At 46.3% G+C, this 72,089-nt stretch overlaps 1 protein-coding gene across 8 annotated transcripts; it reads left to right on the top strand.

Annotated features, from left to right (window-relative positions):
• Positions 1-15,517: 15,517 nt before the first annotated feature.
• On the top strand, positions 15,518-58,030 carry LOC123069919 (protein FAM91A1). Of its 8 annotated transcripts, XM_044492896.1 has the most exons (12): positions 30,596-32,526; positions 32,608-33,112; positions 33,199-33,972; positions 35,034-35,151; positions 37,180-37,276; positions 44,361-44,467; positions 50,789-50,911; positions 51,034-51,187; positions 54,960-55,020; positions 55,136-55,500; positions 55,764-57,303; positions 57,541-58,030. In XM_044492896.1, the coding sequence occupies exons 3-12, from the start codon at positions 33,959-33,961 to the stop codon at positions 57,785-57,787; spliced, it is 2,826 nt and encodes a 941-aa protein (XP_044348831.1). In that variant the 5' UTR covers positions 30,596-32,526; positions 32,608-33,112; positions 33,199-33,958; the 3' UTR covers positions 57,788-58,030. The 8 variants fall into 8 exon arrangements, with proteins under 8 accessions (XP_044348835.1, XP_044348830.1, XP_044348829.1 ...); XM_044492895.1 differs by lacking the exons at positions 30,596-32,526; positions 32,608-33,112 and adding an exon at positions 15,597-15,998; XM_044492900.1 differs by lacking the exons at positions 30,596-32,526; positions 32,608-33,112; positions 33,199-33,972 and adding an exon at positions 15,518-15,671.
• The last annotated feature ends 14,059 nt before the right edge of the window (positions 58,031-72,089 follow it).

Raw genomic sequence — 72,089 nt, 5'->3', positions numbered from 1 at the left:
GCACGTTTTCTGGGTGGATTAAATAGAGAGATTCAGACCATTCTAGACTATAAGGAGTATACTAACATCACTCGTTTATTCCATCTTGCTTGTAAAGCTGAACGTGAACTGCAGGATCGACAAGCATTGGGGCGAACTAACTTTTCTGCAGGACGACCTTCATCATGGACACCACGTGCATCTTCTACTTCAACTGCACCAGCACCTCCATCCGGTGCCACCTCCAGCCGTGATATAAGAAAACAGGCACAACCACCATTATCTGCCAAGAGCGCACCTGTGGGGCCTGCACAGTGTTCTTCTTCTTCCATGGCATCAACAGGGCACACAAGTGATATTATTTGTCGTCGTTGTAAGGGAGGAGGTCATTATGCGAGAGAATGCAAATCTCCGCGTGTGATGATTGCTACCGCGGATGGTGGATATGAGTCCGCTAGTGACTATGATGAGGAGACTTTGGCTCTTATTACATGTGAAGAACATGGTGGAGATGATTCTGATCATGAGACGCAATACATGGCTCCTGAAGACGCTGACAGGTATGAATGTTTAGTTACTCAACGTGTTCTGAGTGTGCAGATCACACAAGCTGAGCAAAATCAGAGGCACAATTTGTTCCATACCAAGGGAGTTGTGAAGGAACGTTCTGTGCGCGTCATCATAGACGGAGGGAGCTGCAACAACTTGGCTAGCATGGAGATGGTGGAGAAGCTTTCTCTCACCACAAGACCACATCCACATCCTTACTACATCCAATGGTTCAACAACAGCGGCAAGGTTAAGGTAACACGTACTGTTAGTGTGCATTTTAGTATCTCTACATATGCTGATTATGTTGATTGTGATGTGGTACCTATGCAAGCATGTTCCTTATTACTTGGTAGACCATGGCAATTTGATAAAAATTCTGTACACCATGGTAGAAACAATCACTATACTCTTGTTCATAAGGATAAAAATATTACTTTGCTTCCTATGACTCCTGATTTCATTTTGAAAGATGATATTAATAGAGCTAATAAAGCAAAACAGGAGACGAATAAGAGTGAAAATCAGATTGTGGCAAAAGAATTTGAGCAACAAATGAAGCCTAATAATAAACCATCTAGTGTTGCTTCTGAAATTAAATTGAAAAGTGCATGTTTATTTGCCACCAAATCTGATATTGATGAGCTAGATTTCAGCAAATCAGTTTGCTATGCTTTTGTGTGCAAAGAGGCATTATTTTCATTCGAGGACGTGCCTTCCTCTTTGCCTCCTGCTGTCACTAACATTTTGCAGGAGTTCGCTGACGTCTTTCCACAAGACGTGCCACCGGGATTACCGCCTATTCGAGGGATTGAGCATCAGATTGACTTAATTCCCGGTGCTTCACTGCCAAACCGTGCACCATACCGTACCAATCCAGAGGAGACGAAGGAGATTATGCGTCAAGTACAAGAGCTTCTCGACAAAGGTTATATACGCGAATCCCTTAGTCCTTGTGCTGTTCCTATTATTCTAGTGCCGAAAAAGGATGGTACATCACGTATGCGTGTTGATTGTAGAGGCATTAATAATATTACTATTCGTTATCGTCATCCTATTCCTAGGCTATATGATATGCTTGATGAATTGAGTGGCTCTACAATATTCTCCAAAGTTGATTTGCGTAGTGGATACCATCAAATTCGTATGAAATTGGGAGATGAATGGAAAACAACATTCAAAACTAAGTTTGGATTATATGAGTGGTTAGTCATGCCTTTTGGGTTAACTAATGCACCTAGTACTTTCATGAGATTAATGAACGAAGTTTTACGTGCTTTCATTGGACGATTTGTGGTAGTTTACTTTGATGACATATTGATTTATAGCAGATCTTTGGAAGAACATTTGGAACATTTACGTGCTGTTTTTATTGCTCTTCATGATGCACGTTTGTTTGGTAACCTTGGGAAGTGCACCTTTTGCACCGACCGAGTATCTTTTCTTGGCTATGTTGTTACTCCACAGGGAATTGAAGTTGATAAAGCCAAGATTGAAGCTATTGAGAGTTGGCCGCAACCCAAAACGGTCACACAAGTGAGGAGTTTTCTTGGCCTCGCTGGATTCTATAGGCGTTTTGTGAGAGATTTCAGCACCATTGCTGCACCTCTCAATGAGCTTACAAAGAAAGATGTGCCTTTTCTTTGGGGTACCGCACAGGAAGAAGCCTTCTCGGTATTGAAAGATAAGTTGACACATGCTCCTTTACTCCAACTTCCTGATTTTAATAAGACTTTTGAGCTTGAATGTGATGCTAGTGGAATTGGATTAGGCGGTGTGTTATTACAAGATGGCAAACCTGTTGCATACTTTTCTGAAAAATTGAGTGGGCCTAGTCTGAATTATTCTACTTATGATAAAGAATTATATGCTCTTGTTCGGACTTTAGAAACATGGCAACATTATTTATGGCCGAAAGAATTTTTTATACATTCTGATCATGAATCTTTGAAACATATTAAAAGTCAAGCTAAACTGAATCGTAGACATGCTAAATGGGTTGAATTCATTGAGACTTTTCCTTATGTCATTAAACACAAGAAGGGAAAAGAAAATGTTATTGCTGATGCATTGTCTCGCCGCTATACTATGCTTTCACAACTTGACTTCAAAATATTTGGTTTGGAGACCATCAAAGATCAATATGTGCATGATGCTGATTTTAAAGATGTAATGCAGAATTGTAAAGAAGGAAGAATGTGGAACAAGTTCGTCGTTAACGATGGATTTGTGTTTCGTGCTAACAAGCTATGCATTCCAGCTAGCTCCGTTCGTCTTTTGTTGTTGCAGGAGGCGCATGGAGGAGGATTAATGGGACACTTTGGCGTGAAGAAGACTGAGGACGTACTTGCTACACATTTCTTTTGGCCAAAGATGAGACGGGATGTTGAGCGTTTTATTGCTCGATGCACTACATGTCAAAAAGCTAAGTCACGACTCAATCCTCATGGTTTATATATGCCTTTGCCTGTACCTAGTGTTCCTTGGGAGGATATATCTATGGACTTTGTTTTAGGTTTACCTCGAACAAAGAAGGGGAGGGATAGCATATTTGTTGTCGTGGATAGATTCTCGAAAATGGCACACTTTATACCATGTCATAAAAGCGATGATGTTGTTAATGTTACTGATTTGTTCTTTCGTGAAATTATTCGCTTGCATGGTGTGCCAAATACTATTGTTTCAGATCGTGATACTAAATTTCTTAGCCACTTTTGGAGATGTTTATGGGCTAAGTTGGGGACTAAACTGCTTTTTAGTACTACTTGTCACCCCCAAACTGATCGACAAACTGAAGTAGTCAATAGAACATTGTCTACTATGCTTAGGGCTGTTTTGAAGAATAATAAGAAAATGTGGGAGGAATGCTTGCCTCATATTGAATTTTCTTATAATCGTTCATTGCATTCTACTACTAAGATGTGCCCTTTTAAAGTTGTGTATGGTTTCCTACCTCGTGCACCTATTGATTTGTTGCCTCTTCCATCTTCGGAGAAGGTTAATTTTGATGCTAAACAACGTGTTGAATTGATTTTAAAAATGCATGAGTTAACTAAGGAAAACATTGAGCGTATGAATGCTAAATATAAACTTGCTGGAGATAAGGGTAGAAAACATGTTGTGTTTGCACCTGGATATCTTGTTTGGTTACATTTGCGTAAGGATAGATTTCCTGATTTGTGCAAATCAAAGCTAATGCCACGTGCTGATGGTCCCTTTAAGGTGTTAGAGAAAATAAATGATAATGCATATAAACTTGAGCTGCCTGCAGATTTTGGGGTTAGTCCCACTTTTAACATTGCAGATTTGAAGCCTTATTTGGGTGAGGAAGATGAGTTTCCGTCGAGGACGACTTCATTTCTAGAAGGGGAGGATGATGAGGACATCAATACCATTGTTACACCCACAGCCCCTACTGCTACATATACGGGACCAATTACTAGAGCTCGCGCACGCCAATTAAATTATCAGGTACTTTCGTTTCTTGGTAATGATTCTAATGTTCATGAGAATATGATGCTGCCTAAATTGGATACATTTGTTTTGCTTACAAATGAAGGGCCTAGCTTGGAGAAGGATGAACATTGGAGCAAGAACAAGCATGGAGATGATGCCATGCGCAAGGGGAACAAGAATGGAGTTACAAGTGATGATTTCAGGACTTTGAAGCCACCATAATGGGTGCATGAAGCCTTGGACGAAATATACAAGATGCCACTTCATAAATTTCATCCCGAGGCTATTATAGGTGCTGCGTCACCTTTTTATTGGGCCAGGCCCATGTAATTTCGAAATACATAAGTATAGGCTATTTTTAGAGTCCGTATGTGTGGGGAAACAAGAGATAGGGTTGATTTCGGACCCCTCCACCAAGGGCCACGAAATTCCCCCTCTCTTCCTCCATATATACAGCCCTTAGGGCACCGTTTAGACTTTGGGTTTTGTTTAGATTAAAAGTTCGCCATAGCTGCAACTTCGCGTACTTCGTTTGTGTTCAACGACCAGACAAAGGCGTCACAGAACCCCACCTTGATCAATAAAGCTTTCATCTTATATTCGCAATATCCAGATTGCAATCTTAGTTTCTTGCTTGTTCTTCGTTTGCTCGCAGGAAACAGACCCTCGTGGTCAGGTTGATCATGCTCCAGCGTGGTCAATAACCTCTCAGAGTTGGTTTAGCGATTGCTAAGGCGCGACGTCCTCACACGTTCGTAGTCGGATCGTCAAAGTCGACTTCCACCAAAGCGATATCCATCATCTCATCGAAAGACGGACACCTTTGCCTATATCAGAATGTCTTCACGATCCAACCGATCCAAGCACCGAACGTACGACACCTCCGCGTTCAGCACACGTTCAGCTTGGGGACGTCCCTCGTACTCTTGATCCAGTTGAGGCCGAGGGAGAGTTTCATCAGCACGACGGCGTGGTGACGGTGATGATGAAGTTACCGGCACAGGGCTTGGCCTAAGCACTACGACAATATGACCGAGGTGTGTAACTGTGGAGGGGGCACCGCACAAGGCTAAACAATGTCAACTTGTGTGTCTATGGGGTGCCCCCCTCCCCCGTATATAAAGGAGGGAGGGGGAGGCCGGCCGGCCTCTCTAGGCGCGCCAAGGGGGAAGGAGTCCTCCTCCTAGTAGGAGTAGGACTCCCCTTTTCCTAGTCCCACTGGGAATAGAAGGAAGAGGGGGAAGGAGAAAGGAGAGGGGGTCGGCCCCCTCACCCAATTCGGATTGGGATTGGGGGGGGCTCCTAGGCTGCCTTCTTTCCTCTCCCACTAAGGCCTATTAAGGCCCATATGCTCCCCGGGAGGGTTCCGGTAACCCCCGGTACTCCGGTAAATGCCCGAACTTATCCGGAACCATTCCGATGTCCAAACATGGTCGTCCAATATATCAATCTTCATGTCTCGACCATTTCGAGACTCCTCGTCATGTCCGTGATCACATCTGGAACTCCGAACTACCTTCGGTACATCAAAACACATAAACTCATAATACCAATCATCATCGAACATTAAGCGTGTGAACCCTACGGGTTCGAGAACTATGTAGACATGACCGAGACATGTATCCGGTCAATAACCAATAGCAGAACCTGGATGCTCATATTGGTTCCTACATATTCTATGAAGATATTTATCGGTCAAACCGCATAACAACATACGTTGTTCCCTTTGTCATCGGTATGTTACTTGCCTGAGATTCGATCATCGGTATCTCAATACCTAGTTCAATCTCATTACCGGCAAGTCTCTTTACTCGTTACGTAATAGTTCATCCCACAACTAACTCATTAGTCACAATGCTTGCAAGGCTTATAGTGATGAGTATCACCGAGAGGGCCCAGAGATACCTCTCCGAAACTCGAAGTGACAAATCCTAATCTCGGTCTATGCCAACCCAACAAACACCTTCGGAGACACCTGTAGAGTACCTTTATAATCACCCTTTTACGTTGTGACGTTTTGTAGCACACAAAATGTTCCTCGGTATTCAGGAGTTGCATAATCTCCTAGTCTGAGGAACTTGTATAAGTCATGAAGAAAGCAGTAGCAATGAAACTAACACGATCATAATGCTAAGCTAACAGATGGGTCATGTCCATCACATCATTCTCCTAATGATGTGATCCCGTTTATCAAATGACAACACATGTCTATGGTTAGGAAACTTAACCATCTTTGATAAACGAGCTAGCCAAGCAGAGGCATACTAGGGACTATATATTTTGTCTATGTATTCACACATCTACTAAGTTTCCGATTAGTACAATTATAGCATGAATAATAAACATTTATCATGAATTAAGGAAATAAATAATAACTTTATTATTGCCTCTAGGGCATATTTGCTTCAGGCTCTCCCTCTCCCTCCCAACATACCCATGAAGGAGCAAGGCAGAGGAGAAGAATAATGTGGTTGAATGCCTCCACTCCTCCCCCGCTCTTCCTTTTATAGGCAAGCGGGGGGCTGGGGGCTGGTTCTGCCATGAGTAACCACCGCCTCCTCCACCAATTCAAGGAAGTCCGGCCCTCGCCATTATGCTCTCCCGCACGCCTCTGTTACCTACCCCGCGCGATGCATGCGGCATATGTGGCTAAGGATAAGGGTGTGGTGGGAAGAGTGAATTGGCAGTTTCTACCCCGTGCGTTAAAGTCATTCACGGGCCATTACTGGAGTGACCCCACCACCATTGGCTTTACACGACGCACGGGAAAACCGGAAACTGGCCCGAAATCAAGACTAATGAGGAAGCAAAGAAGATCTCAAGACACCAGCCTCTTCAGCAGCTTTGCATGTGCACTTGTTAGGCCCTACCCTGACGACGCTCAGTAGCGCATTTGGGGCAGGCCCGGGGGCTTCTGTCGGTGCAACAAACCCTGGGCCTATTGCCGTGACTGTGCACAGGCACAAGATCAAGATTGAAGCACCAGTCCAAGACAGAGTACAAGAAACCAAGAGATTCAAAGGACCAACGAGCAGATCAGAGGGACCAAGACCAAGCCAGGGAAGCAAGATATCATCAAGAAAGAGGCCTCCCTTACCAGGCAGGCAAGCCCGTCAAGGGGCGAGGCCACCCCCAGAAGAAGATGACCAAGCGTCCCGGCAGGGCCTGCTGGGACTTACGGAGGCCAGATCACCTCACCGACCACTCCACCACGACTCACGTCGTTGATCAGTGCGGTGTAAAGCCAAAAAGGGATTATATGGCAGCCGTTCACCACATGGCGGCCCCTTTCTACCAAGAAAACCCATAGATGACACCCGTCCTATGACATGTCAGACGAGCAGGCGTGGAGCTGGCAAGATAGCCTGGCAAGCCTTGCAGGTCAACCTACAACATGACGTTAAGCGGTGCATTAATTGTGCCCTGTCAGCCTGCAGAGTTAGGTATGATAGCACTGTTTGCTATCTTATCAGTGTCTAATGACTGATTTGCCACTGTGGTGACCCCTTAACGTATAAAAGGAGGCCCACGGAAACAGTTCGCTGGGTTGGAAAGTTAGCTAACCCGCACCCCCATACGCGCGTAGTCGCTGCCGCCCCGAGGCATCCCTTGCCGGGCAAGTGTACTATGTTCCCCCACCTCATTTCCACCATCAATCCACCAAAGCGGGAGTAGGGTTTTATGCCTCACGGCGGCCCAAACCTGGGTAAAATCGCATGTGTGATCTCTGCCATGCTATCTCACGTTGGTCTGCTCTTTGTGCAATGCGACATCCCCTGCCGAACTAGTAAGGGGCCATCCTGGCCCCATAGGTGGCCATGGTTTCCCGCGACACACACGTAGTAATGTGAAATACGATTAGTTTCTCCTACTATATGACAAACAGTGAGGTACCAGGAAACTTAGCTATCCATGATGGACTCCCTCGAATGCCATCATTATTTATTTCTACGCGTTTGAGCTGTGGATTTGTAGATGGGCCTGGGAATTGAGCTAGTAGGGCAGTGGCCTGGGTCCAAAGTAGTAGAAGCAGCACAAAAACATTTTTGTAGAGTAGGCTTTTCCCTGTTCAAGCCTGCCTACTAGAATCGCCAGTGGTTGAAAGGAAAAGCATAGGAATTGGAAAGTTTCCTATGGTACTACTATTCATGCATTTGGTTCAAAGGAATGGAACAAAGGAAAACCGTAGGATTTGTTCCTTTAGTCTCCTTGAAAGAAAAATCGTAGGAATTTTAATATCCACTTGTCCTCCTTTTCAAAATTCCTATTCATGAAGCACAAGACTAATAGATAGTAGCATATTAGCATTATAATCGTACATTTTCTTGTGGTTTGACTTAATCTCACCATGCTTCTTTGCATTCTTGTGATCTTCCAATTCTTGTGAACCAACACCCAGATTGGCAGAAATCTAGTGTTTTTAAATTCTCTATTTTGCATGTGTGTTCCTATCCTATTCCTGTGTATTTCCTATCCCTGCATTGTTAGAATCCTCAGTTTGTCCCGCTCCTACTGCGCCGTGGTCCACCCCATCTCAATTGTTCCAAGACGAAAGGGGTTCACCACAGCAGGGATCCGCCCTCCAGACTGTCTTTCACCGCCTCAGATCTTCTTCCCCGCCACCGGCAGCCATGATAACTGCATTACCATCATCAACTGAGCAGATGACCTTGAGGACTACACGGGTCCGCAAGAAAGGTCGCACTCTTTCTTGTCTGCTTACATTATGCATCGCTTAATATGATGACATGCTACTTTATCGTCTTGTTCACCAATTTGACTTCGAGTCAGGTCCAAACTAATGCTCAAACTTGAGTTTTTAAATGGTTGTGGGGTACATATTGGGGCAGCAATCAATACTATCTGGTTAATCTTAGGTGTCAACTATGAGTTTCATGTTGGGTGGGAACAAACATTAAAGGAGCCATTATTTGTATTTTTTAACTAAAGCTATTATCTGCCTGCTATCATTGGTTTTGGGTCTATCCATAGTTTGCTACCATCACTCTTTATGCATGCACTCCTTACATAATCTCACTATGTTTTATTCCTATGCATGTCAGTTATTGTACACAATGGTAATGAACATGTAGAGCAAAAGAGACGAGCCTTGCGTGGCAATAAATTTCATGTAGATGTCACTCCATGGTAGGCGCAAAAGCAACCCTCCTCCCCCCATTCCAGATTGTAATCAAGAGGAAGATAACTATTCAGAGAGGGATTCAGAGGGAGCAGACCACTGCTATTTACCCCCTGAGGTCTTTTGCTCTAACTTGGCATGCTTATGTTGGCCATATCATGCATATGGTGCCTTGCATTGCTTACTTTATACATAAAACATGTCATCTGCTTAGTTTAGACATGCATTGTGTGAATGACATCTATTTAGTTTCTATATCATATATGTGAATCATGCAATGCCATCTTGTTTAGCCAGGCATCGTATATGTGAATTTTGCAATGCCATCCTGGTTAGCCAATCATCTTATATGTGAATTATATCATGCCATCCTTTCTTATTACGTATTAAATTTTTCAACAATTTTAGTACATTCAATTACTCTTCATGTGCATCAGCCATTCGACACAGTCATGGAAAAATTGGAGTGAAAACAAGGTCTTCCAGAGCAGACAAGGTTATCTGACGAAGCGTGTGTCTTGCTAGTTATGGATAACTCCTCAAAGGAGGATTCAGAGACAAATGACCAGTCCTATCCCCCCCCCCGAGGCGCATGCTCTAACTTGGCAGGGTTATATTGGTTATATCGTGCATATGGTGTCTTGCATTGGCATGTCATTTGCTTAGTTTAGACATGCTTTGTGTGAGTGCCACCTGTTTAGTGTCTAATTACCATATATGTGAATTTTGCAATGCCATCTTGTTGCAAGACATTATATATGTGAATTATGCAATGCTATCTTATTGCAAGGCATTATGAATGTGAATTATATGTAATGCCATGTTGTTTAGCCAAGTGTCATATATGTGAATTATATCATGCCATCCTTTTTTGTATTACGTATTCCATTTGTCAACAATGTTTGTATATTCGACTGCTCTTCCTGTGCATCAGCCATTTGAATTGGTGATGGAAAAATCTAGAGTGAAAACAAGGTCTTCAAAGCAGACAATGCTACCTTCTGAAGCAGATATCTTGCTGGTTACAGATAGCTCCTCGGAGCAGGATTCAAAGACACATGACCAGTCCTATTTTCCCCCTGAGGAGTATGCTCAAACTTGGCAGGGTTATATTACTCATATCATGCACATGTTGTCTTGCAATGCTTAATTTTTACATCATATACACAACACTGAATGTCGTCTTCTTAGTTGACACATCACATATGCGATTGCCCTCTACTCACTTACTTAGTATATAAATTATATATTTGAACTATATCATGCCATGATGTTTACTTAGACATCATATATCTGAATTATGGCATGCCAACCCATTTTCTAAAGACATAATAAAATTATATCATCTCATCCTGTTTATATAGTCATCATATTTTGAATTATGTCATTCTATCCGTGAATTATATCATGCCATCATGTTTCCATCGACGACATGTTTGTGAATTATGGCATGCCAACCACTTTAATAGAAACATCGTATAGTTATATCATGTTATCCTGTTTACATAGTCGTCATATTTTGAAGTATGTCATTCTATCATGTTTAGTTAGCCATCATATATGTGAAATCGTGTCATGCTATCCTATTTAATTAGCCATCATGTATGTGAAATTATGTCATGCTATCATGTTTGGCTAAACAACATAAATGTGAATTATTTCATGCCCTGTTCCTACTATCCATTACACATGTCTATCATACAATATCGATACGTTCAATTACTTTTCTTGTTTATCAGCCATTTGAATTGGAGGGGGTGATGGCAGTATCTATGGGAGTAAAAACACGATCTTCAGAAAAGTTTGTGCTACCCGTCGATGTAGATAAAACCACGGTCGCTACTTGCCCAAGAACCAGCCCCACCACACATAACCCAGACTCACGCAGATTGTAGCCCTACCTAGTTGGACAAAGAACCAGCTACACCCCTTCTAACCCCAACCCCAGCAGATAGTAACCCAGTTCCAGTTGACACAACACCGTCTCCACCACAGAGCACCCAAACATGAGCAGTTAGTAAGACAACTACAGTGCCCAAAGCACGAGGACCACCATTCTGAACCCCAAGCCAACGCTTAAAGCAGAAGAAGAATTGTTCTTGGGTCAGCTTCCGTAGCTATGGTTCATACTCCTTTGCTCTTGCATCACTGTATTTACTCATGTAACTAATTCCAAATTTGAAGGATACAATTGAAACTCCAATGTCACAACAAGTATGTTTCAAACCTGTTTCTTTAATGTGTTTGTTGTTGTAACTTGCTCTATGTTGATTTCAGTTTCAATTGAATAAACAGTTATGTTCTCACACCATGCACATTACAAGTGTTGTTAGTGTTGTGTAGTTTCCCACGCTTATATTCTATCTATGCTGCTTTGTCTTAAACATATATGATTTGAACTGTCTCTATCTTGATTTGGCAATATAAACTAGAATGATATAGACCATACAGTGACCATACTACATATATATATGTTTGTTTCATGTTGTTATCCTGTCCACCTTACTACTGAACTGGTTTACCAAAATGAGTTTCATATACAACATGGTAAACATGTGATGTGTCTGCTTGTTTCTCTTTTAGAATGCGGACAAAATATTGGATAAGAGTACCCCGTTATGCAATGGTAAATGAAGTAAGGTAGATAAGGTTCAAGATAGTGAGACATACCCGTTGGTCTCCAAGAAAGCTGATAAAAACTATCTTGAAGACAGTGAGACAACCCCAAAGTCTTGCCTTGATGTAGTGTTCGAGTTACTGGCCACTACTGCTGGCACCAGCTCTTCGAACTCGCTGCCTGAATCAATTCGGCTTCTTGAGTCTCAACTTCAAGTTGAAAGACATTGATCAGATGTGCTGCGACAGGAAGCTGAAGGACTAAGGAAGTCCCTGCAAAATTTAGATGCATACTTTCTGGTGCAACAATAAGCGCTGGAGGATTTAAGCGCCAAATAAGAGAAAGCTTATAAGCTTGCTAAGCATCTTGCCAGCATGGTGGATACCCAGGATATTGTTTCTTGAGCTCTTGTGAAGTGGTTTCAGTGCTGGACTTGTTTTGCTGCGGCATTTATTTGCACTGGTCGCCAACTTTGACAACCAGTGTATGTAATATGCTGCTTTGTTCCCCATATTTGCACTGGTGGCAAAAATGCCCAGTGGATGTAATATGTGTAATGGCCATCATAGCCGAGCATAAGTTGCTTGCTTATTTATTTACTTATTGTCTTGTTTATTTGTTTGCTTATAGTCAGTGTAGTTCTTTTTCCGTGGTTTTCTAGTGGCCGCAATAACCTATTTTTTTAAAACTAGGCCACAATAACCATGGGCTACATATCTACTGTACTGACCATGGACCTCCCACGGGCCGTAGAAACAGTGAGCCTTCTATGGGTCGTAGATACAATGGCCTTTTACGGTCCATAGAATCAATGGGCCTTCTACGGGCCGTATGATCAATTGGCCAAACACGGGCCAATAACAGACCGCATTATGGGTCATAAACGGGCTAGAGTGGGAATCATTTGTCCGTGGGACGACCATAACGGGCCGTTAATAGGCCAATGAGTATAACACACTCGTTTCTATCGACAGGCATAACAGGTCGTTAATGGGCCGTATTTGATGACGCTATGAAAAATGCCCAACGGATTAACGGGCCACAAATGGTCCGACTTTAACCACGGGTTGAATCTAGCCAACAACCGGAACAGGCCAGTAACTGATCGTAAGTAATCGAATGCTGCAAATCATCCCAAGAATAAATGGGCCCTGAGAAGGCCAAAAGATAACACGGGCTAGAAACGGCCCAATGGAATAATGGATCGTTAATGGGTATAAAGTGATACACTTTTCATTACAGCCAGTTTTACCACGGGCCGCTAATGGGCCAAGAGTTACAAAGGGCCTCATATGGGATGAAAGACGTCATGGGCCATACATGGGCCGAAAGTTACAATGTGCTGGAATCATATTGGACGGCCCAGATGACGCTACTAGGCCTAATTCAGATAGGCCATAATCGGTCGTTAGTTAGCGGGTTGTAAATGGGCTATATGCGAATAGGCCGCTAATAGGCTTTAAGTGGGTCGGGCGTTACCTTTTGACTAGGTCAAACGGGCCGGCCTTTTGACCTGAATGGGCTGCTGTTGGGACGAGACATGTGTCGACGTATCATATGCGCGTCCCGTCCATTCGCTGGATGACAACTGTCCCAACGCTGAGCTGACACGTGGATCCACTAGCTAATGAGAATTTTACACATGGAAAATCCCCATTGGTCCGGGTTGTTAACGGGTTATCGGATCCAAACCAAAACCCGGTAGCTTAACAGCGACTGTTACGGTGGATGCCACCTGTCGGTTACCCTTGACGAAAGCGCTTCCATGACGCACCATTTATCGTCATGGAAGTGGACACTTCCGTGATGATAATTTTGGTATTGTCATGGAAAACTTCTACGACAGCACATGTATGACTATCTTGATTCTGTCATAAAATGGTCATGGATGTACATGCATGACAGAAAACGTGGCCTACTGTAACAAACATGTATCATCACGGAAGTGGTTTTTTTGTAATGTATGATGTGGCACCTCGTAGCTTGTCTCCATGACCGAAGGGAGTTTCCCATACTCAGACATCTTCCTTGAGGGGCTTCCGAAGATGGAAGTGTCGCCCTCGCTTGTAGGTGTCGCCTTGGACTTGATGATGTCGATGTAGGCGTACTCGTGGGAGGTAGGCGAATATGGCGTATGTCCAAAGGCGAAGATGCCTTGATAACACTTGGTGAAGATGCCGAAGTGATGGTGGTAGCCGTAGCTTCCTCTTGGAGGTGCTTGTATCGTGGCCTTCTCATGTGCTCATGATGGTTGGCCGAAGCTTGATTTAGAGCTTGTTCGGACTTGTAGGTTTGTGTGTGTCGAGCATCTTCATGTTCATGATGCCGTTGTCGTGCTTGAGCTCGTAGTAGATGTTGTTCGTCGTCGGCATGCACATGATGCTTGGAGGTGACTTGCCCTTCATGACGATGTGGATCACGAATATGATGATGGTCGCCGTGGATATGTGGACGTGGAGGAATTGCACTTGCATCGCTTGGCCGCTCTAAAGATGTTTGACTTGAGCGCCGTCGCCTTGAAGTTGACGAAGGGGAAGAAGACTTGTAGTTGGCAACCATGTCTCATACTTGATCCATGTGCTCATCCAACTTGTGTTGATGTAGTCCCTTTTCCTTACTTCGGAGTGACGTATGTCAATGGCGAGTCGCTCAATGACTTGCATTGCTCGTTGTAGTCCGAAGAGTGGAGTTTTGATGAGTAGTTGTTCTCGCCGTCGTTGTCGTCGAAGACCGGAGATGAAATGCTTTGCCTATCCATCACGAGACTCGAGCAAATGTAAGTGAAAGAAAGAAAAGAACTAGACCAACGCACCTCATCCAATGTTGAAGGTGGATCAACTATCACTCAATAATGTATTATGGAAATAACACAATTAGTACCGAATCTTGTCAATTCTCACACATACACAAGTAAAGCTTTTGGTGGAGCTTGGTGAGGATAGTGGCACAAAAATTTGATGCAATTGTTAACAAGAGTCAATAAAGTTGAAAGAGATTCACAAATTCACAAGTGAAACAAGTAGACCAAGAGCAACGAATGGCACACGGAAACACACACACACTGATAGATAAATAGGGTCGTGCAACCAAGGAATGAGCTCAAAATGGGGAATCCACGGAATGCTCTTGTTGCACAACTCTAGAGAGACGCTAGCAAAATGTCTTAATAGGCGGATACGACACTTGTGCACAACCTATAAGAGACAAAAATGCAACGACTTATATCCCAAATATGTTATGTATATATGATTCCCGGTGCTTCGCACACGATGATCCAAGATGATCAATATGGTAGTATGATATGCAATGTGGTGATGCTATGGCTATTGCTTACAAGCTCTTTGTTTTCTCTTTGCTTAAAAGTTTCTTTATATGATCACTTATGCAAAAATTTCGAACCAAGATAACATTTTTGTATATGTAGGAACAACCTTGTGACACAAGAGATGATATGATGATACCAAGATGAGGTATGTATGCAAAGGAATCGATGATCACTAAAGTACACAAGCAACGTTGCCGGCAATACTCAAATGGCTAGTCTCAATAGGCAAGTGACGCAAAATGACTCGGGGGTTAACAATACTATGACAAGAAGAATGTACAATGATGGGATATCACGATACCAAGATTATATAGATGTTACTGTTCTTGCTTACGGTTAGGATGTCAAAATGGTGAAGGTGGCCGATGTTGAATCCCTGTCGAGGTCGAACCGTTTCTAGTTAGCCGAATCAAAAAGTTTAGCACAGCATATACACTTCTTTAAACATACTCTACTATCGTTTTTGCCTTTGGGCCATGAGAAACGTAGTGTATATATCCTCTCCGAGAAAGGCGAAAACTGGACATGACGTGAAGTAGTGAGGAGACCCGTTTGACATGGTAGTCGGCAAGTTTCAAAGCTTCGTCTGCGGTTTAGCTGGACAGGTGAAGTCCTCCCTCTCTCCACGGTCCTCCTACTACTCCCCACCCCCACCACAGCGACGCATCACCGCGGGAAGCACGCACCGGCTTAGGCATCCCAAGCTCCCTAGTCCCCTTCCCACCCCACACGGCGAGATCTTGGTCTGATCTCGCTAGCGCGTGGTCAGATCCACCACACCCGCTCACCAAGCCATCGCGCGGCGGAGACCCGATGTCGGCGGCGGTCGAGGAGCAGATGGTAGTGAAAGCGATCCGGGAGGAGTGCCCGTGGGAGTCCCTCCCCAAGCGTCTCCAGTCCACTCTCCACACCAAGGACGAGTGGCACCGCAGGTATTTAGAGCCTGTTCGTTAGAGCTCCAGATCCTCATTTTACAGCTCCTTGCTCCTGATCCTCCAAGAATCCACTCCCATAAGGATCTGGATCAGCTTTACAAAAGTGTTCGGCTATCAGTTGGCTCCTAAAACACTGATTTGTGGGTTTAGGAATAAATAGACCATACTGCCCTTGATTGTGATACTTTTGTCACCCCTCTGCATATACGTCCGGCATACCATGACATGTTGTGAACATTAACATATTATATAGGAATAGGAATATTGAGCGTTAGTTAACAATTCATTTTGAGTTTTTCTGAAGCATCATCGTACGTTGATTGCAATTATAACCATCACATGTGTGTGCTACAAGTGGTCCCATGATTATCACACAACAACAGAGTGGTGAATGTATATAACAATATATGTTATATGTGTAGCAGCTTTTCCAAGTGTATATAATGAACATGATCAATCTAAATAGATGAAATAAAATGTTCTACCCATAGTTGTCTCGGAACAAAAAATAGTATGACATAGAAAATATTCACAACATCTAGCTTGTAGATTCAGCAATTGCCTTTGCAAGGTCGTCACGGAACTTATCCATTGACCTATCACTCGTGCTTGATTTGATGAGTCTGATGCATCTTGGAAATAATATATTTCCTATACCTCGTCGGTATTGTCGGAACATAGTTAGGACTCCGATCAAATCTATGAAAATGCCTATCAGTCATACCATGCTCCCTTATGAAATTGTGCAAAGCCATGGTTGCTGCAACAATCATCTTTTGCTTGTACAATGGGTAGCTTGGCATGTTGAGAAGAATTCGCCATTTCATCTTCCATACACCAAAAGTTCTCTCAATGACATTCCGAATACTTGAGTGCAGATGGTTACATTTTTCTTTCTCGCCACTAGGAGCAACACCTCTTCGGAAGTCAGGAACGTGATATCTTTGGCCCTTAAATGGTGACAAATAGCCTGGACGATTTGGATAGCCAGCATCAACAAGATAATATTTTCCTAAAATATAGATGTGTAAGTCACAGCAACATGAAATAGATGCAATAATACACAATCTGATATGAACATACGGTAGAAAAATACCTTCTGGAGGATGCAGAAAGATGTCTTTATCTCCGTCTAATGCATGATAAAGCACACTATCATGCATAGCACCTGGCTGGCCAATAGACGCATATGTGAAGCGCATGTCAAAATCACATACAGCCATCACATTTTGAGTTGTACTACCTGATCTGCCAATATATCTAATGACATCCTTAGGCTTAACAGTTGCAAATATGTGGGTTCCATCAATAGCTCCAATGCAGTCTTTGAAATGTGGCCACTTCCTCCTATCATTTCTGATTCTATCATGAACAGTAGAGAAGTTTGGATCTTTTGGTCGCACAAAATCTTTAGACATCTTTACCAAGCTGTGCAGAACAAGATCAAACTTTCTACTGATTGTGTCACCGGAATGCTTAAATCGATTTTGCGCTCCCCGATTTGAGTGACATTCATCACAAATGTGCAAGAAGAGTGCTAGAGCTTCAAATGTACTCATATGCGTAGTTGATTTCAGACCATACGTACTCACCAAAAGATCATGCAGATTGTGAAACATTGTAGAATTCATACAAAACATGCGGTGGCTCTCCCTTGGAGTGCGCAAGGTTTCTTTCACCCAGCCCATTCCACTGAGAATTGAAGTCCTAGGTTCATTCTTATCCAAGTAGGTCATGTGGTACTTTTCAACAACAGTTACAGCAGAAGCAAGATTGCTTATCATCATTTCATGTAGGTGCATCAGCTGTACATCTTCGTCATGCTCTTCATTTGAGTAATTACTCCCTCCACTATCACTTCCGCTTGAGGACATCTATGCACATAACACACATGAGACAATTCACAATGAGAAACGAGTCGATGGCAATAATGACATACATAAATAGGAATAAGATTCAAATGACTGTATTCATATAGATAATTTGTGACAAACCGGACAGGGTCTTACAAGCCAAATAAATTACTAAATGCAACTTGAAAGATAGGAGTGTTGAAGGCATATTACTTATAGGAATGCCTTAACAATTACAACCAAAATATTATAATCTATTTGCCATACTTGGCATTATATTTCCTTTTAAGCCAGTCAAATCGTGCACGAGCATCAGGTATGGTCATAAACATTTCTCTTTGCTCCTTTACGAAAATATCAGAAGCAATGAAGTGCTCATTAGTGCGAATGACACCACCACATTCTGTAACCAGAGTCATGGCATCTTTGATGGTACAAACTGAGGCATCCTCTCTCTTCTGAGCAATGGATTCAATGGCTGCTTGCGAATTCTTGCTCAGCTCAACAATTTCGTTCAAATGGTCTTGCATGATCACAGAACCACTCCTTGACTTTTTTCCTTTTCCGTCTATAGGACCACCTGCTCTTTTTCCTTTACTAGCAAGATGCCCGCGCATTGCACGGAACAGCAAGATGCATTTTTTATAAAACACCTGTTGTGATTGACCCATGCAGGAGTAATCCGATGTGTAAAAACTAATGATATCTCGAGAAAGAGGAGAGATAAGGTGAGGAGGAGTGTGGCGTGGTGGTGATTGGTGGTCGGACTGAGCGGAGGCATGGGGATGGACGACGCCGACAGCGGCCACCATGCCAAATTGTTCCAGAGGCTTCCTTTTTTAATTGCTCAACAATGAGGTTGTGGGAGATAAGGATGAACGAGGGAAGGCCTTATCTGCAAATGTGGAGAGAGGCGCGGGTATCTTTTTGCAAAATTGCCATAGTTTGCTTTCTATCCGTCAGATATAGATCGGACGGTCTATATTGCAAGATGGCAGGCACACCATCATCACCAACTTGTTTTTTATAAGAGTAGAGATTATTAATAATTGGCGACTCCTCTTCGTCCTCACTTTCTTTGTCCTCGTTCTCATCTCTGTGGTCTTCAGCATCAACATTCTGAGGACTTTGAGGCAAGCTACCATTAGCAGGAGACCAATGGTCTTCACCAGTGTTGCGCAAATCTTCAAAGGTCTTGGCCAAAAGGTCCTCATTTTGAAGTCCAGCCTTCTGAAACCTACCACAACCTTGGTATTTCTGTCAACGCCAAGTACTAAACGTTAGACATCCACGGATGGTGAAGCATGTTTTGTATGTGCAGAAAATAAAAAACGACTAGTAGCTCACTTTTTATAGTTTTTTCCAACGCTCGGCAGAAGCTGTAACCGTTTGCTGCACAGAATCCCAGCCCATACCTGCCTCCTTTTTCAAACTCTTCCAAATGTAGTACGCACTTTTTAGTTTATCCCATTTGTTCTTAAACTGTCTTTTGTTGTACTGTATTCCAGTCTTCTGGTAGAATTTATCAATCACTGTCATATACCCAGTATTATTCATATGTGTATTTGGGCGATTTCCAGCCTCAACTTGTTCCTTGAACAACTCACAAACCAAGCGAGTGTGTTCTTCATTCCACTCAGCAGTTGCTTCCATTGCTACTGTGTTCGGCATAAATCCACATAAGCAACGGTACCAGCTGCTAATAAAAATTAAATGAAGTTGGAGATGCACGGAATAAGTCTTCTAGTATTATTACTCATATATATGAAGGCATAAGTACCTCACAATAAATAAATTAGCTAGTACTATTACTAAGAAATCTGATAGTACGTCTAATCTATTATTTAGGGAAGCGACTCATTAGCAGCATATATATAAAAGGAACAGAACACACTCACATTCAGTAATCAGCTAGTGAGAGGCGTACATCTGCACTTCGTACTAGTTATCTACAGCCAATCTGAAATCTATCTTGAATATACATGATTTTCTATGAAACCGAGTTCCTCAATCAATCTTGGCTCATGTCGTGTTGGAATTAGAGAGGGGATGGGAAAATCTTGATACAAGCAATGGGGGCAGGTGAACACGAACCAATCTACAGCCTAGGGTTTGGGGCTGGGAACCATACCTTAACAGGATAAATGGAAGAAGTGAGTCAGCGGTGTAGCAGGTCGCCTTCGTCGGTCTCCGGTGACGGCCGTGGCTGCCGTCGGTCACGGCCTCAGTGTCGGCCGTGGCTGCCGCCGGTCGCCTCTCTTGTTCCTCGTACGAGAGAAAGAGAGGAGATGGAACAGATTAAGCAAAGCGGTATGAGATTTTAGGGGTTAGTAATGGCAATGGTGGGTAATATCTCTTAACTTATCTGTGCCTTTTGGATTCCACAAAAATAGAATCGACCTGTTGGTCGCTCCTCCGCGCTAGTGTATTTTCTGCTCCGCTCCTTGCCGATCCGCGGATCGTATTTTTCGGAGCCCGGGCGTTCGACTCTGCTCCCTCGACCCCGGTACAAATCTGAGAGCAGGAGCCGTACCGAACACAGCTTCCTCTCATAACTCTCCATGGTTTCGCTCTGCTGCAACCTGCAATCCGTGGTGGTTTCTTTTGAGTTCAAAAAGCGACTACAATTAATCAGTAGAGACAATTCGACACAGGTTGAGCTATATACCTGGCACTTCCCTAGCTCTCATCCTTACTAGCTGCATTCAGGTAGGAGGCTTCAGAGTGGCATGTGATGGTCTCAGTTTGGTGTGGAACATTGCAGGGCTTGGGTTTAGAGTACATCATAGGTGAAAGATGGACTCTCTTGTTACCTCTCGTATAAGCTTGTGAAAGCTTTTTTTTTGGTATAGGTAGATTGGGTGAAAGTGAACCAAGCCTGTCAAGTTCCCTCGAAGTCTGTGAAGCACATGATATTCGGTTTCTTTACAGAGCATACAACATGTAACTCTAATATAGTTTCCTGTGATTTGAACCTAGGACCAACCAATTGTTTGTAGAACGAGCTAGCCATGACACCAATGCAACTGTTATGTTCTGTATGTAGAGGTCTGTTGTCGCTCCGTTCCAGAATATAAGCTGTATTGATTTTTGTGCAAGTCAACCATTTCAATGTTTGACCAAGATTATAGAATAAAACAACAATATCTGCAATACCTAATAGATAAAATGTGAAACTACTTTTCATGATGCATCAAATATATAAATTTCATATTGTGGATATTCATATATTATTTCTAAAAACTTAGTCAAACATGCACTCGTTTGACTTTTGAAAAAACAAATACACCTTATAAAGGAAGGGAGAGAGTATATGCAAAAGGAAGTGAAATCCATGTGCTAGATTTGTTTCCAAGTAAGTCTAATAACGTGCGCACGTGCTAGAATAAACGATTACGAGTCGAACGACTAGTCTAGACTAGTCGCTCGACTAGTGTACGAGTCGCAGAGTGGATGTCGACTCATTTTCTCGTGTAGACTACAAATACGAGTCGAGCCGTGGATGGACTAGTCGACGACTAGTCTGGACTAGTCGACATATACGAGTCTAACGACTGAAAAAAAAGAGCTGCCTCATCTGGGACGAGGCGCCACCCGCACCCACTGCCCTGCCACCGCCGCCGCCACCCACCATCGGGACGGCGGATGGCGCAGCCAGGTGTGGCGGCCGGTCGGAGCTCGTGCTCAGGCGACGGCCATGGCCGTGACCCGTAGGGGCGCGCAGCCTTGAGACGAGAGATAAGGAAGAGAGAGAGGAGAGGAAAGGAGGAGGCATGGTGGTGGTCGGCGGGCTCGCCGGCGGCAGCGGCCGGGACGGGCGGAAGGCGGCAAGAGGCGCGGGTCGCGTGCGCGCGTGCTCCCGTGCGTGGTGGCACTGGCGGCGGTGATTGGAGAGGTCGGGAGCTAGGGTTCCAGTGGCCGGGGGCTAAGTAGGCTGGCCATTTGGGCCCAAATGGGCCAGCTGGGGGCTGCTGCGTGGTGCTGGGCTAGTATTTAGACAGTGGCTGGTCCTATTGCATACCCACTTGGGCCCAGAACACTGCATAGCTCAATTATTTAGACAGTGGCTGGTTTTATTGCATACTGTACTGTTAGTATATACTACATACTACCACTAGGTATTAGTAGCCGAGTACTACAGTACCATGTCGACTAGTCTAGCATTAGTCTAGACTAGTCTCGATTAGTCTATGAGTCTCTACCTCGGAACGACTCGTCGACTCGTAAACCTTGGCTAGAATATGTGTATAAGTAGGAAAAATAGAGTTAACTCATTCCCACAAGTATGCAACATGATTAATTTCCTAGATCCACAGCCCGTTGATGTTAGTAGATCTTAATTTTTAAAATGAATCTCAAGGTGACAGAGTGCTCAATACCCAGCAAAAGATGGCTTCGGGCAGATCTCAAGCGGAAATGCTCGGGTCTGGCCTCCTGCAGTGAACCATTGCGTGTCAGAATTCGCGTATCACTTACCTTTCCGAGTGGGATGAGAACACAACGTTCTTTCATGCAAATGCGGCAAAGCGTCAGCGGCGTAACATCAGTTTAAGTTGAGGAAGGGGGCGGTACAATGCATCGATCAAGAGGGCATGGAAAAGCTCGCCTTCAGCCACTTCGTGCAGCTGTTGGGAAGCACGGCCGAGAGGAAGCACACGGTTAACTTGGCGGAGTTGGATCTATCTCATGAGGAGCTTGCGGAGCTTGACGAACCTGTCATGGCGAAGGAGGTTTGGAAGGCCATCAAATCGTTGCCGGCCGACAAGGCCCCTGGGCCAGTTGGGTTTCCGACACAATTTTACCAAGTAATGTGTGATATCATCAAGGCGGAGGTGCTGGCCGCAGTGCAACAGTTCTTTCATGGGGATAACCGCAACTTTGAATTGCTTAACGAAGCCCTAATCATCCTGCTACCAAAGGAGGATGCGGTGGACATTGGCGATTACTGCCCCATAAGCCTTCTTCATAGTTTTGCAAAGATCATCACAAAGATTCTTGCGGGCCTTCTTGCAAAAAAGTTGGGCAGTCTAGTGGGGCGCAATCAGAGTACATTTTACTTCAGGAAGAAGTATTCAGGACAACTTCGCCTTGGTCCACCAGACGGTTAAGGTTTTACACAGGAAGCAGGTGCCGTCGTTGTTTCTCAAACTGGACGTGGCAAAGGCATTCGACTCGCTTGCTTGGCCGTTTCTCCTGGAGGTGCTCGACCACAGCGGTTCTGGTGTGAGGTGGAGATATTGGATCTCTTCGATGTCGGCATCCATGAGGGTGATGCTCAATGGCTTGTGGGGCAATTTACAATTGCCATGATCATTAATTCTGCAGGTCATGGGGTAGCGTGTAGAGGGAGGCCGAACACATGAACGGCGAGCCAGACACATTCAGATGCATTCGGAGGAATTTGGGTGCTACTCGGCAAGGACTGCCTACCGTGCTTTCTTCTTTGGCTTAACTGAGATGCCTGTAGCAAATGAAGTTTGGAACTCTTGGGCGCAGCCACAATTGAAGTTCTTCGCGTGGTTGGTCGTCAAGAATAGGGGCTGGACCTCTGATCGCCTTGCCGCAAGGGGCCTACCACACCAGCCGAGCTGCCCGATGTGTCTCCAAGAGCCTGAAACTCTTGATCATTTGCTTGTGGAATGCTCTTTGGCGCGCACGGTGTGGTTGGAGGTGTTGAGGGTTAAGGGCTGGGAAAGCTTCACCCCATCCCAACAGGGCGTGGTGGTGGACTGGTGGACAACGACTAGTAACACCACCGCGGCGGCAAGGAAGGAGCTGAACTCTTACATCCTCCTAGTGCTAAACTCCATCTGGAAGGAAAGGGGCTGGAGTGTTTTTGACAAAATCTCCTTGACCACTAGTGGATAACAGCTCACATCGCTGATGAGTGGAAAGTGTGGTAGTTTGCGCAGCAGAAGAGGCGGGTAATTCATGGAGTCGTGGGCGACTGAGAGTAGTCTGTCTTAGGTGTGTGTGGTGGATGGTTGACAAGGGTTTCGGCTAGCCTAAGGGCCGGCCTCTTGTAATTCTTAAACTTGCTTTCTCTCTTAATTCATGAACGCGCAATTCTCATGCACGTTCCGAAAAAAACTCATAAGTTCATCAAAAATGTCGAAGAAAGACGAGGTTCTAGCGTACATATTCATTCTTTTAGAAAATGAAAGCTTTATTACCTCACCATCTGCGTTAAAAATCTAGCATACGCGGTACCCACAATATTAAGACAATTGTTTTGTACTACATCGCGACAAAATTTATATGTAATCATAAAAGATCATGTGGACTAGGCAATGAGTAATAGGATGAGACATGCCTTTACTTTTTTCTCTTCCTCCTTTTTTGGCTTGGACTGCCTTGTATTTTTGGCCCATAAGAGTTATGTTGCGCCGGAGAGATAAAGGAAAAAATTATTGTCCGTGTGTTGTAATGGGGCATAAATATGCTATATGCAATCACCATGATTTATTTGTCATTTTATTGTTATAAGATCATGCAAGAATATGTAGAGTGCTATCTTATGTTTCTTTTGTTCCTTGGCACTCCATCTCCCACCTCACCTCCATTGTTTCATGTTTTGATGATTTTTTCTGACCGTTTTTCTTGAAAACTGCTTCTATTGCTCCATGTCTTATTGATGGAAAGGGCTAGGCAATCTACATGTACACTTCAACACCCTCTCTCACGTGTGATGCGCGAAGTCAACACGTGAATTGTTATGAGCGGCATATATTACAGCCCAGGCAGTTAGGGGCCTGGCCAGTTATCTTATCGTGTTAGGGGCTTAGCCCAATTATATCATTAGGAGGATTATATAAACTCACGTAAGAACCTGTTTTGAGAATAAGCAAGAAGCAATCATAATTGCTCGGCTTCCTTAGGGAGCCAGGAGACCTAACCCTAGCCTCCTCCTCCCCTGCGCCATCTCCTTCGTGCCACAGCCGCCGCCGCCTCCACCGCGCAGGGACGGAGCCCAGCCGCCGGCCGCTGCGCCCTCGCCCTTGTCCTCCTCCATCCTTCCCCTACAATCTCCGCCCTAGAACCGGCAGAACCCTAACTCCTAACACCTTGGTATCGGGTAGCTCGGTTTCGACCATGTCTTCACCACCAACCATCCGCCGCTGCCCACCACCACCGCACCGCCGCTGCTCCTCTCCACCGCGCCGCTGGGCTCCAACGCCGGCGCCTCCATCGGCCAGTCGCCGCCCCCCTCCACCGCGGCGCTGGTCTACTCCCCGGCGGAAATCATCGGCGTCCTCAACGATCTCGTCACAGTCGTCCAGGGGATCTGCCTCTCCTTGGCAGGGCCTTACGGGCTGCCGCCAGCCGCGTACCAACCATTGCCACTCGACCGATGCTGTTGCCGTGGCAGCCGCCGCCCCCGGCGGTCTCCGCCGCGCTCGCCGGGCCGCTGTAGCCACAGTTGCAACTACCGCCGCCACCGCCCTGGCAGCCTGGCAGCCGCCGCACCCAGGGGCCACCGCGGCGCTGGTTGGGCCGCTGCAGCCCCCTCCACCGTCCCGCTCTGGCCACAATGGCCGGCTGCGGCCATCGCGGCGCCCGCCGCCTCTGCCGTTTCCATGCAGCAGCAGCTGCCGCGCAGGCCGGGCTGACTACAACCGCGCCGGCGGGCGTGCCGATTCAGCAAGTGCGGTTGCCGCCCTCGCCGTCACAGCTTCCGGCGTGGTTGGCCGGGACGTCACCGCCGCCAGTCTACACCATGGCCGCGGACCAGCCGGCGCCCTCCCTGCTGTACGGCGGGCCCTTCGGCGCCGTGGGTTTCCACGCTGGATTCGATGGGCCACCGCTTCCCAGCAGGCACCTGTGCACACCGGACCGACGCCATTGTGACGCCCCCGATTCAGTCGTACACTAATCATGCACGCAAATGTGTACGATCAAGATCAGGGACTCACGGGAAGATATCACAACACAACTCTAAAACATAAATAAGTCATACAAGCATCATAATACAAGCCAGGGGCCTCGAGGGCTCGAATACAAGTGCTCGATCATAGACGAGTCAGCGGAAGCAACAATATCTGAGTACAGACATAAGTTAAACAAGTTTGCCTTAAGAAGGCTAGCACAAACTGGGATACAGATCGAAAGAGGCGCAGGCCTCCTGCCTGGGATTCTTCAAACTACTCCTGGTCGTCGTCAGCGGGCAGCACGTAGTAGTAGGCACCTCCGGTGTAGTAGGGGTCGCCGTCGACGGTGGCGTCTGACTCCTGGACTCCAGCATCTGGTTGCGTCGACCAGAAAGAAAGGAAAGGGGAAAAAAGGGGGGAGAAAGCAACCGTGAGTACTCATCCAAAGTACTCGCAAGCAAGAAGCTACACTACATATGCATGGGTATATGTGTAAAGGGCCATATCGGTGGACTGAACTGCAGAATGCCAGAATAAAAGGGGGATAGCTAATCCTGTCGAAGACTATGCTTCTGGCAGCCTCCGTCTTGCAGCATGTAGGAGAGAGTAGATTGAAGTCCTCCAAGTAGCATCTTCAAGTAGCATCTCCAAGCAGCATCTCCAAGTAGCATCGCATAGCATAACCCTACCCGGCGATCCTCCTCTCGTCGCCCTGTAGAAAAGCGATCACCGGGTTGTCTGTGGAACTTGGAAGGGTGTGTTCTATTAAGTATCCGGTTCTAGTTGTCATAAGGTCAAGGTACAACTCCAAGTCGTCCTGTTACCGAAGATCACGGCTATTCGAATAGATTAACTTCCCTGCAGGGGTGCACCAACTTACCCAACACGCTCGATCCCATTTGGCCGGACACACTTTCCTGGGTCATGCCCGGCCGCGGAAGATCAACACGTCGCAGCCCCACCTAGGCAAAACAGAGAGGCCAGCACGCCGGTCTAAACCTAAGCGCGCAGGGGTCTGGGCCCATCGCCCTGAGCACACCTGCACGTTGCGTGGGCGGCCGAAAGCAGACCTAGCCTAGTGGCGTTCCAGTCCAATTCGGCGCGCGCCGCTCCGTCGCTGACGTCTGAAGTGCTTCGGCTGATACCACGACGTCGGGATACCCATAACTACTCCCACGTAGATGGTTAGTGCGTATAGGCTCGTAGCCAACTCAGATCAAATACCAAGATCTCGTTAAGCGTGTTAAGTATCCGCGAACGCCGAACAGGGCCAGGCCCACCTCTCTCCTAGGCGGTCCCAACCTGCCCTGTCGCTCCGCCACAAAGATCCACACAGAGGGCCGTCGGGACAAAGGTCCTTGCAGCCCCCAATCTGTGAATCACTCGCGGGTACTCTTCGAGCTGACCCGACTTTAGTCACCATCTGTATAGTATGTATGTATGTATAGTATATACCCGTGATCACCTCCCGAGTGATCACGGCCCAATAGTATAGCAAGGCAGACTGACAAGAATGTAGGGCCAATGATGATAAACTAGCATCCTATACTAAGCATTTAGGATTGCAAGTAAGGTATCAACAGATGTAGCGACAATGTCAGGCTATGCATCAGAATAGGATCAACGGAAAGCAGTAACATGCTACACTACTCTAATGCAAGCAGTATAGAGTAGAATAGGCGATATCTGGTGATCAAGGGGGGGGGGCTTGCCTGGTTGCTCTGGCAAGGAGGGGTCGTCAACTCCGTAGTCGAACTGGGCAGCAGCAGCGTCGGTCTCGTAGTCTACCGGAGATAAGAGGGGGAAGAAACAATGAATACAATGCAAACATAAACATGACGATGCGTGACGCGACAATAAGCGGTGCTAGGTGTGCCCTAACGTGGTATGAGGTGGTACCGGTTAAGGGGGGAAACATCCGGGAAAGTATTCCCCGTGTTTCGCGTTTTCGGGCACAGGAGCCGGAGGGGAAAGTTGCGGGTTCGATAGGTTAGGGGTGTGTGGCGGACGAACGGACTGCGTATCCGGATTCGTCTTGTCGTTCTAAGCAACTTTCATGTTGAAAATATTTTAATCCGAGTTACGGATTAAAAGATATGATTTTCTAAAGATTTTATTAATTTCTGGAATTTAACTAATTAATTAATTAATTCAAAAAAATGGATTTATGACGTCAGCATGATGTCATGCTGACGTCAGCAGTCATCAGGGTTGACTTGGTCAACCTGACATGTGGGTCCCGTTCGTCATACTCTGTTAACTAATTATCTTAGTTATTAAGTTTAATTAACAGTAGTTAATTAGGTTAATTAGTCATTAGGTTTAATTAATCAGGATTAATTAAATTAATTATTTACTTAATTAATTAATTAATTAATTTTATTCATTATTATTTTTATTAATTATATTTATCTAAATTCCTTTTCCCTTTTTTTTTTTTAATAAAACGTTATGGGGGCGGGCCCCTGTGGTCAGTGGCCCATGGGGCCTTGCGGGCGTTGGGTGCAGGGTGCGGTCGCCACCCGCTAACGGGCGAACCCGGGCGGCCGCCGCAGGCGCGCGCGCCAGCACCGGCGAGGCGGGCTGGGCGCCGGCTGCAGGCGAGAGGGGAGGCGGGCCACGGCAGGGCGTGGCCGGCGGGCGCAACAGCGGCCACGGCGCCGGACCGGGAAGGCGCGGGCGAGGCCACGATGAGCGCGGGCCGGGGCGCGACGAGCGCGGCACCGGAGCGAGGCAAGAGGTGTGCGGGAGGGGCGTCCAGGGGCGCGGTCGAGGGGAGCGCGGCGAGCGCGCAACGGGCGGCGCCGGAGCGCGTCGACCGCGGGCGGGGAGGGCGGTGACCGTGGCGGCCTAGGGGAGAGGGGGCGAAGGGGGGTGCTCACGGGGGGATGTAGGGTTCGTGGCAGCGGGGCGTGAGGAGGAGGACGGAGACGGCGCGCGACGGGGAGGCAGTCCGGCGACGAGGTCCGTTGAGGAGGAGGGCGGCGAGGCGGCGTTCCGACCGACGGAATCCGGGGGCGACGGGGTCGGGCCTCTCCCCGATCCAGATGGGACCGAGAGGAGAGTGGGAAAGTGGGGGAAGGGGAGGCGCCCGGCGATGGAGAGGCGGGGCGGGGTCGAGGCGGCACCAGGCGGCGGCGACGGACAAGGGCGAGATGGAGGCGACGGGTGACGGCGTCGGGCGGGGGTCCGTCGAGGAGAAGGCGAGGGGGAGGGTGGCGGTGCTCGGCGCCGCTCGGTGGCGAGGACGAGGCGACAGGGTCCGAGCGCCGTGGGGAGGTTCGTCCCCCCCGATCCCGATCTGGATCGAGGAAGGGAAGAGGGGCGTGCGGTCGTGGGGAGGGGGAGAGAGGAGTGGGACGAGTGGGAGTGGGGGTTAGGGTTTCTAGGGTGTGGGTGGCCTATAGGCCAGGGGGCGGCCGGCTGGGCCGTGGGGCGGGCCAGCCCGTTCGGGAGGCTGAGGCCAGCTGGGCCACTTGGCCCAGCGGGGGGGGGTGTCCTGTTTTCTTTTCCCTTTTTTTTGTTTGCTTGTTTTCTGTTTTCTTTTTTTTTATATATATTTTCTTCTCTCTTTTTAGTTGTAGTTTCTTTTATTTTCAGTTTTATAAAATTACCACTAGTGCCTAATTTGTATTTACCAATAAACTACTACGAGATTAATTCTTAACCCATAATAAAATAGCGTTAGCATTTTATAAATTCAATAGGCATTTGTTTAATTGTTTTCACTATTGTTTTAATTTGTTTTAGGGCCTTTAAACATTTTATCAAAGTTTGGTTTCTCCACCATAATTACCTATGTATTATTTGGTTCACTCCGAACATTTAAATTTTAAATATTTGAAACTTTTTATTGTTTGCTCGATTTTGAATTTGAAATTCGAACTAGGTTCCGAACTAACGCGAGTTTATCCACAGTAACCGAGGTGACGTGGCATCATTAGCGGGGATTACTGTAGATTAATTACCCGGGCGTCACAGCCATCCTCTTCGTTGCCCCGTACCGCCGAGCCGTACGCTCATGGCGCTCATGCTCAAACACCGCCGCGCTTCGCCAAGCTCGACTTCGCCACCTACGATGGCGCCGAGGACCCCCTCAACTGGCTCAACCAGCGTGAGCAATTCTTTCGGGGGCAACGCACGCTCGCGTCAGAACGCACCTGGCTTGCCTCATATCACCTTCGGGGCGTCGCTCAGATGTGGTACTACGCCCTCGAGCAAGACAAGGGCGGCATGCCCCCATGGGAGCGCTTTCGTGAGCTATGCCTCCTTCGCTTCGGGCCGCCGATACGCGGGAGCCGGCTGGCGGAACTCGGCCGCCTCCACTTCACCTCCACGGTGCAGGACTTCGCCGACCGCTTTCAGGCCCTGGCGTGCCACGCGCCCGGCATAACGGCTCGCCAGCGGGCCGAGCTCTTCGTCGGCGGTCTGCCGGATCATATCCGCGTCGACGTGGAGCTACGGGGACCCCAGGACCTCCAGACGGCCATGTACTACGCCCGCGCATTCGAGTGCCGCGCGGTGGCCATCCAGCAGGCATCACCGTCCCGGACCGCTGGGTCGCCACCCGGGCCGGACGTTCCCGCGCAGGGTCGGCCTGCTCAGGTTTCCACGGCACCCCTCGCCGCGACCGCGACGCGCCCGTTCCGCCGGCTCACCTCGGCCGAGCAACTCAAGCGTCGCCGCCAAGGGTTGTGCTTCAACTGCGACGAGCCCTACGTGCCCGGCCACGTCTGCCCGCGACCCTTCTACCTGGAGGCCGCAGACTACATTGAGGCCGCCGCCGCCGGCCTCGGCGACCCGCCCGCCCAAGCTGCCGCGGAGGTGTTAGGCGACGGTTGATCACTCGAGGAGTTCCACAAGCGCTTCCCCGTCTTCCAGCTCGAGGACGAGCTGTTTGTGCAGGCGGGGAGAAATGTTATGAGCGGCATATATTACAGCCCCGGCAGTTAGGGGCCTGGCCTAGTTATCTCATCGTGTTAGAGGCTTAGCCCAATGATTAGGAGGATTATATAAACTCATGTAAGAACCTGTTTTGAGAATAAGCAAGAAGCAATCATAATTGCTCGGCTTCCTTAGGGAGCTGGGAGACCTAACCCTAGCCTCCTCCCCTGCGCCATCTCCTTCCTGCCACAGCTGCCGCCGCCTCCACCGCGCAGGGACGGAGCCCAGCCGCCGGCCGCTGCGCCCTCGCCCTTGTCCTCCTCCATCCTTCCCCTACAATCTCCGCCCTAGAACCGGCAGAACCCTAGCTCCTAACATGAATAGACTCAGAGGTATAGCTCAAGAGGTCTATATGTGATCACAGAGGGAGGCAACAACAGTTTTTGGATAAATTACGGAAGCCAGGACTTGAACTCAAGACCTTAAGCCCTGATACCATGTTAAGCTTCATGCACTAGGGAACTGATGGAAAGGACTAGGCAATCTACATATACACTTCAACATCGCACACCGCCCTTGGGCTGGCTGCCCGCCTCCTCCACACTGCTCTGCTCGCTGGCTTGCGCACTTTGTTGATGGGCCATGTTGGCCCTTTGCGTCGGCCTGTCCGCTAGTGCAGCGACAATAGCAGTTTAGAAAAGCATGGGCCAACCCCTCCATGCTGCGCTGCTTGCGCACTCTGTTAATGGGCCACGTTGGGTCTCTGCGTCAGCTTGCCAGTGTGGCGGCAATCTGGCTTAGAAAAATAAATGCCTGTCTCTAGGATTTGAACCCAGGACGCAACCTCAAGCGGTATGCACAAAACTACTTGTCTCACGTACCTTTGTGTCAAAGAAGGGAACATATTCTTGATATCTGTTTCCTGTTCCAATATTTTCGTCCGTCACGATAAGTACCGGAAAAATTCAAAGATCTGGTTTTCCTTATCAGCCAGTGTCCGATTGTGACTCATGCATGATTGATTTCAATAGCCCAACAATACGTCGTCATGACTTCCGTGCAAAACACAAACACTCACAGCCGCGCCTAACCCTCCTCCTATAAATACAACTGCAGCCGAGCCGCCTCCTTCGCTCCACCGCACTGGAGCTCAACGGCATGTCTAATTTCTTCTTTCAGGTCCAGAATGAAATGAGTGACTAAGAGCAACTCTAGCAGACCCCGCATCCCGCCCCGGCCCGCAAAATAACCGCCAAATTGCGGGTCGGGCCCAGAAAATCCGCACGATCAGACCCCGCATCCCGCCCCGGCCCGCAATTTTTTTTGCGGGGCGCGGCAAATCTTCTCCCCCAACCTCTATCTTCATGGGTTGGGAGGCCGACCCGAGCTGAACCCCTATCCGGCGCGAGATTTGGCGGGAGGGACATTTCCGCGCGCCCTTTCCCGCTCCCCGCACCCTCCGCCACCATTGCCCCCCCCTCCGCAAGCTCCGGTTCCTCCTCCCGGCCGTTCCTCGCCGCCATGGACGACCCCGTGCTGTCCCCGTCACCGTCGAGGTCGCGCATGCTCCTTCCCCTCGGGCGGATCTCGTCGCCGGCCATGTTGCCCCCCCCCCCCCCGCCGTCGCCCAAGCACACGCCGCGCCGGCCCGCAAGCGGCAGGGCAACGTGGTCGTGCAGGGCGGGAATCCGGCTGCCCCTGCCGCGACGGCCCGCGCTCTGGGCGCCAACGCCGCAGTGCGATCCCGGCCGCGGCGGAGAATGCCGGCAAGACCGCGGGCGTAAAGCGGAGGAAGGTTCCGGCTAAAAGGAAGCCACCTTCAACCTCTCACTCCATCCCCCCGCAAGGAGGTGCTCCGGCGATGCCGTTCAACGGTGCCGCTCCCCCCGCGAGCGAGGTGTTCGACGAAATGGCTGCAAGGTATGCCTCTTCGGTCTAGCGATTCCCTTTCATTTTCGCCATTAGTGTCGATAGCTCGTGACTTGTTATCGTTCGCTATAGCGGTGGTTCGAACAATGCAACAACCGAGTTCGTGAACTTGTTGGACACGAACGCGGTTGACATTGATCAAGCCCCTTTCGAACCATTCGACTACAATGAAACGGACGGCGGCGTGGATGATCATGGTTGTGCGGACGAATTGGAGGAGATCGAAGCGGACGCGTTTGAGGAATCGCAATCAAAGAGTGGGAAGAGCCAAAGATCGAAGAACTACACGATCTTGGAAGATCAAGCTTTGATCCTGGAAGATCAAGCTTTGATCCAAGCATGGAGTGCGGTGTCTCTTGATCCATGCACGGGTGTTTCTCAAACCGCCAAGAGATATTGGCAAAGGATCGAAGATCAGTACTTCCGCATTATGAAAAAGTATCCCAATAGGACTCCACGCACATTTCGGTCGCTTCAAGGGCGTTGGGAGAATATCAAGCCTATGTGCAGCCGTTGGGCAGCTTGCTTGGAGCAAGTACGCAATGCACCTCCAAGTGGCACCGTGGAGTCCGATTATGTGAGTTTGTTTTTCCTTTGTTCAAGTTGTGCATCATCATAATATATCATGGGAAATGATTGCATCACTTTGTTCACATTTTGTAGGACAAGATTGCTCAACATAGATACAAGGCCATGGAAGCTTCGGAAGGCAGATTCTTCAAATTAGAGCATTGTTGGGAGTTGCTCCAAAAGTGCGATAAGTGGAAGTTGATCGACAGAGAATCCCCACGAAAGAGAGGCTCACTTGCAAACATGGATGAAGATGAAGATGATGATGGCCCAAGAAATTTGCACAAGCCCGATGGCGACAAGAAGACTAGAGAGAAGATCAAGAGAGAGCAAGAAGCATCGAGCTTGAGGGAGAAGATTGATGCCATGGTGCAATCAAACGAGTTGATGTTGTTGAAGTCGTTGGAGATCTAGAAAGAGTTGGCCAAGAAGAAGGCAAAAGAGAAGCAAGAAAAATGGCAAATGCTCAAGGAAGAGGGGCTCCGCAAAGCTGCCATTGAGGAGAGAAAAGCACACGCCTCTGAAAACAAATCGATGTCATTGTTGCTTGCCGAAGAGAACAAGATCATGTCAATGAACCGCAATGACATGGACGACCTCACCAAAACATGGCATGATATGGCAAGGAGAGAGATCTTGAAGAGGAGAATGGTAGCCTCGGCCGGTCCGTGTTCCAGTTCTGGTGATGTTTTCTCTGCTCCATATGGTGGCAATGTGGATGATTTCGGTGCGGGAGTTGGAACAAGCGACGAAGGTGGATTCGGTGGCGCCGATGAACTTCAATATGGACTCCATGGCGCGGAGTGAAGATCGACCTCCAAGATGATGCCGGACATGGGCGCAAACCTTTTGCATGCCCTCTTTTGCGTAATGAACTTCGCTTTTATTTGCGCGCAAACTGTTTATGTCGTTTGAATTTGAACTTTTTGCCAAACCCTATGTCAAATGCGAGATTTGCAGTTTTTCTGTTTGCGGGTCTTCGTGGTGGTGCCCGAGCAGAACCCGCAGAAGCCGACCCGTAAAAAAGCATATTCCGCGAATATACTTTTTTACGGATCCGTTTGGGGGGTCTGCATCTGTGCCAGCCCGCGCCGGCCCACAAAAGTGGTTTTGCGCGAACTGCAAACGAGTTTTGCGGGCCGGCGGGATGCGGGGTCTGCTAGAGTTGCTCTAACATAGTCTCACTAACTACACCCTCATACAGTCTAACCTGGTACACCAATTGGTTAAACTGACTTCAATACCCCACTGGTCCCTGTTGCTTCAGCACAAGCAAATCTCGCATACAAGTTCTGTGCACATTCATATAAAATTTCTGTAAAATAGCAGCACTGAACTGAGGGGACGCCTGAAACCATTGTGCTGCATTACCATGCAAGTGCAGAGATGCAGACATCAATTTGAGCGCCTCTGGAATTTGGTACAAAAGAAATATGCGTGACCAAATATGAAACCCTTCTTCCTCAAATCTGGGGAACTCCATTTTCGGCATCCAGGGGCGCTTGTGCCTGTTCTTGTCAGGCGGGTGTGACGGGTTCAGAACCTGCGTTACCTCAGGTATACGCTGTTGTGGTGGGGCATCCGAGAGACGACAATCCTGCAACAACAAAGAGAAATCAAACAACTCTTCATGGTCAGCGGAGGTACGCTGGTTTTGGAGGCTGGAGTGCAATCCATTCTTCATGACTTGGCACATAAAAATATTGATGTTTGTGGAGTGGGTGTAAAGGAGGGAGCCTTCTAGTTAAGGGTTGGTGTTCTAATAAGGTACCTTTGTACCAATACTTCGTGTCTTACAAATATCATTGTAGGTTCCTTCATAAGAGGCCTTCCCAAAGAACTCCCTTGTAGTACTTCGTATCTTGATTCCCGTTCTTGATATAGAGTTAAATTTCAGGAGTAATCTTGTGTTGTTAATTTTGTGGCAGGATTGTCGATTATTGCATCCGAAAACGATTACAATGGAATACCTGCTTTGCCCGTCGAGTTTACAGGGAAGGGGAATACTATGAAGAAATGATGCGCTATCTCCGGCGCAATCTTGCAGTACGTTTCTAATACCTCCCATTTTCCTGATAACATTTTAGAATAATTTTTTTGCATAAGGTTGGGCACTTGTTGAGGGAAAATTTCAATCCTCTCTTTATAAACATTCACTAGCGCATTACTATACCCTTTTCTTTAACCTGTTATGAGTAAAATACAGTGCGAATACAACATCTTTTGTGCTGGGTGCAACCAAGTCACAGAACTTCACAAATCTTCATTTCGGTCCCATAAGGGTGCAGTCCTGATCAATTAGGTGCCACCCTGAGTGTCAAGTGCCACGCTCAGGCCTCAGGCCTCCTGACATTTAAAATCACTACCCGCTGGACATGCCACACTATCTTTTTTCCCTACCGCCCCCCTCCTGATCGCTGCACCTTTCCTCTAACTTCTCATCTTCTGCACCGTCAATCTTCCCCGGACGGTTTACCGGTTTAGTACTGATGGTGGTGGACAATCGTCAAAGGTGGCTGCCTTTTTGTTCATCAACTGCGAGACGCATGCATCACCAACTTCATTTGATGCCTTTTCTCACACCAAGTCTAACAGTGTGATGCAAGAGGTTGGAAAAATACACGAGATCATGCCGAACAAGGGCAGCATCTAATCACTTGCATTGCACTGTGTCGTGCGTGCCTATCAACATGTCATGGTGTTGTGTAGCCGAGGCTGCAGATATAGGGCGGCAATGAGTCAGTTTTGCATTGTCCCCATAAATATGTTCTCTTTTTGGGAGAACAAAGCATTCACCTCCATCAGCTGCCGATTCTTGGCCGCCGCAGCAGAATGTTCTCTATCTCTCAGGCCAGCCTGTTTGTCTCCATGTTCACTTTGTCAGAGAAGACAAATCACAAGAATGCAACATAAAGGTGAACAGAGTGGAGGAAGAAAATGCTATGGCTAGGTTCAGTGGGATGTTTTGCAAAATTCCAAGAGACCCACACATAGAATGTGATACATCGGCCCCTGGGCAAGTGAGATTATCCCAGGTGTCACCTTGACCTGTCCTGCGCACACTATTAAGTTTGTGACCAAAATTAGGACAGTAAGGTTTTTTTTGAACTTTTGAGGAATATGACGGTGTTTAACCCATTTGGATTTTGCTGTCACATTTGACCCGTAGCTGTTACGTCGTGTCAAGTTTTTCCAATTTAATGAATTTTCTCTGATTTTGACCAGTTAGGCCCACATCTCTGGATGACATGGCTAGTGAATTGGATCCCAACTCAAAAGCGCAAACCAGCTCGGTGCGTCTTCCCTATCCACACGACCAGACCTGCTTCCTTGCCCACCAGCACAATCCGCAGACCCACCTTAGCCCAGTAGACTGCACCTGTTTGGTGGTATGGTCAAGGCAGATTCACTCTGTGAGACTACATGGTGGGCTAGAGATGAGCAAACAGTGGCAAGTAGGAGCGGCAACACGCGATAAAGCTCGCCGGCAGCACTCGCTGGTTACTCCACATGGGCTGCTGGTAAGGCGGTCAGGTTGTGTGGGTAGGTAGTACACTCCCAACTGGTTTACGCTTCCTAGTTGGAATGCTAGTCACCAGCCATGTCAGCCTGACAAGTGGACCTAGCCGCTCCAAAATGGCGCAAATTATTATACTGGGTTGAACTTGACACAATGTAACAACTTCGGGGTAAAATGTGTCAGAGAACTTTAAATGAGGTAAACATCAAACGGGTAAAATGTGGAATTTACTCTTTGATTTTAGATACCTTGTTTTCATACTATCTTGCCAGTTACAGTTTCTATTATTTTTCTGTAATTGCTTCTGCAAGCTCATGTTGCTCTTTTGTTGATGTGTTCTGATGGTTGTTGGGTATATGGTATGATTCAACATTCTCTTATCTTGAAAAGATGAAACAGCACTTGGAATTACATTTTGCATGGAACTGTCATTTTTGTTTATGTAACAGAAACCAGTCTAACCCAACCCAGCTTGTTACAAAGAATGACTCTCCTATGGTAAATAGTTCACCTGAAAAGCTCAAATATCTCACTTCATACATAATGTTTTGCAGTTATACCCATACCATCTTGCAGACTATATATGCCGAGTATTGAGGATCTCACCATTCAGATATTACTGTGACATCCTGTTCGAAACTATGAAGAACGGTAATCTGTTGTTAACAGCAAGATTCTTTCAAAGAATTCTATCTTGTGCTGCAGTCGTACAGATCAGTTTTAATTATTTTCTGCTGGAAAATTTCCACATTTATAAAGTAATAATGGAGGCATCCTTTGAAATCTGCTGGTATCCCAGGTTGATTCAATTGTTTTTCATCTGTTCAGTTTTGTAGAACAGGGAAATGTAATGATAGGTGTGTGCCAGCCTTCACCCCTCCCCCCCCTCAACCCCCACAATTGTTTTTTGGTTTTCCACCTCTTGCTTTATCATGGGCGTCTCATGCACTTGGAGCATGTCCAGCTATCATCACCCACTAATGATAGTAGAAGAAAATTTTAGTAAATTTCACATACGTCCTAGTGTACAACATGCCGGTTGCCAATGGCTGTTTGTTGAACTCTCCTCCCCTGTCATCCGGTCTTGGGCGCCTCCCTACATGGATCTCGGCTGCGCGCAGGTGCTCACGGTGGTTGCGCTTGGGTGGTGCGTTCGCAACGACTTGGCTTCACTCCATGGACGCGGGTGGTTGCGCTTGGGTGGTAGAAAGCAATAGCTCTCCCCCCTCTTGTTAGCCAACATACCTAACCTAGCACGGCCTGGTGGACGCGGGTGGCTGCAAGATTGTTGCTTGTGGAGCTGTGGTGCTCCTGCTGTTCAGGCTCGCGAGTGGGGCTGTGGACTGTGCTGGGCACTCGGAGCCCCGTCTGATGGTGTCCTGGATTAGGGGGTACTCACAACGTCGGCCTACCATTCATGGGCCAGGCCGAGGCCCACTTTTGGGCTGAGGCTATTACCACTTCCACCTACCTCATCAACATTCAGCCATCTGCTGCTCTGCTGCTCTACAGGGTGGTATTCCTCTCGAGCGTCTTTCTGGTCGTTCTCGTGATTATTCAACGCTCCGTTTGTTTGGTTGCGTTTGCTATGTTTTGCTTGCCCCTCGTGAACGCACCAAACTAACCGCTCAGTCTATTGAGCGTGTCTTTCCTGGATACAGTGATGAGCATAAGGGCTATTGGTGTTGGGATCCTGTCGGTCGCCGGATGCGTATTTCCCGGGATGTGACCTGTGACGAATCTCGTCCCTTCTACCCGCGTCCATCCTCCTCGGCCTTTTCCACGCAGGACATCTCTTTTCTTATGTTTCGAGATACACCTCCCTCTGTGCCTAGTATTCCTACTCCTCATCCCGCTGTTGCGGATCCGACGCTGTCCTCTCCTACGGTTTCTTCTCCTACCTCATCGCATGACTCTCCACCTTCATCACTGATACCTTCCCCTTCTCCACCTTCATCACCGATACATTCCTCGTCTCTATCTCCAGTGATTCCACCTTTTTCGTCCTTTCCTTTCCATTATACCCGTCGTCGACGTGTTATATCTATTGAGGTGCCATCTACTTCTGGTGCGCCGTCTTCCTCATCCCAGCCGACTTATGGTCTTCGAGCTCGGCCTTGCCCTATACTCCTGACCGCTATTCTCCTAGCCATTATGGCCTTTCGGTTGTAAGCCTACCTCTTATCGTGATGCTGTTGTTCATCCTGAATGGCAGTTGGCGATGGCAGAGGAGATTGCCGCACTTGAGCGCAAGGCACATGGGATCTGGTTTCTCTTCCTCCCCGTGTTTGCCCTGTCACTTGTTTTTCTTGACCAGGAACGGCCCATCACTTGCAAGTGGGTCTATAAGATTAAGACTCGCTCTGATGGTTCTCTTGAGCGTTATAAAGCTCGTTTTGTTGCTCGTGGATTTCAGCAGGAGCATGGTCGTGATTATGATGAGACTTTTGCTCCTGTGGCCCATATGACCACTGTCCGCACATTTCTCGCTGTGGCCTCTGTTCGCCACTGGACTGTGTCCCAGCTTGATGTTAAAAATGCCTTTCTTAATGGTGAGTTGCGTGAGGAGGTTTTGTATGCAACCACTACCTGGGTATTCAGTTCCCGACGGCATGGTTTGCCGTCTTCGTCGCTCTCTCTATGGCCTTAAGCAAGGCCCTCGCTCCTCGTTTGAGCGTTTTGCCTCTGTGATCCCTACTGCTGGCTTTTCGCCAAGTGATCACGATCCAGCGTTGTTTGTCCACCTTTATGCTCGTGGCCACACTCTTCTTCTATATGTTGATGACATGATCATCACTGGCGACGATTCTGAGTACATTGCCTTTGTCAAGGCTGAGCAGTTTCTTATGTCTGATCTTGGTCCTCTTTGTTACTTTCTTGGGATTGAGGTTTCCTCCACCTCTGATGGATTTTTTATTTCCCAAGAAAAGTATATCCAGGATCTTCTTACTCGTGCGGCTCTTAGTGATGAGCGCACTGTTGAGACTCCTATGGAGCTCAATGTTCACCTTCGTGCTTCTGATGGTGAGCCCTTGTCTGATCTGACACATTATCGTCATCTTGTTGGGAGTCTTGTGTATCTTGCTGTCACTCGTCCGGATATCTCCTATCCCGTCCAATATTCCGAGTTAGTTTGTTTCTGCTCCCACTTCAGTTCACTATAGTCACCTTCTTCGTGTTCTACGATATCTTCGTGGCACGATCTCTCATCGTCTCTTCTTTCCCCGTTCTAGCTTGTTACAGCTCCAGGCCTATTCGAATGCTACGTGGGCTAGTGATCCTACGAATCGTCGTTCACTTTCTGCCTACTGTGTCTTCCTTGGTGGTTCCCTCATTTCCTGGAAGATGAAGAAACAGACTGCAGTTTCCCGTTCGAGTGTAGAGGCCGAGTTGCGAGCTATGGCTCTTCTGACGGCAGAGGTGACTTGGTTATGATGGTTACTGGAGGATTTTGGTGTTTCTGTTAACCTACCACCCTCCTGTCGGACAACACAGGTGCTATCAGTATTGCGCGGGACCTCGTGAAGCATGAGCTTACCAAACATATTGGTGTTGATGCTTCTTATGTGCGAGCTGCTGAGCAGGATCATGTTGTTGCTCTTCAGTATGTTGATGCAACATGGATTTCACCTCTCCAAACTCAGTGTTGTGGATCCACCATGAGTTTTTTTGGGGGGGGGGGGTGTTAGAGTTATATTAGTGATGTCTTTTGGCCTTTTGCATTCTAGTCTCTTGCCATCCTTTTGTAGTCTTTTGGCATCCTCATGTATGTGTATATATGCTGGCTTTGGCCTCCTAATCATATATGTTGCTATTCTCTAACACTTTTGTCCTCGACGGATCGGATGAGGTTGAAGTCGCCCCCAACCACCACCAGCAATTGGGCAGCCGAGACTTTCCTCTAAAGCTCGTCGAGGAAGGCCGCTGATCGACAATAGTTGGTGGGGCCGTAGACTATGACAATCTCCCATTTGAAGTTGAGAGCCTGCTCGAAAATCTCCATAAAGGACAGACCCAGTGCATAGAAGCTCCCACACAAGGTGGGGTCTGGGGAGGGATTATAGGAACCTAGTCTTACCCCTGCAAAGTGCAATGCAGAGAGGCTGGTTCGAACCCAGGACCTCTTGGCACAAGTGGGGAGGACTTCACCACTGCGCCAGGCCTGCCCTCTGCTCGAAAATCTCCATGCTAACAAAAAAAGTCCTTACCCATGCTACCCACCTCAAAGGTGGCATCCTTCACGCCTAAAAGGATGGCACCCGAATGGCTGGTGCTCCCACTAGAAGGGAACTAGTGCCAGGCAAACAGGTGGGAGCTTGGCCGTTCTAGTTCTGGAAGGGCAAAGTTTGTTCGCATAGTTCCTGAATGGCCACGATGTCGATCCTTTCGTCACGCATGTACTCGATGAGTTGGCGGCGGCGACCATCTTGGCCGAAGCCGCGAATGTTCTAGAAGAGGGCCCGCATCAAGGAGCCATTGGGGGGCTGCTTGACCCTAGAATGAGGGAGGCACTCTGTTCACATAAGGCTGCGGTGCGGGAGCGTGTGCGGCCGCGAACTTTCACCACCTCCGTCGAGGTAATTCCACCCACTGGGTTTGGGGAGGGGTGGATGTCTCGGAGGTAGAAGCATGGAGAAGGCGAGCGCGAGTCTCGGTCAGCCTCCCATCTAGGATCTCGCGAGCGCAAATCGCCTCAATCTGAACTAAGGAGCGACCTAATTCCCCCCTAAAGACGATTGCCGAGTCTGCCAGATGACCAAGTGGAGCGGATTCTAGAGTAGAGAATGAGCAACTGGACGAACTAGCAGGAATGTCTGTAGTACCCAACTTGAGGTTTCGAATCGCCGCTCGGATCTCTGCCCGCTCGGGGATGGACGGAGCCAGGCTGTCCATCGGTCTGGCCGGGTCAAGATGAGATCTACGAGTAGAGGCCGTTACCGGAGTCGGCACGGGCCTGGCCCTCCTGGAGTAGGCCGCGGTCCGCGGTGGGTGGGGTTGGGAGGCCATTGGAGTGGTCACCACTGAGGCCGCCGCCATAGATGTGGTTGTCGGGGTGCCCGGGGCCGCCGCGGTCAAAGCCTGGGCGACGCAAGGTGCAGGCCCCAACACCCTAGGGGGTGGAAGGCACAGAGTGCCCAGGAGAGGCGGTGTGCAGGAGGCGCAGCAGAGGGGAACCTGCCCGGGCTGCTCCGTGGTCGGATGCACAACGGGGGGAGGCGGCTCTTGCCCTAGCTGCTTCATGGGCGAAGGCACGGCCGGGGATGGCAGCGTTGCATTGAGCTCGGGGTGGGTGGCCGCCAGGTCAGGAGGAGGGCACCAAGGTGGGCCGGGTGACGGGGTCTTTAGTGGTGGTGGAGACGTTGATGGCGAGAGCGTCGGGAGGGGAGCGCAAGGAGGAGGCCGGAGTGACGAGCAGTCCGACACTGGATGTGCCACTCTCCTCTGTCGAGAGCAACGGGGAACCACCGCTGGCAGGGGAGAGCACTGGGTCCATCGGACCGGCGGATGGGACTGGAGACGGGTGGGTGGACTGGCAGCGCATCACGGGTCCGCCTAACCATCCTGCCACCGCGGCCCAAGGCCGGATCCGAAGGCTCGTGTGAGGGGGAGCAGCTGCGGTCTGAGGTCTCATTGTCGTCCAAGTCGGAGTGGTGCGAGTGGCAGTGGCGCTGACTGTGATAGTCATCATACCCTCCTGTGCCGCCCTCATAGTGGCCATCATCCAAGTAGCGAGGGCATCCCACATGGTTGGGCGGCTCGGGTGCGATCTTGTGGTCGTAGCCTAGGTTATTGAAGAAGACGCGAACGGTGGCCCGAAGCTTGGAGGAGTCCACCATTTTTGGTCGTTGAAGAAGAACGCGGCCTCCACCATTTTCCCCTCCATGCCATGTTTTAGAACCAGTTCAGCGTACTTTTCAAGTTTACACATTAAAGTGAACATTCATCTTCCGCATCACTTCAGTCGAGCAGCACCTTCTTTTTTGCGCGCACATCACCTCCATCATTGGTAAGGCGTTGTGTCTCTCTACTTTGCTGGCTATCTGGATTTGGAGAACTCACGTGGTGGAGTTGGGGAATAGCTCGGGCTTCCTGCAGAAGACAATGAGTCTAGTTTGGATTTTTTTTAGAAGAATGAATCTGGTTTGAATGCGACTAACCAGTACGTCCTCCAAGCGAAATCTATGGTGGGAACTTTCTCTCTATTCATCTTCTAATCAGATTTTGATATTTGTGCCATTGATTAGAGCACTCATTAAGAGCTTTCTATGGGCGAAGAGTCAACAATGCAATGGCATTTTCCAAGTCCATTATCTGGTTTTTAACTATTCAACTTCCTTTTTTTTTGCAGAACTTCCTTCCGTTCTTTGTGAAAATACTATTCACGAATCGGAGTCCTCTTATTCCTGAATCGGAATCATCGAATTCACGAACCAGTCACCCGATTCATGAACTAGAGCTGTATACCCCCCACCGAACTCGATTCTTAGGCACTACCGAATCGCGAATCCCGAACCCGAATCATGAATGGAGCGAACCCCGAATCCGCTAACTATGGGTTGTCATATAAGGTAGCAGGGGACGTGTCACTCGACCTTTCGTTTGCCGCTGCACCAAACCTTCTTCGTGCTCCGTCTTTAACAGGCGCCTCCTTTATGCTTTGTTCGTTTCCTCTTTGTCCAGACTCCTCGGGCTCTCTTTGATGGCCAGTGGGAATGGAAGGGGCCCCTTTCTTGGTCCCTTGGCTGGTGGGGAGCCACGTTCGTGTTCTTTGGCGATCAAAGTGAAGTGGTGGCGTCCCTTCGGCAGCTTTGTTCGATTGTCGCCTTCAGCCGCTAGGTGGGCTAGGCTGGTGAACTGGATTCCTAGATCCGACATGTGAGTTTCTTTGGCTCCTTTGTTTTGGTTGGCTCTTCTCGAAGGCCGCACGAAGGTTTTTGATTAGCAGCCAAGCCTAAACATTACAGCCGTGGCCCCAACTCCCGGGGCGTTGTCCTCCCCACCGGTGGTCGCTCTGCCCAAGTGCGGTCTTGGGATCGAGGAACCACCAAGGGAGCAAGAATCCCTTGGAGCTCTGGTGAAAGCAACATCCTTTTTGAACGAGGGTGCTTACTTAGAGATCTCCTTGCCTGACGCCTTAGCAGGGGCCAAGCCTGGGGTTCTCGAGGGGTTTTGACTAACGGATGTTGGAGTATCTTGCGATGGACAAGGATCAAGGGATGCGGTGAGGTGTGGTGGCCTCGGCACTAGCGGTGTGTGAGACCGGTGGTCCACGACGCCATGTGTCTTCTCTCCAAAGCGGGAGAGGCCCAACTTTGCCCTCTTCTCAGAGTTGGATTGTCGCTTCCTGTGGCGGGGTTTCCGTGCTGTGTGTTTGTGTGGATGGCTTCTAGGCTGGGGTTTGTTTGGTGGTGTCTGTTGTTGTGTCTGTCTAGCAGCCGCTGTCGTAGTCTTTTCTTGAGTGCTTGTTTGTTTTGGCCTAGTCTTGGGCTTGTATGGTTGTAAATCTTTCTTCTACCAATGGATAGAAACACAAGCTTTGCCTTTTCTGAAAAAAAAAATGTGCATCAGCATCCCACTTCCCAGCATTGGGACGTTGTGTTCTTACTGCTTATCCCAATAATAGTTTGGAGCCACGGTGAAATATGAGATGAAATATCACAACTGATGGGATTTTACTTGCTTTATTCATCAACAATATTTATGTATATTTCTTACATGTGTAATTACATTGCAGAACAACCATATGATAGTATTCCAAACTTCACTGCTGCTGATGCCCGAAGGCTGACTGGTATTGGAAGAAATGAATTTATTGATACTATGAACAAATGCAGATCAAAGGTAGTACTGCACTATTGTCAATGTTCTCATTACTTTATTTTCATGGTATCAATTGCCCTTTCAATCTTGTGAAACATACATAGGGTTTAAGGGGCTTTGGCTGAATGGATTGTGATCCAACACTTGAAATTCATCTATAAGTTTCGTTTCCATGAAATTGGCGTTAGTTGCTAAATTCTGTTTTCCATTTCCAATTCTGCACTCCAAACTAACCATAAGAACACCATAGCATTACTATGAAATCAAATGGTTCCTTTCCATAGAAGTCTAAGCTCTGGGTTCACACCCATCGCCGTTGGTTGCATGAACTACCATGAGGAATAGGCTTGAGGGTGTGTACTGCTAGGTTTGGTCCTCGGTTGTTTCCTTTCCCTTAAGATGAAAAGCCTGTCGTGACTGGACTCTTGTAAATTTGTTTTGCTTTTCTCCATATGATATGAACTAGCCATGGACAGGGGTGCGTGGAAGCAACTATCCATCTGCCAGAACCATGAGTTGTTTGCGAGATCTTATGGGTTTCAGTTCTAGCCTACCCCAACTTGTTTGGGACTAAAGGCTTTGTTGTTGTTTCTTTGTATGATAGGATGTGCTCTTGCAAGTTCTCGGTAATATGATCTAATTTCCTCTGTGTTTCCAGTCCTCTGTTTGCACATGCATTTATATCTGAGCCCTATTGCTTTTAGTATCGGCCTAAATAGTTGATTATGTGGGATTTTGATTTATCCATTAGAAAGATCAATAACATGCGATTTAAAGTCTTGGAAAAATAAATGAAATACTAGCTTTTCTCATGCAAGAATAAATTCAATTAGCCATCAATCGGGTGAACCCTAGGGCATGCATGGTGCAAGGTACTTATGCGCGAGTGTTTAAAGGGAGAGTATCTAGCCACATCATCAAGCACTTACGTAAATTTTATCTACTCCAATGCAAGCCCCCTACCATTGGCAAGCCTCGGGCACTTAAGGCAAAAGCGGATTAAAAAGGGCAGCCCGGTGCATGTAGCTCCTGCTTGCGCAGGGTCCGGGGAAGGGTCCGACCACTTTGGGTCTATTGTACGCAGCCTTTCCCTACATTTCTGTAAGAGGCTGTTTCCAGGACTTGAATCCATGACCTCATGGTCACAAGGCAGCAGCTTTACCACTGTGCCAAGGCTCCCCTTCCCAAAAGCTGATTTATATATGAATTTTGTGCTAATTAAATACCTAAGCACCTGTGTCTATCAAGCGCTCATGCTTCAAAATAAGCACGAATGCCATCCCACATGACAAAAATCGGCTTAGTTTGCTAAGCACCTCTCTAAGCACTTGCAAATTGTACATGCTCTTACTATGATAACTACAATTTGGTGTCATCAAGAAGACCAGAACATAAATGATTAATTAATGCAAGCCCCTACCTGCTGGTGCTTTGTGACGCCCCCGATTCAATCGTACACTAATCATACACGCAAACGTGTACGATCAAGATCAGGGACTCACGGGAAGATATCACAACACAACTCTAAAAATAAAATAAGTCATACAAGCATCATAATACAAGCCAGGGGCCTCGAGGGCTCGAATACAAGTGCTCGATCATAGACGAGTCAGCGGAAGCAACAATATCTAAGTACAGACATAAGTTAAACAAGTTGCCATAAGATGGCTAGCACAAACTGGGATACAGATCGAAAGAGGCGCAGGCCTCCTGCCTGGGATCCTCCTAACTACTCCTGGTCGTCGTCAGTGGCCTGCACGTAGTAGTAGGCACCTCCAGTGTAGTAGGAGTCGTCGTCGACGGTGGCGTCTGGCTCCTGGGCTCCAGCATCTGGTTGCGACAACCAGGAAGAAAAGAAAGGGGGGAAAAGGGGGGAGAAAAGCAACGGTGAGTACTCATCCAAAGTACTCGCAAGCAAGGATCTACACTACATATGCATGGGTATATGTGTAAAGAGGCAATATCGGTGGACTGGACTGCAGAATGCCAGAATAAGAGGGGGATAGCTAGTTCTATCGAAGACTATGCTTCTGGCAGCCTCCATCTTGCAGCATGTAGAAGAGAGTAGATTGAAGTCCTCCAAGTAGCATCGCATAGCATAATCCTACCCGGCAATCCTCCCCTCGTCGCCCTGTGGGAAAGCGATCACCGGGATGTCTCTGGAACTTGTCTGGGTGTGTTTTATTAAGTATCTAGTTCTAGTTGTCATAGGGTCAAGGTACAACTCCGGGTCGTCCTTTTACCGAGGGACACGGCTATTCGAATAGATAAACTTCCCTGCAGGGGTGCACCACATTACCCAACACGCTCGATCCCATTTGGCCGGACACACTTTCCTGGGTCATTTGCCCGGCCTCGGAAGATCAACACGTCGCAGCCCCACCTAGGCACAACAGAGAGGTCAGCACGCCGGTCTAAATCCTATGCGCGCAGGGGTCTGGGCCCATCGGCCATTGCACACCTGCACGTTGCGTGGGCGGCCGGAAGCAGACCTAGCCCCCTTAATACAAGAGCAGGCTTACGGTCCAATCCGGCGCGCGCCGCTCAGTCGCCGACGTCACGAAGGCTTCGGCTGATACCACGACGTCGAGTGCCCATATCTTCCCGCGTAGTTGGTTAGTGCGTATAGGCCAGTGGCCAGACTCAGATCAAATACCAAGATCTCATTAAGCGTGTTATTTTGAAGTAACCGCGGACGCCGACCAGGGCCAGGCCCACCTCTCGCCTAGGTGGTCTCAACCTGCCCTGTCGCTCCGCCATAAAGTAACAATTGGGGGCCGTCAGGAACCCAGGCCCACCTCTACCGGGATGGAGCCACCTGTCCTTCCAGCCCCCACATCGGAATCACTTGCGGGTACTCAACGAGCTGACCCGACTTTAGTCGCCAACTGTATAGTATATGTATGTATAGTATATACCCGTGACCACCTCCCGAGTGATCACGGCCCGATAGTATGCATGGCAGACTGACAAGAATGTAGGGCCACTAATGGTAAACTAGCATCCTATACTAAGCATTTAGGATTGCAGGTAAGGTATCAACGGATGTAGCAACAATGACGGGCTATGCAACAGAATAGGATTAATCGAAACAGTAACATGCTACACTACTCTAATGCAAGCAGTACAGAGAAGAATAGGCGATATCTGGTGATCAAGGGGGGGGGGGCTTGCCTGGTTGCTCTGGCAAGAAGGATGAGTCGTCAATACCGTAGTCGAACTGGGGGTCGCCGGCAGTCTCGGGGTCTACCGGAAAGAAGTAACGGATGGGAACACAATAAATAACAGAGCAATCAAAGCATCACAAAGCATAACATGTCAATACGCGGTGCTAGGTGTGCCCTAACGCAGTGCGAGGTGATACCGGCGAAGGGGGAAAACATCCGGGAAAGTATTCCCGGTGTTTCGCGTTTTCGGACAAATGAACCGGAGGAGGAAAGTTGCGTGTTTGCTATGCTGGGGATGTGTGGCGGATGAACGGGCTGCGTATCCGGATTCGTCTCGTCGTTATGAGCAACTTCCATGTACAAAGTATCTTCATCCGAGTTACGGATTATTTTGTATTAATTTTTAAGTTTTAAATCATTTTCTAAATTATTATTACTAAATTAATTCGGGATTAGCATTACTGCATCAGCATGATGTCAGCATGACATCAGCAGTCAACAGAGGTGTTGACTGGTCAAACTGACGTGAGGGTCCCGCATGTCATAGTCTCATAGTAATTAAACAGGGCTAATTAGCTTTAACTAAATGATTAGGTTAATCTAATCCGAATTAATTAAATTAATTAATCCTTTAATTAATTAATTTAATTTAATCCTTTAATTAATTAATTTAATTAACATTTTAATTATTATTTTATTTTATTTATTTATTTATTTCCTTTTTTTAAAACGTTTTAGGGGACGGCCCCACTTGTCATTGGGCCAATGGGGGTTTACGGGCGCCGGGTGCAGAGGGCAAACGGGCGCGGGCGACGCTTTCGGGCGCGACCCAATCGGGCGCATGCCCAGGGGCGCCGTGGCGAGGCCGAGCGGTCACCGGAGGGGGACGCCGGCGGGAGAGCAGCAGGGCGGCGCCGGAGTGGGGCCGCGCGGACGGGCGAGCCGTCAGGCGAGGCCGAGGGACAAGGGGGAGTGGCCGTGGGTTCACGGAAGGGGGAGCAGCGGGGGAGGCCGGTGGCCACGGCGAACTAGGCAGGGCGCGGGGGGCCTCCGAGCGGCGCAGTGGGGCGAGGCCACCGTGGCGACGGGGCGCGCGCAGCCCGACTGGTGCCAGGCGCCGGCTGGGGCGGAGGAGGGCGCCGGCCAGGGCAAGGGTCAGAGGCGGAGCGGGATGGCGGACGGGCGCGGGCACGCACTGGGCGCAGGCGGCAAGCGTGGCAAGGAACGGGGCGGCGCGGGCGTGGCCGTGGCCGCGCAGGCGCCGGTGAAGGCAGAGACAGGGGAGGGGGAGGCCTGGGGCCTCACCGTGATTCGTAGGGACGGGGGCAGCGGGGGTCGGGGTGGTCGACGGGGACGACGGCGGAGAGGAAGTAGGCCGGTGGGGAGGAGGAGGCAAGCCGACGGGGAGGTCCGGCGAGGTCGTCCTCCAGAGGGTGGTGATGCGGCGTCGACGAGGTGGCGCCGGGGACGGTGAGCGGCGGCGGTGTTGGTGGAGAGCCGACGAAGGTGCGACGATGGCCGCTGGGGAGGGGGACGACGCGGGCGTCGCGACAGTGGGGGAGTCCGGCGACGAGGTAGGGGCGCTGGCGATGCGGGGCGATGGGCTCGGGGCAGTTGCCCAATCCAGATGGGGACGAGAAGGGGATCGGGGAGAAGTGGGGGGGATAGTGGGCGCTAGGGTTCGGGACAAGGGATAAGTGAGTGAGGGGGGCGGCCTGGGCCGGTTTGGGCCGGCCGTCCAGCTGGGCCAGTGGGCCAAGGCCCTTTGGGAACCGGGGGGATTTTCTTTTCTTTTGTTTTCTTTTTACTCTTTATTTATTTTTCTTTTCTGTTTTATTTCTAGTTTCTCTTTCATTTAGTTTTTATCTAATATTAAAATGATCCCTAATTTAGTAATACATTAAAACCCACTGCAACAAAAGGTCTTACCCCAAAACAATTTAGTTTAGTATTTTGTTTAATTATAAAAGCATTTAAATATTGGTTTTTTTGCTACTGTTTTATTCACCTAAGGGCATTTAAACATTTTATAAAAATGTGGTTTCTCCACCATAATTACCTATGCATTAGTTGGATCACTCCGAACATTTTAGTTTTCATTTTTGAAAACTTTTATTGTTTGCTTGATTTTGAATTTGAATTCGAACCGGTTTCGAACTAACGCGGGTTTATCAACAGTAACCGAGGTGACGTGGCATCATTAGCAGGGAATTACTGAAGTCTCATTATCCGGGCGTCACATGCTTAGATGAAATTCGTGTTAATCAAATACATAAGCATTTCTTAAGTGTTGGTGCCTCAAAAAATAAGCAACAATGTGCGTACTTGCAATTTGTGCCTCTGTTCAGGTGAGTAATCATGTAACAGGGTTAAGTGGATTGGCACATCATGCCTATGTTACAGTGTACCATGGATGGGCTCTATACCCTTTCTTCATATTCCCTCCGTTCCATAATGTAGTGCATATAGATTTTTTGAAAAGTCAAACCTCATAGACTTTGACCAAGTTTGTGGAGTAAAACATTTTCATCTAGAATGCCAAACATATATCATTAGATTCGTTATAAGATGTAGTTTCAAAGTTTATATATTTGGTATTGTAGATATAAATAGTTTCTCTATAAACTTGGTCAGAGTTTGACTTTTCAAAAAATCTTTGCGCACTATATTATGGAAGGGGGGAGTATAACATACACACGCTTGTGTGTATTCTAGTAAAAAAATAAGCAACAATGCTGTCCACATGGCAAAACAAATCAGCTTAATTGGTTAAGCACCTCCCTGAGCGCTTGCAAACTGTATATGCTCTTATTACAATAACTAGTAATTAACTATAACTACTCGGTGTTATCTAGATGACCAGAACATAAATAATAACTTAAGCCTAAGATCGTAAATGAACTCTTGCATAGATATAAAAATTAGTCAACTCTTTTTTTGTGAGAAATCTAAGTCAATCTGAGCTGTATAATGTTCTAGACCACACTGTGCATTACTATCAGGCTGGGTTTTTTTTCTCTTATAAATCATGTTAGTTTAGTTCATGATAAGTCTCGGAAATCAGGTTAACTTTGTTCTTAGTATACCTAGAGAGGTTTATCATGTTGGTAAACTATCTTGCAGCAAGATCGATCATCCTAGTAAATGATGGGTTTCCCTCTGTTTAATTCTTCAGAAACTAATGTGGAAGCTGAACAAATCAATCGCAAAAGATTTACTGCCTACACAGCCTGTTGACTTCCCAATCGAGCCTTGGTGGGGAGTTTGTCTGGTTAACTTTACATTGGAAGAGTTCAAGGTCAGGTTCCCTCTTTCTCAGTATGGAAGATGAGCTTCTTGTTTGGTCTATATGAAGCTATCATTTCTTTGTGAAGTCTTATGTAGAACTGATAAGAATTAATGTTTATTAATCTACTGTAGAAACTTTCAGAAGAAGAAACAGCAACCATAGACAAAATCTGCAAAGAGGAAGCCAATTCATATGTTCTTTTTGATATGAAGATTATAGATGACCTCTATAAAAGAGGGTTAGTGTACTTTGATGTGCCTGTTTACACTGATGACCGCTTCAAAGGTATATAGAGTTCATGGAATATTTTTTGAGGATAAGACACCCATGTAATGCTTAGGTTAAAATTGTCTAGTGCTTTGTTTAGTTTGTTCATATTAAAATTACTCTAATTGATTGGCGTTGTTGCTCATGCTGTCTTGTATCTAAATCCCGCATTCATGTTTTCTCTTTGTTTCGTGGGCATGTAATATCTTGTCTCGTGACTGCCAATAAATGATTTGGATAACCTTTTCCCTTTTTGATCAAGTTATGACGTAAATGATTTGTCCTAAAATTTCTTATCTTTGGTAGAAACCAAACATATAGGTTGTATAAACATGCGAGTGAATAGTTTTTTTGCTTTGACAGGTTCAGCATTTAATACATCGGTCGTACTTTTAGAAAAGTACTGAAAAATGTTAGAGTTATATATATTTAGCCGTGTACCCGTTGTATTTTCTCCGTTCTATAAGGGGTTTTCTGCATAATATATTTTCTCCGCTCGGTTCATCAGCCACGCCTTCCAAGAGGGGAGGCTCCTGGCCACCCTGTCGACGAGGGGTAGCAGCTGCGCGGCAGTAGGTCGTCGGATGGTGAGGGGGATGCCCAGGTAGGTGAGGGGGAACTCGACGATCGGGCAACCCAGGAGCTGGACGGCGGGAGCAGCCTCGTCGGCCTCACAGCGAATGAGTGTGGCAGCACTCTTGGCGTAGTTAACATGCAGTCCAGAGGCCCGGCCGAACAGGTGCAGGATGGCCTTGACCGCTTCCATGTCGTCGGAGTGGGGATGGCAGAACAGGGTGACGTCGTCCGCATACAGCGAGATTGGCGGGACGGATCTTGTGGGATGCAGTCTGCGCAAGACTCCCATGTCCGCAGCACGCTTGAAGAGGCGCCCAAGAATGTCCACGGCGAGGACGAACAGCTGAGGTGAGACGGGGTCGCCCTGGCGCAGGCCCTGGCGATGCCAAATTGGGGGGCCAGGGTTCCCGTTGAGCAGCACCTTTGTGCTAGCAGAAGACAGTAAGATCGCGAGCCATTCCAAGAATCTGTCCCCGAAGCCGTACTGTCGCAGCACCTCGAAGAGAAATGGCCATGAAAGCGAGTCGAAGGCGCGAGCAAGGTCAAGCTTGAGGAGGATGCGCGGCGCCCCGAGCTGGTGCAGCAGGCGTGCGGACTGCCGAACAAGGACAAAATTGTCGTGCAAGCTGCGGCCGGAGATGAAGGCGTTCTGGTTGTTGTTGACGAGCGAGTCAAGCTTTGGCGTGAGGCGAAGCGACAACACCTTGGCGAAGATCTTGGCCACCACGTGAATGAGGCTGATCGGCCTGTAGTCGTGCAGTCCGCGCGCATCGGCGTGCTTTGGCAGCAGCTATAGGAGTGCCTCGTTGAGACGGGAGAATCCGCGGCCGCGCATGTCATAGAGCTGCTGAAAGACGGCGGCGAAGTCGTCCTTGACGATGGGCCAGCAGGCGCGGAGAAACTCAGCGGTGAATCCGTCCGGCCCCGGGGCTTTCCGCGCCGGCAGCCGCTTGACGGCATTCTAGATTTCGTCGTCGGTGAAGGGCGCATCGAGCTCGAGCAGGTCGTCAGCGGGCTCGATGAGTTGCGCGAGGTTTAGCGTGCACTCGCGATGCGTAGCGGTGCCCAGGAGCTCGTCGAAGTGCGCGAAAGTGGCCGCAGCCATGTCGTCGTGGCCGGTGAGGACCTGTCCGTCCACAGCCAGGCTGTGGATCCTGTTCTTCTGGCGACGGTAAGAGCACTGGCGGTGGAAAAAGGAAGTATTTGCATCCCCGTCCTGGAGGGAGGCAATACGCGCTCGCTGACGTGCCATGGTACGCTCGAGCGATGCCAGGCCCATGTAGGAGGTTTTGATTTGGCGACGAAGCCAATCCTCATGCGCGGAGAGAGGCCGGCTCTCCTGCGCGGCGTCGAAGCGGAGCAGCAGCTCGCGGGAGAGGGCCATCTTGTGGCGCACGTTGCCAACAGTGCGAGCGCTCCAGCCGGTCAGCTTACGTGCCGTGGCTTGCAGGCGAAGCATGAGTCTCTCGAATGGGTCAGCGGAGCCGACGGAGTGCCAAGCCGCTGCAACTACCTCCTGGAATCCTGGCAACCGAGCCCAATAGTCCTCGAAGTGGAAGCGGCGACGATCGGGCGGGATTGGGGAGCAGTCCAAGAGGAGGGGGCTGTGGTCCGACACGACAGAGGCAAGGCATCGGAGGTGGCAATCGCTGTGCCGCTCCTCCCAGTCCACCGTGCACAATACTCTATCCAGGTGCACCAGCGTTGGGGGTGACCGCTCGCTGGATCAAGTGTATCGGCGGCCACTGAGATACACCTCCTTGAGCGCCATGTCGTTGAGGAAACGCCGAAACCGCCCCATCATGCGCCTGTCTACGTTCCCATTGTTCTTGTCCTCGTCCCGGTAAATGAGGTTGAAGTCACCACAGAGCATCCATGGGCCCGGACACGCAATGTGCAGGTCGCGAAGCTCCTGGAGGAAGGCAATCTTGTCGGCGTCCGATTGGGGTCCATAAACAACCGTGATCCACCATGGCGTGTGCTGGCTCGAGGGGGTGGCCACCTTGGCGGACAGCGTGTTGGCGGTGAGCTCAGGGTTGGTGATTGTCACCTCCCTGCTTTTCCAAGCCAGCAGAATGCCCCCGCAGGTTCCGATCGCCGGCAGATACACGAACTCGTCAAAATCAGAGCCGAGCGCCTCAAGGACAACCGACGAGCAAATCAAAGCCATTTTCGTTTCTTGAAGACAGGCAATGGTGGCGCCACTAGACATGATCAACGAGCGGATAGTGGTGCGCCGAGCGCGTGTATTAAGGCCACGCACGTTCCAAATCGCAACCTTGAGGTCGTGATCCATGAGCACGAGCCCCAAGTCAAACCACCCAAACATAGGAGTAGGGTTTCATGCCTCCATGGCGGCCTGAACCTGACAATTCCCCGCGTGTGAACTGTTGGATTTGCCCTCTGTGCGTTGTCGATAACCCTAGCCGAACTGCAAAGGGATCGTCGTACTCCGACACCCGCCATCATGTCAGCTTTCCCCTCGAATGTCCAGTCTTTCGAGTGGGAACCAAGGAAGCTGAGCCAAGAAGTGAGAGGAAGTGATCGAAGAATGCCTCTGCCATGGTCGCATGGCCCGAGACCCCTTGCCATGGATCACATTCTTTTGCTTTCTACTCCCTCCATCCATATATATAGGGCCTAATGTGTTTTTCGAGATTGCATTTGAGTATTGATAAGATTAATAGTATATGAGTTGTATAATGTGAAAATTATATCATTAGAAGCTCCTTTCACGTACGAATTTGACGGTATGCTTTGTGTAACTTGCAGGTCATATATTATTGCTCTAACATGTGGTCAAAGTTAGTCTTGAAAAACGCATTAGGCCCTATATAGATGGATAGAGGGAGTATGCGAAATTGCATGCCAGGATGGCGAACAAAGCTATCTTAAAAACAAGATCTCGGCTTTCCAATCTATGTGTAGCTCACCATGTTAGTATTGTTAGAAAAGACAACATATAAAACTAGTCATTCTTATGGATATGAAACCAAAGAGCATTGTTTGAAAAGAAATGCCATTTAATGTAATTGTGTCAATTTAATGCTGCTGATCATCATATCAAAATCTCTTAGTCATTTTCTTACTTCGTAATAAGAATTGGTAAATTGGCCGTGTAATGTTGTTCCTTTGATTGAAGTAATAAGCACGCGTTGCGATTTGTGCTAAGAAAACATGTATTCAGGTTACTATATTGTTTCTTTTTGTTCAGTTTCTAGGCTTGAAGGCTTTGTTTCTAACAAGGATCAATCCTATGAAGACCCAATCGAAGAGTAAGTGCTAGCAATCCTTCTGTGTGATGATGACCTTCATTTCTTATTCAAATATATATTTCACTTGCATTGTTGTATTGTGATAAAATCCATTACCTGATTTTCTTGATTGCAGGCTACTTTATGCTGTATTTGTTGTGTCAAGTGCTAATGCTACTGTTGCTGAATTGGCTGCAACTTTACAAGCTGACCTTTATCAGCTGCAGGCAGCGGCATCATTTGCTTGCCGACTGGGCTGGGCTGTAAAACTTGTGGATGGTGACTCTGTATTTAAAGACGAAGTTGAACCTCCATCTCTCAGTAACATTCTTAGTGATGATGATGAAGGTTCAAATGCAAGTATCAACTCAGAAAAGTCCAATCAACAGTTGCTTAGCATCGATACTAATGGACCCAGGAGAATATCTGGGACAGCTCATGTAGGTTTTGTTGTTGATGCCAATGTTACTTCATACTTGATGATGGGTTCATTGTCCCCAGGTTAGATACTATCTTTATTTGTAATGCAGAACCTGTGAGATTTGGAGCTGAAATCTCTTGAACACCAATTCTTGGGACACCTTCCTGTTTCATGTTTAAGATTTTACTTCTGTATATTTATATAATATATAGAAATATAGTGATCCCTTCTTCTCCTGTACATCGCTGATCTACATGACGTCTGTAGTACTTATTAATAGTTTAATACCTAGTGCATTGCCTAAATAAGCACACTACTAAGCACCTTAATTGACCTACTGCAGGTCTAAAATCTCATGCTGTCACGCTGTATGAAGCTGGAAAATTAGGTGATTCTTGCATTGCGGAACTATGCAGTGATCTGGCTAGTTTAGAAGGAAAGAAATTTGAGGGTGTGCTAGAGGAGTTTGCTAATCATGCATTCAGTCTGCGGTGGTCCCTCGAGTGTTTAAAGTCCGGTGGAGTTTCTACCGATGATAGTACTGATAAAGATGGTGAAACAAAGACTCCAACAAATTTATTGCATGAAAATGTTACAGCCCATCTGGCCAATGCAAACATGGAGGACAGAGATGAGGATGGCCTTGGTGAAGTGCCCCAGGATAACTGCTCTACTGATGTTTTAGATAATAAAGATGCGAATATATCATCAGTGTCAATGGGTTTACCAGAACGTGGGGAAAACATGGTTAGAATTGAGGCTCAGAATGACTCAACTGGCACCAATGCGTTGATGATAAAAAGGAAGTACACTGTTGATGTCCTCCGATGTGAGAGCCTTGCTTCACTTGCTCCAGCAACACTAGAACGGCTATTTCTCCGTGACTATGACATTATTGTGTCAATGGTACCTCTTCCTTCTTCATCAGTTCTTCCTGGTCCTTCAGGCACGATTCATTTTGGTCCACCCTCTTATTGTGCGATGACACCTTGGATGAAGCTAGTATTGTATACTGCAGGCCATTCTGGACCACTATCTGCTGTTTTCTTGAAAGGACAACGCTTCAGATTGCTTCCTGAACCATTAGCTGGTTGTGAAAAAGCATTGATATGGTCTTGGGATGGCTCTATGGTTGGTGGACTAGGAGGGAAGTTTGAAGGGAATTTGGTCAAGGGCAATCTACTCTTACATTGCTTGAACTCGATGTTGAAGCAATCTGCTGTGTTAGTGCAACCGCTTAGAATAGATGATCTTAACGCATCAGGAAACCTTGTCACAGCGGATATCCCTTTACCCCTGAAGAATGATGATCATTCAATTGCATCTGTGGTAGCTCAAGCGAATTTGCCAAAGGAACAGGTCTTTAATTTGACCTCAGTACTGAAAGACCTATCCAGTAAATTCCAGTTGACCACGCTTGGCTACCTTCGTCTATTAAGACTTAACAATCTTGTTGAATCAGATAAGTTTCACCCAGAAAATGCAAGTTACCAGTGGGTGCCCTTGAGTTTGGAGTTTGGAATTCCCTTGTTCAATCCAAACTTATGTGAGAAGATTTGTGAAAGGGTGGTTGCGTCTCGTATACTTCAGAAAGATGATCTCACTGAACATTATGATGTGATGCAAAATGTAAGGAGGCGTCTCAGAGAACTTTGTAGTGAATATCAAGCAACTGGACCAGTAGCTAAGTTATATAACAAGAGGGGAAGCTCGAGGGATCTACCTCGCACTTTAATCAATAGTATTAGTAGCAGATGGGATCCAACAAATGATCCTTCAGCACCAACCAACACAAGAACCCCAAGTGAACACGAGAGGCTAAAACTTGCTGTCCGACAGAGATGCGGCACAGAAGTTGTGGGCTTTGATGGGAGGACTGTCAGGTACTCCCTCTGTTCACAAATACTATAAGAGTTCTAACTTTTTTGTGAATTGGATGTATACAGACACGTTTTAGTGTGTTTGTTCGCTCATTGTCCGTATGTAGTCCATATTGAAATATCCAAATCATCTTATATTTGTGAATGGGGGAAGTATTTGTGAATTTATGGTTTCATGTCATATGTTTCATATTCTTCTCATGTTTATTTATTTGTGACTAATGTTGTGAACCTCAAAAGGTCATATTCACTCTCTCCGGAGCAGGACGAGGTTACCACCAAACACATCTCTGACGAACAGTCATCCACCCATGAAGGAAAGCCAGATCAAGAAGATGCACACAGCAAGGATGTAACCTTGCCAGGACTAAACCTTATCTTTGACGGAGTTGAATTACACCCCTTCGATATTGGTGCTTGTCTTCAAGCACGCCAACCTCTCTGGTTGATAGCTGAGGCATCAACAGTTTCATCAACCCTCATATGATGCGTCCATGTGGTCATCTCGCTTTTGCTCCAATATCTCCGTCTATGCTGGTAAATCAGAACTGAAACTGTTGCAACTAATGCTTCTCGAAAGGCTTATTTCATTAATCTTGAGACTCGAGGACTCTTGAGGGAATATTTTGTTGTACAAAGGGTTCGGTGCCGTTTGATGTGCCATGTGAGCATGTGGTGAACTGCTGTATTTCACATGAATGACCAGACCAGACATTGCTCGGAGATTGCATTTGTCGAGTCCTTCCGTTTGCATAATTTGTAAGTAGACGTTTTCAAGAGAGTGGCATTTTGGCACATGGGAGCGCGTGCTCCTGGTTTTTAAAATGTGTTTTAAACATATTTTGAAATGTCAAAAAATTCCAAACAAAACTTGGCGCGTACATCTTGATACTGAACATGCTCACAAAGCCGTTTCGCGGAAAACCGACAACTTATGTGTTGCGTGTGAAGAAGACAAAATCCGTGTGAAAAAGACAAAATCCGGTGTTAAAAAATATTTTCGCAAGACATCCTTTTGTCTTTTTTGCACAAGCCACAAAAAGTGCCGGTTTTCTCTGAAACTTGACATGCACACATATAATATCGAGATGTATGCGTCAAATTTTTATTTGAAATGTTTTCACACATTAAAATATATTTTTCGCGTGCAGGAGCGCGCTCCTTGGAGCACCAACGGATTTCCGACGTTTTCAAGCCTTTTGCTCTTTTTTTGTGCTAGTATTGGGAATTTTCCTCCCAAAGACCAAGGGGGGTTGGGTATTTGTGACGATTAAGAATACTTCCTTTCTTGGTAAGTGGTTATTTAAGCTGCTGATGAAATATGGTGGATGACAAACCTTCCTAATGAGAAAATATGTTGGCTCAAAGGCAGTGTTTCAAGTATATTGGAAGCATGAGGACTCGTACTTTTGGGTTGGTGTATTGGCGGGCTGGTCTAATGGCTACGAAGAAATATTTCTTTCTCTATGGATCATTCTTTATTAAAAAGATGGCTCTGAAATTAGATTTTGGTAGGACAAGTCGCTAGGTAATGCCACACTCCGGGAACAATATCTAGCTCTATAATATTGTTCGTCATAAGGGTCATACTATCACCATGGTGGTTCTGGAATCCTTTCCGCCGAATGCGACATTCAGACGTGATTTAATAGGCCTCAGATTTGCATCGTGGAACGATTTGATAAATCGCCTCGCCGTGGTACATTTATCACAAGGCCGCGATGCATTTCGATGGAATCTAAATGCGAGTGGTAAATTCTCGGTAGATTCAATGTATAGAGCGTTGGTCCAATTAGGTGTGCCGGTTGATAATAATAAAAAGATCTAGAAGATAAGATACCGCTTAAGAATATTTTTTTTGCATGATATCTTAGTCGAGGAGTTATTCTTATCAAAGATAGCCTTATTCATAGGACACCATCAAGCTTGAACACCCTTGGGCGCACAAATATTCCCAAATAACTCCTCGACCCTGATATTCTCTCAATGGATGTGAAAAGTACATTCTTCGGTGGTAAGCTTGATAATCCAAGTTTCTTTATGGTGGCTGTTTTTTACTTTGGTTGTTGTGTTTGAGGAACAAAAACACACATAATATATCCTTTGACATCTTTTTATGATGAATTTCACTCTTGCCAAAATTGGATAAATAAGATGTTGTTCTTTGCAAGACTAACCCACGTAGAAAGATGAGCTTCAAATAGATAAGAGATGCTCCCAACTTTATTTATATGAGGACCCACTACAAGTTCAACTACGTGATCAAGTTCGACAACAAGCCCAAGGTATGTCATCACATCTTAGAGCTTTGCTCTAAGTCATGGTTAAAGCCACTCAACAAGATATGAATACATTGAAACACTTAAATAAAAAATGGTAACCCCATTTGAGCTTAACGATGAGTATGACCTATGATCAAATGATCTCACTTAACTCCCAAGTCAATATACTCTAACATAGGTGACTTAGTCGCCGACCCCCCCCCCCCCCCTAGATGAAGTTCTCTGGTGTTTCCTTTCCTTAGTTGCACTTCTTTTGCCTTTCTTTTGCTAGAGTGCCTTCTCCTTTTAAATCATAAAAAGTACACTTCATCTAGATTTCTTCTCTTTATTTTCTTGTGTTTTTAGTTAGACTCTCGTAAATTCATTGCAAATCCTATTCGAATTTCCTGAAAATCTTTGTGAGAACTCTTGCAAGTGAGCTGGGTTAACAAAATTTTCCTTCTGTGTTGAACTCGTTCTCTCTGATCTGAACCCATCGGCCATACCGAAGTGCAATTAAACCCTGCACGTAGTTCATCGATTCCACCAAAAAGGACGAATTATGTTCCACCGATGCGCTCTATCTATGATTCCTCAATCTCGGAGTCACCGATTTCACCGCTGGGAGAATGTTTTGCCAAATCTACTTATTCTTTCCTTCATGCTACACTCAATGATTTTTTTCCTCTGTCTGCAACCAAAGCTACACTATGCCTAGTTGTGCTTCTTGAGGACTATACTCACTTGACTCTCAACCTTGAAGCTCACCCTTCTTTGAAATTGATGTCAAAGGGGGAGAGAGATGCACATCAAAGCTTATCCTTGAATATCTTTTAAGAAAGGAAGAGAGAGATGCATTATCATAAGAGGAGAGAATTTACATGCCTCTAAGAGGGGAGAGATATGTTGTCAGTTTATCTTTGTTCTGAGTTAGTTTGCTCTGATTTATCTCACCCTACCTACTCCCATTATCCTCTAGAACGGGGGGAGAGGAAGTTCAACCTTGGGGGAGAAAAATCCTTGGAAGTCTATTGCAATATTTTTGGGGACGTGTCTATATCTAAAGGAGCACGCACCTAGTGGTACTTATCCAACACATGTCATCCCAGTTTTGGTACTCTTGTGGATCTTGTGGCTTCTCTCTTGTTGAAATTGCCTTGTGTTGTCTAACATTGTTTTCTCAAGATCATTTCTTCAAGAATTAGTTCAAGGACCACAAGGTAAGTATATGCATCTCGCTCATGTACATGATGATCTCTTATTTGCTGCACATATTGTTTGCAAGAGGGAATGATAAGGATGAAGGTACATCTCTCCTCATTGTTGCCCTGATGCATATAGCCAAGATACATGTAACTCATTACTCATTCTATCATGTTGTGCATTCACATGTCTTCAACTCCTATCATAAACATGGTTGCACACTTATAGGGGGAGCTTATGCATGTTACATGTTCCTTCAAAGCTTGGATGAACCACTCATTACGTTCTCACTTGAAGCTTTGATGTATGTTGTCATCAATTACCAAAAAGGGGGAGATTAAAAGCACATTTGCTCCCTTGGTGGTTTTGGCAATTAGTGTCAACGTATTCCTTGTTGGACTAATAGTTTTACCTAGAATATTTCATACAAGTCCAATGGTGGCATGGCAAGGACAAGAGGATGTGGAACCATTCAAAATGCTAAGGACATGGATTGGCAAAAGCTCAAGACTCTACATTTTTGGTTAAGTGATTCAAGATCACATCGAGTCCATAGGAAAGCCAATACTATTAAAAGCGGATGAGGTTTTGATGATGATCTGGTTGCTCAAGTGCTTAGTGATATTGCTCAAAAACCAACAACCACTTTCTCTATCCAAATATGTCCAAAACCCTAAAAGCCAACTCGATCCCATCGATTCTTACCTACCCAGACCCACCGAGTTCATCTGGACACTGCCATAGCCAAACTTTAACAAATCGGATCCAACGATATGGATCTCGGTCCCACCGAGATGGCCTTGCCAACTCTCTGTCATCTGTTGCAATTATTTCTGTCTTACTGAGTTTCGCAATCACTAAGATGGCTTGCCAACCTTCTGTTACCTTATTGCTTTATTTCGGTCTTACGAGATGATGCTATCGGTGCCATCGAAGCAAGGTTTTGCCCTACCATTGCACATCGGTCGCTCCGAGATGTTTCCATTCGGTCCCACTAGGACCTCCAACGTTCACATCTTTTACACAGGTCGGTGCCACGAAGGTTTCTGATCGGTGCCAACGAGTTGGGTCAAATGCGTGTAACGGTTGCATTTCATGTGGAGGCTATATATACCCCTCCACCCCTCTTACTTAGTAAGAGAACAATCAGAACATGACTACACTTCCACCATTCATTTTCTGAGAGAGAACCACCTGCTCATGTGTTGAGATCAAGAGATTCCATTCGTACCATGTGAATTTTGATTTCTAGCCTTCCTCAAGTTGCTTTCTACTCAAATCCTTCTTCCACCATAGCCAAATCTGTTAGAGGGAGTTGAGTGTTAGGGAGACTATCATTTATCGAAAAAGGCTTTTGCCCCGCTTTATATTATAAAGCAAACCGCCCGAGCCAAACATCCAACAAGGTTCACACACACACACACACACACACACTCACACACACACACACACACACAAGTCTCACAAGTACACACGGTAGCAAATAGGGTTAGTGCTAAGGGCACAACTCAACAAGCCCTGGAAACAAAGCAACACACACACACATACAACAACCCACGCAGCAGGTCTAATCGGGCCCCGGAGGAGGGGGCGGTAGCGTGGGCGCCATGTGGAAGGCCATCGAGCGAAGGTCGGCGAGGAGGGTGTTGATGGCGTCTCGATCCTGGGGCGGCTAAGCGGCCGCCAGAGCTGCAAGTAGACACACATTTTAAAGACCGCGTCAGTCGCATATTGAAGAGGAACTTTCTGAATAACAAGCTTGTTGCGGATGGTCCAAAGCGTCCAAGCAAGGACCCCAACGCACAACCATCTAATATGACGGTAGCGAGGGGGGAGGCATGGATCTCCGCAAGAAAGTCGGGGAAGTTGGGAAGGCTATCATTTGAAGCACAAGAGCAAGGAGTTCATCATCTACATACCATGTATTAACTTTTTGAGAGTGGTGTCTCCTAGATTGGTTAGGTGTCGTTTGGGAGCCTCCGACATGATGTGGAGTTGAATCCAGAAGTTTGTAAGGGAACGAGATTGCCTACTTCATGAAGATCTACCCGAGTGAGGCTAGTCCTACGTGGACGGAAGCCATGGTGGAATAGAGAAGGTTGCTTCTTCGTGGACCCTTCGTGGGTGGAGCCTTTCGTGGCCTCGCGCAACCGTTACCCACCGTGGGTTGAAGTCTCCATCAACATGGACGTACGATAGCACCACCTACCGGAACCACGCCAAAAATCGCCGCTTCTCCATTGTGTTTGCTCATTCCAATCCCCATCCCTTTTACATTCTTGCACTTGCATGCTTTACTCTTTCCGCTACCTATACTCATGCCATGCTTGTGTAAAATGTATTGTGTGCCCTTTAACATGTGCTAAACTCAACCTTAACCTGAAGAATTGTAATTACTACTACTTTTACTTGTTAAGGGTCTAATCACCCTCTCTAGACCCCTCTTCTCGATCTTTCAAATGGAAGTTGCTAAAAATTCCCATCCCAACGTTGTTCGCGAGCCACACAAAGTCATTGTGGAGCCCTTGAGACTCCAAGAACGCGTCACATTTCCATTTCGTGGGGGTCATCCCCCGGCCATTCACCCGTAGGTAGTCCTTGTTGGCAGCAGCACATAGTTCGTCCCCTTTGTTCCAGGCACGCTTGGACAACGATCTCACAACCCTCTTCCCCGCGGAGATCGCCGATTTGATCATTTCCTACAGAAAAAAACAACAAAAAATATTAGTTTTACATGGGGACTGAGTTCTAATACTACATATGATTGATTCTAACCTATTACTTTGAATCCTAACATGATAACCGAATGGAAAATTCAAAAATATTTGCATCTCAGCTAGACTATGAATATGAACGAAATCACCATCAAAATTTGCAAATGAACAATGGATAGGATGAGAAACTTATCGAGGACGAAGGTGCACGGATCAAATGAATGAAATCCGCGAAGAAACAGAAGATTTGAGAGGTTTTTGTTAGGGTTTTAGAGAGAGAGAGAGAGAGAGAGAGAGAGATAGATAGATAGATAGATAGATAGATAGAAAGAGAGAGAGAGATGTGAGGCTTGGGCGCTAGGGGTAGGAAGAAGAAGATCCCGCTGCACCATCGGCCTCCATATATGAAATTTCGGGTGAAACAAGTGCTCATACGGGCAGTAGTGTCTGTATGGAACATTGTCTCACGTTACATTCGACCAATCTAGGGTTTGCGTACCTAGGACGGACGCTCATACGGGCATGGGCGTCTGTATGGAACGCCCTCTTTCATTCTGAACTTTGAAGACGCGCGGCACAAGGTTCCAAACGAGCGATGTCACTCATTTAATAGTCCGTCTTTTCTTCCGCTCTTTTAGATGAGCTCGGTTGAGGGCTCAAACGATCGCCCATACTAGCGTTCTCCCCCATTCGATACGTCGTCATCTCTTCTATCTTTTTTCTGCATTTTCGGCGAGAATCCCATGCGACCGCTCGTACAAGCGCTGGCGGTCGTATGATACACCATTGTTCATGCTGAACCTATTTGACATTTCTAGGGTTCCCTTATGCGACGGCCCATGCGAGTGCACGCGCTCTCTTAATACGTCGTCTTTCATTCTATTTACTCTTCTTCTCAGTTCTTTTCCTTCTCCTTTGTTTCCTCCCTTCTCCTTTCTATTTCTCCTACAACATAAATTCAAAAACAATTCTTCCTAGAGATTTTCATCATATTAGTAATTAAAGCAAAACAACTAGGACAAGCCCCGATCTTTTGGTTGCTGAGCTCAACCTTGTACCTTATTATCACGTTAAGTCTCTAGTGGCCTAAGGTTCTCCTTGCTTATGGTACCTATTCACTTAGGTGGAGGAACATACTTCTCGTTTGCTACTGGTTTCTTTGACAAGTACTTCGCAATTTCTTCTTCACACATTCTGAAGGTTACTTTCCCTTCGAAGCAATCCAACGCGGCACCTGCGGTATTAAAAAATGGCCTACCAAGAATAATTGATAATTTTTCATCTTCAGGCATGTCAAGAATAACAAAGTCAGTTGGTATAACATTCCCATCTAATCTTAGTGGAACATTCTCAGCTACCCCCACTGGCTTCTTTGTGGATTTATCCACCATCTACAAAGTTATACTGCAGACAATTAGCTAGATTCAACTTATGATAAAGTGTCAGTGGCATCACGCTAACACCTACCCCTACATCACAAAGAGCATTGTTCATATCAAGATTACCGATTGAGTAAGATATTGTGGGTATACCCGAGTCTCCTAATTTTCCCGGCATCTTGTTCTCAAAAGGATACTCTATTATTATAGTCACATGTCCCTTCAAATTCAAACTCCTTTTATTGTTAACAACATCATGCATTAATTTGGATAAGGTAGGAATCTTTAACATATCAGTCACATGCATTGACATTTTGAGATCAGCTATTGCTTGTAAAAAGGAGGAATAAAGTGCAGTATTTGAAGGTGGCCTAATAGCCTTAGGGTAAGGAAGAGTTTCTTCATCTTACCTTTTTCTTTCTCTTTACCTCTCGTTGCCTAATTACTTCTTTCTTTGGAGGGATCAGGAGGTCTTCCACCCTCGATTTTTCAACCCATGCTGTTTCCGGGGTTTCTTCTTCTTCATCATTGTTACCATCAATTGTTTCAACATCAGGGTCAACCTATTTTTTGGCTTTCGCTTCATCTCCCTGAGCATCTTCGTGGACCTGTTCTTCTGGTCCTTTCTCACCAAAGAGGAGTTCCCTATTCTCTTGAGTTTGGCTTTGACTTCCCCTTCTTCTCTGTTCTTGCTCCTTCTCATACCACTCGGGGCTTTTACGGTCCTGCGTTCTTTTACCACTACGATTCAAAATTTCATTAGTAGAAACATGATTCTCTTTATCTAGTTGGGCAAGAATCAAAGATTGTGTTTCAGAGATTTGAGAGCATCGAGTTTTTATCGTGCTAGAGTGTTTATCGAGGTTTTTTTGACCACTTGACTCAGTCCTTCTACTTCTCAGGAAAGGTAGGTTATCACCTTTTCATTGTGATAGATACATCTTCGAAAACCCCTACTGGAGTTGTCTTGATGGAACTTAAATTTGTTCATCGCCTCCCGAAGTTAATCCTCCTAGCGACAAATATTGAGTATATCCACTTTTTCATTAATAACTTGTTCAACACTTACCTTTCTCTTGAGTAACCTTATTAAATTCTTCCATATCCTCATTGTGATAAAATTTTCCTTGGGGCTTAATTGGCTCCTCGATATTCCATTGCTCCCGTGCAATTGCAATCTTCTCAATATGTTCCTTTCCTTCTTCTAGGGTTAATGACATGAATTGTCCTCCGACACTCAAATCAAGAATAGATTTTGATTCATTGTAATTCCGTGATAAAACATATGAAGTATACCATATGTATCATAACTATGGTTAGGACATAGGCTTAGAAATCTACAGTATCTCTCCAAAGGTTTACTCAATGATTCATCATCTTCTTGGACTAATGAGGTAAGGTTCTGTCTCAATTTAGTGATTTTTGAACTTGGAAGGAACTTAGCCATAAACTTTTCAGCAGACATAAGCCAACTGGTTATACTCCCTTGGGGTAATTGATTATACCATTTTTTGCATCATCCTTCAAAGAATACCTGAAGAGCCTTAATAATACGAATTCTCATGATACATCTTTCAATTTAAAAGTTCCACATAAGGTAACAAAGAACATTAGATGTGCTTGAGGGTCTTCTTCTCCAGTTCGTGCAAAGGCGTGCTTTCTAACTTCTGCAATAAAATCATAGTCAATCGAATACTCTTTAGCATAATTAGTAGGGTATACTATAGGAGATCTAGAAACAAACACTAGAGCGCAATGATCCTTGATAGTATTCTTGGGCTTTGGAGTAATTGACATTTCTGCAAACAAAGTGTTAAACTCAACCATTTCACTATTTTTGTATTTTTCCATTAATGAAGCTTGATGCTCTTGAGGAAAACGAGCGATATCATCTGGTAAGTATGATTTCCGCGAACAAGTAGATCCCCTATGAGTTACAGGAAGCATGTACAATAACAACACATGCAAAAATAGTTACGAAACTAATACTCTGTGCTTAGCTCCCCGGCAATGGCGCCAGAAAATGCTTTGATGCCTGGAAGCCAAATAGGATGGTGTAGGACTTTCGTAGAAGTATCCCAATGAGTAATCGTCTCAATGAAGAGTGGAGGAGAGTATTTGTCGATAGCATTTTTGTGACACACAAGGTGTCACAGTTGTTAAGTGAAGTAACCGCTGGAGCTTCTGCAAATATCGTTAATGTCCAAGATCACGAATAAACCAGTTTGAAAAATACAAAGAGGATTCTAGTAACAACTAAAAGAGCTAATAAAAGAAAATAATATGAATTAAATCTGTGGTTTGTGTTTCCTGCAATGAAGAGATTAGGTCCGGAGAGATTTCAACTTATGGTAATAGTTTATAAAGTGTGCCAGCGTGATAGTAATACCAGTTACTTGTATCGTATTCACAGTAGTTGATATAAGAGTTATTAGGTGGTTCTCCCTAAAATAATGAAAATCCTCCTCTAGGGATTACATTTCATTCTCTGTTCCTGCTTCTCCATTGCCATAGAGTGGTTGTGTCCACAATTAAGGTCCTTAGACCGGAACCAAGCATTAAGTTCAACTGATCATCGTTATCTCATGCTATCTTCGATCCTCATAGATATCTCCACCTGTCATGTCAGAGGTCATAGATTTCCTAAACAATATGTGTTACCTGTGTAGGTCTTGAGATCATGTTGCCTTGGCCGTTAAATTAGACAACACACATAGAGTTCATGATGAGGACATGACTACCTTGGATACAACCAAAAATATTCCATACATGCATATTTATGAGGTGATTTCTAATGCAAACTATGCAATAGTTTATTTATGTTATCCAGGACAAAAATACTCCAAAGACTTTTGTGCCATGTCTAATTGCAGGTGTATGGGACATTTGTACAATCCACATATGTAGAGAAGGGAAAAAGAGAAGTTTAGGTGCTGTTCAAAAAGTCCTCTCACGTCACTTTCGGGCCAAGAGAAGATAAGAGTCCAAGTTTCTCACGTTCTAGACTCAGATTCAGACTGCACATACATACCTGACTTGAAACGCCAAGATTTCTTTTGTCTGAACTCGGAATTGGGTGATTCTTTTTTTGTTGGAAATTATATTTTGTGCTCTTTCCAACCCAATTGGATTCACCTTCAAATTCGTCCGGAGTGTTGAGATATTGACGAAACAATCTAATGCTGCAGTAGAATCCGAGTCAAACTACAAGTCCAAAGGTGTTGCATCACCTCCACTTGGGCCCATGGGCCTTGTATGACCTAGGATTAGTTTTAGGCTGCCTTGGGACATCCTCCCACCTCCTTGGCCGCTACCCCTTGCTCCTATATGAGTAGATCCATCTAGTAGCTTTTTCCTTGGGATTTGTTTAGTTAAAAGTTAGCCATTGCAACTTCATGTACTTCGTCTATGTCCAACGACTAGACCAAGACCACTTTCGGATCCCCACCTTTATCAGTACTTTATTTATATTCGCAATATTCAGATTGCATTATCATATTCTTGCTTGTTCTTCGATTGCATGCAGGAATAGACGTTTGTGGTCAGGCTGATCGTGCTTCCAGCATCATCAGTAACCTCAGGAGATTGGTTTAGCGATTGCTAAGGCACAAGGTTGTGAATGTTTGTAGTCGGACCGTCAAAGTCGGCTCCACCAAATCGATAGTTATCATCTCATCAAAAGATCGGGACCCTCGCCTCTATCAAGTGGTATCAGTTTTGAGGTTGCTCGGTGAGAATTTCAAGTTATACCTAGATTAGATTTATTTTCTTATCTATTGTCCAAGAAAAAGCCACAAAAAAACGTTAGATCTGTTCATCCTTTGTCCAAGCCAGTCTGAGCCTGTGCAATTTTTCTTTTCATTGTTTGCATGACTGAATTATCAGTTGCACCGTCGTGTCGAGTTGCTGGTCTTAGTGTCTAGTTCCTTTAGAGTTTCGAGTTCTGTTCACATTACTCACGCCGCCGCTACATCATTATCCCTTCCGCTGTCCACCACCACATCTATCAATTTCCACCACATACTACCCATCATTCATTGTCATAATCATAGTTGAGGTCGTTCGCATTTTCGCTTGATTCAATCTGCATCTTATCTAGTTTATTTTGGAAAGAGAGAGAAAAAAAGACGAAGAAAAAAAGTTAAAAAAAGTCAGAGATAAAAAGAGAGAAAAGTAAGAAAAAAGTGAGAGAAAAAAAGAGAAGAAAAAGATCTATCTAAACTCAATCTCGTACCTTAATTTGGATTGAAATCTGTTTTGCGCAGTGTTCAGTAAAACATGCATATCTTTCTCATACTAAGTCCGCTTTTGGCCCCACAAGTACTCAAATTCAAGCTATCGACGAGCCCCATTTGAATAGTTCATGAAGCTAGTTCATTATTTTGACTTCCAAATCAGCTTCTAAATAAGACTTTTTGCCTCCCCCGAAGTCTACTTCATATCCTTTGTTTCTGCTAGTTGTGCTACGACGTGACCCCATTAGTGTTTTATGCTCGTGTCTCTAGTCTGGTCTAGCCTAGGACCAACATAGTACCATCGTTGAGCATTTATTCAATACTGCATCTCTGAATTGATTATTGCTAATCTTTTGCTACCATATATTTAAGCCTTCCAAGCTCCATATATTTCTACACCGTGTATATGTATGTTCCCCTGGCAATCGCTTTACTCAATCTTCGGAGTTATTTGACACCGGTGGTTGCTCGTCACCATGTGCTTCATGGTAAGAACTTGTAACATATTGATATTTGCTTTACTGTGAGCACTTTAGCACCACATCCTAGTATATCATAGGAACATTTTTCTCGAATTTTGTTTCTTGTTTCCACTAATCATGCCAGGTTCCGAAGAAAGAATTCTTGGACGACGAACACATCTTCACCATCACGAGAGGTGGGACAACATACACAAGCACATGGTCAGGTTAGCTCTTAACCGTCATTTGAGGATAGATTTAATCCTGCTATTTATCTAGCTTGGGAGCTTGAAGTAGAACAAGTTTTTAGTCACCATGATTTTCCTGAAATTGAGAGAGTATGAGCTGCCACTAGAGCATTTACTGGTTTTGTTTCTGTTTGGTGGAGTGTGCATCATAAGAAAAACATTGATAACCAACCCACAACTTGAAAAGATTTAAAAGCTGTAAGGAGACAACATTTTTTCCTCCTTACCTTCGCCGTGAATTTCTTTGCAAATTGGAACAATTAAAACAAGGCAGTAACACTGTTCATGTTTAATACCAAGAGTTCAATCTTATATGCATCATTGTGACATAGAAGAATCTGAGGATGATACAATGAATAGATTTTTTGGTGGTTTGAACCATGATATTTGCGCAAGATTTCAGTATAGTCCTCACTGCATTACTGGTATGTATGTTCGCGCTTGTACCTTTGAGAGATAGATACATGAGGATGCATTGGGTGACTACAACAACTACTATTCCAGTTCATGCTCACCACCACCGGTTGGTTCCTCCACCGTTGCACCTACTAGAGCATCCACACCTCAGATTGTGAGCGCAACATCATCTCAAGTGTATGGTACATTATCATCGTTTGTACCTATATCAGCTACGTCTTTGCGACAGGGTAACAGTAAAGGTATTGATGATATAACTTCACATGAGAATGATGCATGCCTAGTTAAAATGAATGCATCATGTGTTGAGTTACCTGTTGATTTGAGCACACCACCTATTTTAGAGAATCGTGTTACTGTCATGAATGCGTCATGTGATCAAACAACTGAAATACCAACAATTTTGAGTGCACCCATTGAATTAACTATTGATGCAAAAGAACCAATGTTTAATCATTTTGATATGACCTCTAATCTTGGTGATGATTCTATGTCAAATGACTTATTGAATGTTTGCTAAGCATGTTGTAGCATGCAAATTTGATGCAAATAAGGTTTATTCACCAATGTTGAGATGGTTTAATGATGAACATTATCAATCTTTTGATATGAATAAGAGCTTCACTTATATGTGCAAACTGAGTTGCAATATTTTCATGCCTTTTACTTCTTGTGCTAATATTTTGGCTTTATATTTTATGAACTATGAAAGTTACTCATGTATACATGTGTCATATGTACAAAAACCAAGGGAAGTAAAAATGGATGACACATACATATACAACATGTACACCTTGTCTCTTTTGTTAGCCACATTTTAGATTAAGCAACGCCGAGGACGACTTTGTTTTCAATAAGGGGAGGATGATGAGGACATGACTACCTTGGATACGACCAAAAATATTGCATACATGCATATTTGTGAGGTGATTTCTAATCTATGCAATAAGTTATTTATGTTATCCAGGAGAAAAATACTCCACAGACTTTTGTGCCATGTATAATTGCAGGTGTATGGGACATTTGTACAATCCATATATGAATATAAGGGAAAAGGATAAGTTTAGATGCTGTTCAAAAAGTCCCCTCAAGTCACCTTTGGGCCAAGAGAAGATAGAATCCAAGTTTCTCACGTTCTGGACTCAGATTCGGACTACACGTACATACCTGACTCAAAACGCCAAGATCTCTTTCATCCGGACTATGAATTGGGTGATTCTTTTTTTTTTGGAAACTAGATTTCATGCTCTTTCCAACCCAATTGGATTAACCTCCAATTTCATCCAGAGCTTTGAGATATTGACGAAACAATCTGACGCTGCAACAGAATTCGAGTCAAACTACAAGTCCAAAGGTGTTGCATCACCTCCACTTGGGCCCATGGGCCTTGTACAACCTAGGGTTAGTTTTAGGCTGCCTTGGGACATCCTCCCACCTCCTTGGCCGCTACCCCTTGATCCTATATAAGTAGATCAATCTACTAGCTTTTTCCTTGGGATTTGTTTAGTTAAAAGTTAGTCATTGCAACTTCGTGTATTTTGTTTGTGTCCAATGACTAGACCAAGACCGCTTTCGGATCCCCACCTTTATCAATACTTAATCTATATTAGCAATATTCTGATTGCATTATCATATTCTTGCTTGTTCTTCGATTGTGTGCAGAAATAGACCTTGTTGGTCAGGCTGACCATGCTTCCAACATCGTCAGTAACTTCAGGAGATTGGTTTAGCGATAGCTAAGGCACAACGTTGTGCACACTTGTAGTCGGATCGTCAAAGTCGCCTCCACCAAATCGATAGTTATCATCTCATCGAAATATTGGGACCCTTGCCTCTATCAATTTATCACAACATACTAACGTACTAGATAG

The sequence above is a fragment of the Triticum aestivum genome, chromosome 3B (assembly GCF_018294505.1).
Source record: "Triticum aestivum cultivar Chinese Spring chromosome 3B, IWGSC CS RefSeq v2.1, whole genome shotgun sequence".
In the NCBI taxonomy this organism is placed as follows: Eukaryota; Viridiplantae; Streptophyta; class Magnoliopsida; order Poales; family Poaceae; genus Triticum; species Triticum aestivum.
Note: the sequence above shows the minus strand (reverse complement) of the source record. Positions and strands in the feature narration are given on the sequence as shown.

Excerpts from the sequence above, each read along its gene's own strand:
- LOC123069919 (XM_044492894.1), top strand. The coding sequence starts at position 15,880 with ATGTCGGCGGCGGTCGAGGAGCAGATGGTAGTGAAAGCGATCCGGGAG. Across the intron at positions 35,152-37,179 it reads ATCTCCGGCGCAATCTTGCA|TTATACCCATACCATCTTGC; the intron begins GTACGTTTCTAA and ends AATGTTTTGCAG. Across the intron at positions 37,277-44,360 it reads GTTCGAAACTATGAAGAACG|AACAACCATATGATAGTATT; the intron begins GTAATCTGTTGT and ends ATTACATTGCAG.